Genomic DNA, 72,089 nt, shown 5'->3' with positions numbered 1-72,089 from the left:
AAATAAGGGTTATCAAAGATGACTCAAAAAGTAGTCATCACATTTCGATGATGGACGATTAAATGGGACCACAAGACCAGTAAATCGGTAAAATCTGTACACCCAGTATAAAGTTATTATTATACCACACAAATAAAAAAAATACAGTCGAATTGAGGACCTCCTCTTTTTTTAAGTCGTAAATTGATATAGTAAGTGGGTACTTCAGGTGCAAACACTCATATTTAAGTGGTTAACAACAGTGCTTCCTATAGAATTATGATTACCTTTGCCTATAGAAAAAAAAACTGTTCGTTCGACTTTACTCACTTCAGCCTATCGCAGTCCACTGCTGGACATATGCCTCCACAACTACGCGCCAAAAATGGCATGAACTCATGTGTTATGCCTATAGTCACCCGCAGACCGCAGGGCTGGCTTTGTCGCACCGAAGACGCTGCTACCCGTCTTCGGCCTGTGTATTTCAAAGCCAGTAGTTGGATGATTATCCCACCATCGGTCGGCTTTTTAAGTTCCAAGATAGTGGAACTGTGTTATTAGCTAATGGTACCCGGGTTCTAAACCCAGCTCCTACATAAAAGACGAACTTTCAGTTTCGAACGTGTCGTGTTCCTCTCATGTAAACCGTTTTTATAAAATCTTCAGAATAAAGAAACTGGGATCTAATCAATAATTGACATAACAATATTGGGCAATACACAGGAGCGTACTCTCCCTAATCTCGTAACTTCAGAACTTAGTTCATAATCAAGACGAAAGTAGTCAAAGTTTAATGAAATTCAAATTTTAACTAGTCGTTATGAAAGTTAACGAAGTTTCGTCTAATTGTGATCGCTCGTTCATTATGTTCTAGCTCGATTTCGTAAAGTTAATTAAACTTTATGTATATTTAATCGTTTACTTTCGAATCAATGAGGAAATAACGCTCGTTTTGTCTTTAAATTTATTCGAATTGTTCAAAAAAGTGTGTGCTTTAAACCACTCGACTGAAGTAAAACTTACGAAACGTAACTCTCTCTTACTATCTTCACTAACTTATATCTCCCCCTCAAATTCCGTTCGCCTCACCCGATTACACTTTTTGTAACTCTCTTATCACGCATTCACCAGCTTACCCAAGTCAAGCGTACGTAAAGAAGTTTTACTTCAATTTATACAACTAGGTCGACAAACAAGCATATGGCTCACCTGATGCTAAGCGATTACCGTAGCCTATAGACGCCTGCAATACTACAAGTATCACACAAACACAAACACGTTGCCGACCCTATCCCTAATTCCCCCCAGGTGCTCTGGTCACCTTACTCACCACAGGAACACAACACTGTTTGAATTTATCTAGCTGTGATTTGTATGGTCGATGTATTACTATAACGATAATTAAAACCTTTGACCTTTCAGTTAAGGTCAAAGTTTTTTCTCCACCTCGGCAACATTTTTTAAGATAATCTCCTTGACTGAGATCTTGAAATAAATCGCCTGATTGTACAAAATTAATAAGTAATTTATTTGAGTGAAACATTTTTTTGTAAGTAAAAATATTCATATTTAGTTATAGAGTGCCAAAATATTCACATAAAGTAATAAATAACGATCTTTACCTATAGGACTTATCCTATTTACATTACAAATTCAAAAGTTTGTAAGAAAGTATTAATTGACGGCTGGATGACAGTTTGTCAGGTCACGGAAAGATGATTGAGTCGATTACAAAACGAATCTGTGGTGGAAGATCAAGGATAGTATATAGTCTTCTACTTTCACTGCTGACATCGCTCAGGTGTAGTCAGTACGTCCACACACGGCGGGTTCGACACCCACTCGGTATGGATACTTGAATTTGTACAATAATTTCTTTTCGGTCTGGTTATCTGTCCCTGTGTGTCTTCCCGCCGTCCCTAGTTTAGCACGTAAAGCCGTCGGTCCCGGCTGTTATCATATAGACCTGATGACGACTGTTACTCATAGTAGGGAATATATCCGCCAACACAACGTGATTGGATTAGGTTCCGTTCTCCTACATGGAGAAAGAGGCCTATGCCCAGCAGTGGGATGTTACAGGCTGAATCACTCACTACTTTCGAAATTCCTATTAATTTTATAATAAATAATATAACTAAACCACTGTTACACTGCTATCATTACAGCCTTTACAGTCCACTACTGGACATAGGCCTCCACAAGTTTACGCCAAAAATAGCGTGAACTCATGTGTTTTGCCCATAGTCACCACGCTGGGCAGGCGGGTTGGTGACACTGCTATGCTGTACACAAATTGATCTAAGTGATAAACAACGGACTACTATGCAAATGATAGTGCTTATTTTGCGCCCCCACTAACAATCAATTCTAGTCCTCTGCCCAAATATTGCCTGGAAGAAATCGCTGCTTTAGCGATAAGGCCGTCTTGCAACTAATGCAAAAAAAAATTTAACTTAATTTAACTTATGTTACTTTTGTGTTGGTGTGCAAAAAGTGTAAATAAATAAATAAATAAATAGATTGTATTCGAATCCGCTACGCTATTTCCAAATTGATGAGCGTATTTATCTGTCTTTACAATTCATTATAATAGTATAAAATTAGAACCCGTGATGGCTACAAATTAAGGGATAAAAAGTAAAGCTATAAAGAGCTATTTAATATTGCTTAAAATATACCTAAATAAGAAAAAGGCCGAAACAGAAAAGTGTTTACGAAAATATGAAAAATACGATAGGTACTTTAGCAAAGAAACAATGTTATTACAACATTAAACGGCAATTGTATTCTAAAGCTCCATTAGGACAATTTACAAAATGATAATCATTAGAAAAAATCGAGACATAATACGTTAAAAATGGTCCATTAAACTCCCGGAGACCATTACTGGAAATGGGTTCTTATTTTAATGACAGAACATGCTTCGCGTTTTTACTTGAGTTTAATAAAGCTTGATGAACTATTTAGCTTAAAATATTGATATAGAAAGAGATGAAATTGAAAATACGCTTCTAGTGACTGTAGTGGATGATTAAATTGCCTATTACAGTTGATGGAACACTTTGAATGTTGTGAATTAATTTTAAATGATACTTCTAAGAGCCTTTGAATTTAGATTCTGGGCGAAGGGATGGCAAATTCTCGTGTCGCGGTGTTTGTAGTTAAACTCCTCTGAAACGGTTTGACCGATTCTCATGAAATTTTGCGTACATATTGGGTAGGTCTGAAAATCGAACAACATCTATTTTTCATCCCCCTAAATGTTAAGGGTAGTCCAACGCTAAATTTTTTTTAAGTTTTAGATAAATTATTTATTTTTTATTTTATTATGATTTGGCGTTGAAAAATACATACAACCCTAAATTTTCACCCTTCTACCACCACCCCCTATTTTCAAATAGCGTTTAGCGGCAAGACAACGTTTGCCGAGTCAGCTAGTCTTTTTATATATTTGAGATTGCTTTGGTGTAGCGATGCGTGTGTCGTGTAGGCACTCAAACATCGGCTATTGTATTTGATTTGTGCAAATATTTCTTTCCAGTTTGGGTTTCTATCCTTATGGGTGAGCCACTCCGCCTCGGAGAAAAAGTTAAACTGACAGTTGTTATCATAGACACCTGATAACGATCGCTAATCATAATAGGAAATATATCCGCCACCTCGAAGTGGTGCAGCGTGTTGTATTAAGCTCCGACCCTTCTCCAATGGGGAGATGAGGTCTATGCATAGCAATAGGATGTTACTGGCTAAATTGTTATATATTTATTAACATCCTGCTCCTGCAGCGGAGTTCCTGGGGGTAATTGCGGGTAGGATCAGCAAGGCACGTGCGATGCTTCTGGTTTTACATGTGTCTATAGGCTTCGGTTATCGCTTACCCTAGGTGAGCCATATGCTTGTCGACCTAGTTGTATAAAAAAAAATAACCAGTATTTATGACTTAGGTATATTGAATAACGAAAATAAATGATGTTTGTAGCGATACACTGTTTTCACGGCTACTTTTTTTAGACAGCTACTAAACGAACACACACAACTTGGCAAACGCCTTTGTCCATACATTTAAATTATTTTCATTTGTTGATACTATCACTTTAGAAGAATTTCGACCACTTGAACATTGTTAGGGAAGTTTTCCTTTCGAATTTCGAGAAGGTTGTAGCATCATCGACCACGGATATAAAATGAGGTAGATTGTAATAAAAGTATTCTTACTTCGGGTGTAAAAGGAAGTCGAAGAATTAGAGCATAAGGAGGAAAATTAACAAAATGTTCGTCTTTTTTCCCGTTGTATTCCGCCTGAAATGTGCCCAACTCTTACATTGTTTTATTTTAATTCGTAATAGTACTGTTTATAAATAGTCCGTCAAATCTTTATATTATTTTGTTATAATTATTTATATTGTTTTAAAAATATATTGTCTCAAAATTTTTAAGCAATTTTATACCATGAAAGAACTCGTTTATGTACAAAATGATTAAAGTGTATTTTTTTCCTACAATTGCTCAAAGAATAATGATTACGCTTCTAGACTTAAACTTCGATTTTTAGTTGAATCTTGGGTCTCCAGGATAAAAATAGATTGAAAGATTGATACCCGTTCTAAAAATAGCCTCAGTTATTTTTTTTTTTTCAAAATAGTTCGCAGTAACTTTAAGACTTACAATATATAACTTATTCTTTCATCTATCAACGTATTGAACAACGAAAGTGTTTGACATGACATTTAGAACCGAACCCAGTGACTGAAAAATTACAACCAACCTGACCTGTTTCAAAACTCATATACGAAACCACGCAGGAAAGTTTTGTAGTTTGTCCGAGAATTCAATACATTAACTTACATTACTTTATCACATATGAGGAATATCGTAACGAAATAAACCCATATATAAAGATAGTCTCCGGACTGACTAACTGGCTAAGTGACTGGCTGAATGACTGACTGACTGACTGTGTAATTTGACTGATAAACTTGAATTTTATATTTGTTGAGTTTATCTTTTTTATCACAGTTGTGATGAGACAAAATTACAAGCGAAAGCAAGTCCATAATAATATAAACAAATTGCATTCAGACTATAATATCCCACTACTAGACATATTCCTCTTTCTCCATTTAGAAGAAGGATTGGAGTAAGCTCCATTCTACCGCACTGGTCAATTTTGGGTTGGCGGATAATTTCCATACTTTGAGTAACGATCGCTATCCAGGTATTTATGATAACAATCGAAACTGACGGCTTATCGTGCTTTCCGAGGCATGGTGGGGAGACATCCAAACTTGAAAGAAATATTTATACGAATACAAATATCCACCCCAAGCGGTAATCGAACCCGCAAACCATCCGTGTTTTAGGCGACTACATGCACCACTACCAGAGCGATTGTTGTAATATAATAAATATGAAAGAAGAAAAAATCTTAGCTTTTGCAAAAATTTTATAATTATTCTGCATATATGCATTTTCGGTCAATTATTATGTAATTACTTTGTTAGTCTTTTCATTTTAATATCTTCGTGGAAACACTAACTCGGAATCTGTGCGGAGTATTTGAAACATTGAACATTTGGGCATTTGGAACACGTTCCCATAGTGGAATGCCTTTACAAAAATACATTTGAACAAAGTGATATTAGTACACACACACGCAACAACGCAATGCAGTTCCACTACCACCTTGGAACTTAAAAAGTCGACCTATGGCGGGATAACCATCCAACTTATGGCTTCGAAATAAACAGGCCAAAGACGGGCAGCGTCTTCGGTGCGACAAAGCCAGCCCTGTGGTCACCAACCCAACTGCCCAGCATAGTGACTAAGGGCAAAACACATAAGTTCACGCCATTTTTGGCATGAACTTATGGAGGCATATGTCCAGAAGTGGACTGTATTAGGCTGAAGTGATGAATATTAGTACAGGCTTACAAACGATTGACAGCCCTAAAATACCCTTGTACCTAAACTACAAATATAATTCGTATTTTTATTTATTAATTTAATACGGCTTATTAACTATGAAATGCGGAAAAGCACTCGACAGCAAGAGTTAGAGCAATGGTGATTAAAACTTTCGCGAGTTACTTGATGCTGAAAAAAAAAACTCGGAAAAAGTTATAAAAGTTTTAATAAATAATTCGAGGCAACAAATAAGGCCATATTTACTTGCAGCCTAGGGTAACCAGCGGAGTTATGTGAGATATTGAACACTAGGGTGTTGTAATATCCTTGTAACGACAGGACCCTATCTTAATTGATCGCTTTGTATTCTTGGGCGAGATTAAATTCTAACAGCTGTTTTATTGTTATTACCTCCCATATATCACACAATCATTTGCTGGGTACGTAAATAAAATGGTATACTGCTGGGCATAGGTCTCTTTCTCCGTGTCGGAAGGGTCGGAGCCTAATTCGCCATGAGTAACGATCGCTATCAGGTGTACATGATAACAACAGAAACCGACAGCCGAACTTGCTCTCCGAGGCACGGTGAGGAGTCCCACAAGAACACCGTTGACGCCGTTGTGCTCACGCTATGAAATACTACTTGATTTTAATTCATTAAGTATTCCGAGTTACATTTCTTAGGTTTAAAAATATCTATATATTAATAAATTATTAGTAAATAATCAAAATCAGATCTCGGTTAAATTTAAATGGAATCACATAACAATGACCATCATTCGATTACAAAAAAAAAAAACGAATCTGCTTTAGACCACACGACTGAAGTAAAACTTCTGCACAATAGGCCTCCATTGTCTCTTAGATGTACGAAACGTAACTGGCTATGAGAGAGAGAGAGAGATTAAAAATGTGTGTTCGCACCTCTCTCTCTTGCACTGATCACCTCGCCTTATCACACTTTTCGTAACGCTCTCGTCACGCATTCACCAGCTTACTCCCCAAGTCAAGCGTGCGTAAAGAAGTTTTACTTCAAGAAAATAACCGAAATACAGTTGAATTGATAACTTTCTGTAATTTGGAATTCAATTGAAACAGATTTAAAATTATTTAATAATCCATCAATGAAAAAGAGATACTTCAGCCATATACTCGTATATATAGCCATATATATATATTAATACTAGCTGACCCCGCAAACGTTGTTTTGCCATAACACAATTTTTCAAATATTTTTCTCAATTTGATCGCAGCACCAACTGTCTGCGATGGTAGCGCAATCTACCGGATCCAATATAAAACATTCCAAAATTAACAACTACTTATAAATGAAAAATTAGTTAAATAAACATTTTCCAGTGGACCAAAATGTGAATCTAAGCCATTCTCGAATCCTCTTGAACTCACACACAAAATTTCATCAAAATCGGTCCAGCCGTCTAAGAGGAGTTCAGTGACATACACACGCACACAAGAAATATATATATATATATATATATATATAAAGATATATTGTAATTTTTAGCATATTGTCTGTTTGTATTTTACCGAGTATCAAGCAAATACTCAATAAAGTTAAAGAAATATATGTATACACAAGCACTTTAGCTTTAAGTTCATACTACGGTTATAGAAACAAAATATTTTTTTAACCGAAAATTCAAAACAGTTGAGGAAACGTTGACGCATTTATCATTTTGAAGAGTTGTCCTCTGGATCATTTTGGGTCAAAAGTGTAACATATAACTCTTCTATTTCACCATATATATACATGGTGTACAAAATACAAGATCTGACAAACCCGTTGGTACAGTTTGTAGTGGTACTGCTATCTGCTTCAAAGGTATATAATATATATAAGGGTATATAATATAATATTATATTATATTATATGTATACTAGCTGACCCCGCAAACGTTCTTTTGCCATAACACAAAATTTCAAATATTTTTCTCAATTTGATCGCAGCACCAACTGTCGGGACAAACTGAAATTAAAATAGAATAATATTTAATATTTGATGCTGCGATGGTAGCGTAGTCTACCGGATCCAATGTAAAACATTCCAAAATTAAGAACTACTTATAAATGAAATATTTGTTAAATAAACATTTTCCAGTGGACTAAATTGTGAATCTAAACCATCCTCGAATCCACTTGAACTCACACAAAAAATTTCATCAAAATCGGTCCAGCCGTCTAGGAGGAGTTCAGTGACATACACACGCACACAAGAAATATATATATAAAGATTTATCTAAATAAATGTAACTATATCACTCGGATGTTACCTATAACACAACAAGTTGCTTATCTTAGGAAAAGATGACTGTGTGTTTATTTTAAAATAATTTATTTATTTATTTAACACTTAATTCCATATTCAAAATTACATAAGAAAAAAAAAACATTATATATAATTCAATGTTACTCTAATGTGCTTCGATTTTACGTCATTACAGAATTATCAAAAGCTTATTTCATCTTTAATGCCATTCAAGTACGTGTAACCTAAATCTAAAAACCTTTTGAATACACTGAGCTCTCCATTTAATCTCGACTCGAAACTCCGATCTTACGAAGACTTTATTTAAGCTGGGAGACGCTGTAAGCAGCTTCGAAATGAGCTAACTTTGAAGTCACGCTACATAATAAGTTATATTTCACAGAGCATGACGAAATGTTAGGTACTGAATTTAATTCACTTTATTAGTATATTTGATTAATTTAAAGATCTTTTTTTCTCAATAATACAAGTTGTATAAGAGAACATAATTCTTTGTTTAAAATTATTAACTTAATTTAGTTTTTTTTCAATGTTTTGATCATTATATTTATGACTATTATTAATATATATTTTTTAATAACGAGTATACGAGTTAAGCTGACGTTCGTTGATCACTTTGATAGACAAATGCACAATCACGGTCATCTGTTCCTAAAGTAAGCAACATAATGCTTGTTTTATAGATAACAGCCGACTGGTATAGATACATTTTTTAGATAAACATACATATAAAGAATACATAATTTTATTATATGAAGAAAATAAATATATACATTACACCCAGACTCGGGGTGGAAATCGAACCCACAACACCTGGAGCAGAAAGCAGGAGCAGGGTCACTGCAAACTGCGCCAACGGGCTAGTCAATATATACTTATATATACCTCCTCTAATTTTGAATATATATTAAGAAAATATACAATAATATATATAAGTATATAATATATGGCAATTAATAAAGGACATTTTATCAATCTTTATAAAAACAACATAATATTAATATTATGTCATTATAACATCATATGATATCAAAAATCAATAATCTTATACATATAGTTAGTCAACGAAATGTAGGTACGCGCATTTTCGTGTCAGTCAGTCACCAAGTTCGTAAATTCCTTTTTTTTGTTTTCCTTATTGTCAGAACGAGGTTAAGGGCGATAACAAGTTATCCGAGGTCACTTAGAAAATCACACAAAAGGTGACATAATACACAGAATGGTCGGATGTCACACCAACATCGCACCGTTGCCTCTTTATCAGGATATGTACTAAATATAGGAAAAAATGTTTAATATTCATGAGGCCTAAAAAGCAACCTCTAAAATCGATTGTATCACTTTTCTATATAAATGAAATACTCAGCCGTTGTGCGTGACTCGGAAAAATCGCAGGAGATTTTTAAATTAAATATTTTAATGCCGGGTTGCTATGTCCACGAAATGGTCTGCTTTGGTTACAAAATTTTGAACAAGACTCGTACTAATTTTAACGTCTAGTATGTAAAACGAAACTTTTTTTTTTGTATTTCGCTATTTGTTACTACTACTGGTCTATCTGATGTTACTGAGGTGGGGCACAGCAAGTAATTTCCTGCTCAAAATATGGAACAGCCCTCAAATAGCACTGCTTTCAAGGAGTGTTGTGGTCCTGTGTCGAATTAGGTGATAAGAGCTGCTAGGAGAATCGGTAATAGGTTCGGCAACGATTTGCGATTCTTCTGGTGTTGCAGACGTCTATAAGCTACGGTCATTGATAATCATCATAACTCGTACGCTTGTTGGCTGACCTAGTTATATATATCAAGGAAAAAAATATTTCGTAAGATTGTACTGTTAGCCTAAGAGGTCTGAATTCGTCACAAATTTTTATACCTCTTTAAATTTCATCATTTTTTTTTAATTTTATGTAATTGTAAATAAGCGGTTCATAAAGCTTTTTTTAATAAACATGCCTCTTCAATTTACGAAGCACAATTAAAACAATTGCTCTGGTGTTCGATACCCGCTCGAGGTTGGTAATTTGTATCCGTACAAATATTGGTTTCCGGTTTAGATGTCTGTCCACATGGATCACTCCACCATGCCCCGGAGAGCACGTTAAACCGTCGGTCCCGGTTGTTATTATGTACACCTGATATCGTTACATAGTACGCAACATATTCTCATACCCGCAGTGAAGCAATGTGGTAGTTTAAGCTCTAACATTTCTCCTACATGGAGCAAGATGCCTATGTTTAACAGTGGGATGTTCCAGGTTGAATCGCAATTAAAACGTTGCCCTTTCCAGAATACCAATTTTTTTTTAAATGAAATGTTTTTTTTTTTAAATAACAAAATACTATATTTACCTTTTCTATTTTTAAGACATTAACAATATATTTAAAAAGAAGGTCGCATTCATTTTCCTGTCTCTTATATTTGTTATGAAATTGTGAAAAAAATTCTACTTTTCACTGACGAATGATTAATGTGCAAAAAATCGTCGTTTGTAAACAATAATTTAGAAGAAAAAGTTTTTCCTTCGTACAATATTTACATAATGAATGGATGGAGGGACGGTCGACGTGTTTATTATTTTACGGAGATTTCAAAGATCGTAAGCAACGTCACTTTAGTATGAAACTTTTTTGGAGTTTACTCCCCTAAGAGTCGATTTCCATATAAGGCCCCCGGTATGAAAAAAATATGAGGAGTAAACTCTTCTGAACGAATTACCTCTTTACGTTCCTCGTGACGCCATCTATAGCGTAAAGTCAAAAGGTATTAGGACGTTTTTTAATAACGCCATCACTCATCACGGTCGCTTAGACCGAATATAAAATCATCATATCAAAAATTTCGATCTAGCGAGTACATCGTTCCATAGCTAAATTGGCTAGAGCACCGACACGGTCAGTCGGAGATGCAGGTTCGATCCCCGCTGGAACGGTCGATTTTTGATGATATTAAAAAAGTTTAGAATTCTCTAATGTGTGGGTAACACAAAAATAAAATCGTACAAGCGCCATCACGTTGTAACGTATCATCGATAGATGGCGTTATTTGATACGTTTATTTACCATTTGATATTATATTAATCTTTTTCTTAGACTAGTAAGCCTTTTTTGTGCCTATTTAGACAGTCGGTCTGAAGAAGTAAGCTCCGGTCTTTTGTCGGAGCTGACACGCACACACTTTTTTTAACCGACTTCCAAAAAAGGAGGAGGTTCTCAATTCGACTGTATTTTTTTTTGTTATGTAAGTTACATCAGAACTTTTGACCGGGTAGACCGATTTCGACAAATTTTGTTTTAATCGAAAGGTGGTGTCTGCCAATTGGTCCCATTTAAATTTATTTGAGATCTAACAACTACTTTTCGAGTTATATCTAATAATGCGTTTTTACTTGACGCTTTTTTCGTCGACCTACGTTGTATTATACCGCATAACTTTCTACTGGATGTACCGATTTTGATAATTCTTTTTTTGTTGGAAAGGGGATATCCCTAGTTTGGTACCGTGATAAGGAAACCAGGATCTCATGATGGGATCCCAGAGAAATCGAGGGAAGCTCTCGAAAATCCGTAATAACTTTTTACTGGGTGTACCGATTTTGATAATTTTTAATTTAATCGAAAGCTGGTGTTTATCATGTGGTCACATAGAAATTTTATCGAGATCTGATAACTACTTTTTGAGTAATCTTTGATAACGCGTAGTTACTTGACTATTTTTTCGTCGATCTACGTTGTATTACTCGCCGATGTAATTGAAGTCGGTTTTTTTTTTTCGTTTGCGGGCAAACACAATTATTTATGCAACATTATGTATTTTTTTTAAATTGTATTTTCTTCCAATAATATTCAAGAGTAGTCCATTTGATCACTAAACGGCCAGTTTTAATATTCTATTTATCTCTGAAATTGCTTACTACAGATAGAATTTTAACGTAACTGCATACAAATTGTGTCAAAAACCCATCGCTAGTACGCAAAACCAGAGATCAATAAATTATCGAAAAAGGCTGTAAGTCATCAAGTAGTTTTTTCTGTCACTAGCCTATAAAAAAACTATCAGCTTTTTTTACGATTTCTATTAGACGCTGGTTATCTGGATGAGATCGCTTTTTGTCGATAATATCGTCTGTTATACATTGTTATTTTATTTGATGTCCAAACTAAAGTATTACCTTAATACTGAGAGCGATTTCAATTAAATTTATTTATTAATTTTTTTATTAATTTTTTTTAATTTTATGGTGGAATTGTTTGTAAATGCTTTGAGATACTGTTGTTATATTTATTAGTTTATTATATTATATTACATTATTATAATGTATATATGTATTGCTTGTAAGTATTGATGTGTACATATTTGTATGTAAGTTTATTATAATATAACTGCACCACCCGATCTTCAAATAAATAATACTCAATCCTATTTCGGGTTGTCTGGAAGAAATGGCTAACTAGCCATTAGACCGCCTCTTGTACTACATATTCTTAAGTTGTCTGTATTATGATTATTTTGTATTTACATATTGTGATATACAATAAAGAGTAGTAATAGAGTAGTAGTAGAGTAAGAGTAGTATACAATAAATTAAAAAAAAATGATTGTTTTTTTTTGTACACAAAGAAGAATTAGTAAATATATATTACCTTTTTTTTAAAGCAAATCTGTTTCTCTTCTCAACGAAATTAATAACTTCGTTTTATGTAGTAATAAAAGTCGTTTTATTTGTTAATCCACTTAGAGGGATATTAAAATTTAAAAATCGTAATTGCTTCTAGCGACGTCGTCGAGGAAGCAATAATAATTTCTGTTTTAGAGACTTGATTTAACTGTTTTATTTACGAGACCTCTCTAAGTGTATATAGACAAATATAGTTCATATTTTCTTCAAATTACGTTAAGAGAAAAGAAAGTAGTTTTTCTATGTGTTTTTTTTTTATTGGAAAATAAACAGCACATAACAGTACAATTATTTTACAAAACAATAAGAATGTTTAAGCCAGCAAAGTGTCCACATATATATAAAACGTAAAATTATTTTTTAAAACATTAATGTGAATTATTACTTAAACAAAAATATTAGATACATATGAAATATATACAGTAGATTACACCACAACACAATACAATAAAATATAATTGTACATTTCAAATATATATATAATATTAACAAAAAAAAAACAGGTATATTATATTATATCATTCGAACATTACAAACTAGAAAATCACATCAGAAATAATTTTGAAAAACAAATAATACATCCAAAAATAACAATAATTTTGAACATTATCTCAAACTTCGATTAGTTTTTTTTTTCCTTTTCAATAAGTATTTTGTACTAATTGAACTCACTGCTGAACAAATCGATGTCATTATACCGGTTGTCATAGACATTACATGATCTTGTGAGAAATTAATATTTTATGTTAATACTTAAGTATCATAATACAAAATCATTATTACCATACCATACCATATTCATTGAATCGCTATGCCGATTCTTTGGGCAAAATATGCACAAGCCCTCTTGTCACCAGTGGAGGTTATAAGACGAGCAAAATTTTTTTCAATTGTTTTAGTTCTGCGATTCCAAGGTTGTGTTTAAATTGTACAAAAAAAAAACAATAATATAGTTACACAACTTGCCTAAGAAATTCTGCAGTTTATGTTTTAAGTTTTTAATCTGTACCTACGTATTAAATTCAACATTCATTTTTTTTTAATTTTATCGATTTTTCCTTTTTGCACGTCTTCGAGGAGGCTGTGATTTATTATCAGAAAATAAAAATTCGGGAAGCGGTTACTGTTAAATTTTTATATTTTATAACACTGCATTAATATGCTAAATTACACACTTTTATACAGAAAACACATCAAGCTATAGATTAAATATCTTTTGAAGTGTTTTTCGAATACTAGTATAATATAGTAAATAAATAATATATAAATAATAAATAAATATCTACATAATACACACACGGTCGTCTGTTCCTAAAGCAACTTAATGTTTGTGTTATAGTCAACAGCCGACTGGTAAAGCTACATTTTTTCCGATAGACTTACTTATAAATAATACAAATATAAAAATAATCGATTAAATAAATATTGTGTTGGACGACAACATTTTGAAAGTACGAATAATAGCAAAATAACACGAGAACCGAAGACGCAATGAAAAATTCAATTTTCAGGAAGCTATTTTTACAAATCTATCGCTGACGCAAAATAGAATATTAGGAACGATCGATGTGTCCAGAACGTTCCCGCGGAAATTAATAAATGTCTGTGTATTTACGTAAAAGTTATGAGACTTACGACCTTTTTTAAATAATCTATCTACACTGGCGTGCAAAAGTTTTGTGCCACCCTGTTTTTAACAGACTTCTTAAATTATTTTAAATGGAATTTTCCATGCATTCGTTTTTTTTTTTTCTTTTGGACTTTTGTCACGGTAACTAGTAGTTTGATTTCCTTTTAAAAGAGCATAGCTAATGACTCTATATTCCAGGGAGAGAGCTTGTAACCCAGACTCTCCAGCTTTGACCCTCCTCCTACGTGGAGAAAGAAGCCTATTCCCAGTAGTAGCATATTGTAGGCTAAATCCATCAAAAAATATCACATATAATTTTTTTTTTGTCACAATTTATTTAATACTACACATATAACTCTTGATAAAAATAGATCCCAAATTAGGGATAATCGCAAAGATCAACCCCACCTTCAAAGCTTCGATCTGGGGAAACTGCTGATCACGGTATCTCCTACGACAGGTAAGTATGATAAAAAGTGCAAAAGTCCCGGTTGTTATCATAACCAATTTTTTGCAGTGGCTCTTGTACTCTGTACATTTGATGAAAGTAGGCAAAGCAATCTAATCCACCATTGCCTAATGCTCAGAGGTATGCCTACTAAGCAATGAAAGTTAACTTAAATAAAACAGCCTTATAAAATATGTATTACCCTCAAGTACAACATTCCGTATACCAGTCTCATGCAAAGTCCCACAACTCTACTGTAGAGATCTATACATATTAATAAAATTGAAGTGTCTGTCTGTGATTTTATAATAACTGTGTTTTTCAGGTGCATAGGTATAATATTTACATGATACTAAAACTCAAACAAACAATTTTTAAATTTTTGTCTGTCTGTCTTTCTGTTTTTAAACGGTTTTATTTAGCTCACCCCGTTTGTTTTATTTTTTATTTATTATTTATTCTTGGGTCAAATTTAGTAATTCAAATTTAACCCTCTTCCTGTCAACCGATTAATCTGAAATTTTGTATACACTTTGGATTTTGGTGACAATACAATTATGTTTATTCATTATCATTATAAATTCAAGATGGCCGCCGCTACAAAATGGCGGATAATTTATGTTTTATTAATCCCATCAATATGGGTATCAAATGAAAGGGCTCAACAAGCAGAATACAATATACTATAAAAAATTGAAATCCAAGATGGCGGCCGCTACAAAATGGCGGATAACGTAGGTTTTATCAATCCCATCAATATGGGTATCAAATGAAAGGGCTCAACAAGCAGAATACAATATACTATAAAAAATTGAAATACAAGATGGCGGCCGCTACAAAATGGCGGATAACGTAGGCTTTATCGATCCCATCAATATGGGTATCAAATGAAAGTGCTCAACCAGTATAATCAATGTACTATATAAAATTAAAATCCAAGATGGCGGCCTCTACAAAATGGCGGATAACTTAGGTTTTATCAATCCCATCAACATGGGTATCAAATGAAAGGTCTCAACAAGTAGAATACAATTTACTATGCAAAATTGAAATCTAAGCTGGCCGCCGCTACCAAATGTCTGATAACAATTTTTTATCAATCCCACCAATATGGGTATCAAATAAAAGGGCTTGACAAGAAGAATACAGTGTACTATACAACCTCAATATTTAAGATGGGCCTTGCAATAATGAAGCACTAAATGAATTAAACAGAATGCGAAATAAAAACTAAAAACTAGAAAATAAAAATATTTAGGTAAAAAAACTTTTTAAGTTAAACGGTTTTATGTTAAACATACATTGCAATGTTTAAGATAAATGTACTAAAAACCAAAAAATAATAAAATAGATACAGTCGTGGGAATTATAAACATATGCATAGACTAGACTAAAATAAAACCGTGGGGCACGTCAATTGTCTACAAATTATCGACTTAATGTGCGATAGAAGAATCGTTTAATTCGTCGTTAAAATAGGCAGTTGGCCCGCAGACGGTGAGGAAATTACTTACTATTTTCTTGCTCATGGAAATTCAAATAGTTATACACTCCATGTAAATAAAAGAGATGTTTCAACTAGTTTATCGTTGGACATTCACACTGCTGGCTGGCGAGGAATCGTTTCACTGCTCGTAGTTTGTCTTTAATCGACAAAACATATGATAAAAGTACTACTCGCTCACCACTATGAAACCCTAAAACTCGCTTATAATCGAGCTTGCTAGCTTGTTTCCACATTCTAGCCCTACTTATCACACGTCCATCGTTGTCGGTTGAACAACTGCCTAATTATAGTGTAACATTACAAAACAAACATTTTAATCAACGATTGTAGACAATTGACGTGCCCCACGGTTTTATTTTAGTCTAGTCTATGCATATGTTTATAATTCCCACGACTGTATCTATTTTATTATTTTTTGGTTTTTAGTACATTTATCTTAAACATTGCAATGTATGTTTAACATAAAACCGTTTAACTTAAAAAGTTTTTTTACCTAAATATTTTTTCGAATTAATCTACGGAAAGGCTGAACCGAATTTTTATGGGGCTTTTACTGAAGGATAGAGGAAGTTTTGAAGCAACATATACGTTTCTTTTGTGCCGGAATTTCCGTGAAATTGGGATTTAACACGCCCAATTAGTTACCATTTAACAGTCTATCGTGAAGTAGCTAAACAAATTTCTATTAAATACGACAATTTTTGGGATCAAAGACCACAAAAATCTCACAATAAGATAAAGAAGGTCACGTGGCATCAAGTTGTTAAAAAATATATGCATGTCCAGATACAATCTCCCACGCGAACAAAGTCACAGGTACAGCTGGTATAAGAAGAAAAATATTAACTTCTTTTCGTATTCATTTTATATTTCGACACTAGCAATTTATACTAAACTAACTCTTAAAAGTTAACTTTACAATAGAGGCTTATAAAAGGGAAAAACGTGATACCTTTTATATTAACTAAGAAACTTATTTGAAATTTGGTATCTTTAATAGTTAATTTATTCATTGCAATTTCACAATTTTTTATTACATATAAAAACACATTTTATCAGTACAGTTATCCCTTACCACCAGGTGAGCCGTCCGCTTTTTTTTCAACCTAGTTGTATAAAAAAAAATATACATCAAATTCTAATTTCCGTTTTCGATAAAGAAAAGGCTTCATCAAGGCCTCGTTAAAGGGAGACGATTATATAATATTGGGGTTGTCTGGAAGAAATGGCTAATTAGCCATAAGTCCGCCCATTGTACTTCACTGTCTGTAACTATCTTTATGCTTTGTTTGTAATATATTTGTGGTGTACAGTAAAGTATAAAATAAATAAATAATAATATTTCCAAAGATAACAAGTTATTTACCAAATCTCAGACAAAATTAACATATCACTCAAGACGTTCAAAGTCAAGAATTTTATCCAAACAACGATAAATCTTCCACGTCGACGCAGTAAAACGCTATTCATCATTATTGAAAACTAATTTCTCGAAGGGTTGAAGGTACATCAATCACTGATAGTGCTATCAACACGACCTACTCAAACACGATATACCTTGACGAGTATTTGTAAAGGATTACGTTTAGGGGTTATGTTTTGATTATCACAAATTTACTTGACAAGCTATGAAGTTTATTTTAATAAACACAAACAATTGTAAAAAGTGTCTGTTCGATTTATCAAAAAAAAAAAAAAAAAACGTGTGGTGACGATGGACATTATATAGGAACGAAGTTCCTTATTATAAAATATGAAATTCAAATTCTATTTGAGGTATAAAGAAAAATTTTATTCGAGTATAATTTTTTCATTATGATTTTTTTATTAATAAAAAATCAAAAAAAAAAAAAAACTATTTTACAAAATTATCTTAGCACGTTTATTTTATTTACAATAATTTATAAAAATATATAATAATTATCGAATGACACAATAATAAGAGCAAACTGAATAAATACCAACAGTCATAACTAGATTATACATTAGACATTGTATAGCTATCACATACATAGACAATACTTAAAAAATCTTAGATTTTTATTTAACGTTACGGATGTTTTTTGGCGGCTACCTTTAGGAAGTGCGGAGGAACAAGGTGTTGAGTTCCTCGTCCGCCATCGCAAAGGGAGGATCCTCCGGCCAGACGGGCGTTGCGTCTGGCGGGCTACTGCGCCCCGACGGTTGTTGTCGGGATCTTGTATATATACTTAATCACTTTGAAAACTCTGATAGCGCGATGTAGCATACGTCAGTTTTTCTCTAATTACGTAGTTTGTAGTCGTTCATATTTCGCGTGATAGATGTCGCCACATCACTCCCCTCCGAGACCGGAGGTCGATAGCAGGTTAAGTCGTCCGTTCATCTTGTGATGCTTGCCGGGCCAGTGGAATGTTCCAGTGAGTCGGAACCAGATGCCGCATAGTTCACGGTGAGTCGGAACTGTCTACGGTGATGCTGCATATGCTCCAGTGAGTCGGAGTGGTGCAGTGCTGCGTAGTGGCTGCTGCTGCGTCGACCAGGAGAGAAGTGCGTCTCTGCTTGCTGACCGGCCGAAGTGCAGTGTGCTGTGCCAAAGTCGCTGAGAAGGCTGTGGGCGATGACCAGGAATGCGCGTCCGCTGCATGCTGGTGGTCAGGATACCCGTAGTAGCCGTAAATGCTGGCTGGCTGAAGTCGTAGATGCTGGATGCTACTCGCTGCTCGAAAGCTTGAGGAAGTGATGATGTCGTCACGATGACGTAACTTGCGAAGGCTGCGCTGATGTTCATGCTCGGGGTCACCAGTTTAGGAAGTGCGGAGGAACAAGGTGTTGAGTTCCTCGTCCGCCATCGCAAAGGGAGGATCCTCCGGCCAGACGGGCGTTGCGTCTGGCGGGCTACTGCGCCCCTGACGGTTGTTGTCGGGATCTTGTATATATACTTAATCACTTTGAAAACTCTGATAGCGCGATGTAGCATACGTCAGTTTTTCTCTAATTACGTAGTTTGTAGTCGTTCATATTTCGCGTGATAGATGTCGCCACATCCGTAACGCCCCAAAAAGGATCTTCGTTCCAAAATTAATTTAACTGTCATTCTTCCTATCTTAAAATTGTACAAAATAACTTATTGTAATATTTTACTAGAACCATAAAGTGCTTATTACAAATCAATTTAAATTTGCAAAATAACACTCTATAATTCATGTGTAAAACGATTGGACGAGGGTAGCTGACAGTGACTAAGGCTAAGGCGGGTCGTCTTACGTCCAGTGGTGGACAGTAAAAGGCTGCTTATGTATGTAAAACGGAATATTTGCGATGTTTTTTTTTTCGTCATTTAGAGGTCCAGATATCATAAGTCCTAGGTCATGGATGTAATTCTGTGTCTAAATTACATAAACGAACATGGTAGTTAAAATATTACGTTTTATGTATAAAACTCGCAGTTTCGCTCGCATTATTTATTTATTTATTTATTTATTTATTTATTTATTTATTTATTTATTTATTAAAAGTATCCTATGTTACTTCTAATATCTTCAAAAATATGTGTACAAAGTTTCATAATGATCGGTTAAGTAGTTTTTACGTGAATGCATAACAAATAAAATTACATCCACATTTTTATAATATTACTAGGTGACCCCGCAAACGTTGTTTTTTCATAAATTGTATTAACCTCCTCAATTCCCCCCCCCCCCCCCTCCCCATATAACTTAGGGGAATGAAAAATAGATATTGGCCGATTCTCAGACCTACCCGATATGCACACGCAATTTCATAATAATTAGTAACCCTCTTAACCCCCCCTTATAACTTAGGTGTATGAAAAATAGATGTTGTTCGATTCTCAGACCTACCCGATATGCACACAAAATTTCATGAGAATCGGTCAAGCCGTTTTGGAGGAGTTTAACTACAAACACCGCGACATGAGAATTTTATATATTAGATTAATTAATTAATAATTAATTAATTAATATTAGGGAAGTTTTAGTGACATTAAAAACTTTTCATAAGTGCGTGTAGCTTATCAATTTTCTATACAATTACATAAATTTTACATAAAATCATTTAAAAATAAAGATATCCATGCGTTGCTCAGACAGGCAAACAGTTCAAAAAGCGATTCTTATTGCTAATCCAATCTATTAGCAGGCTTCGCAGGACGCAATCTGATCGCATCGAACCTTTTGTATAAATCCGTGGAAAGAAAGTTTAACGATAAAAACGCGAGTTTCTTTATAAACTTTACCTTATCTTAAACTTAATTCTTTTTTTTAACTTGATTTTTTATTTTAAGTTTTTTCTAATATCGAAATAATAAAAAACGGGTGTGCTTTAGACCACACGAGTGAAGTAAAACTACTTGTAGTTGTCCGTACAGTAATACGAAACGTAACTCTCTCCCTTTCTATCTTCACTAACTTATATCTCCATTTCAACTTCCGTTCGCCTCACTCAATCACAATTTTCGTAACGCTCTCGTTACGCATTCACCATCTTACTCCCCAAGCATGCAAAAAGAAGTTTTAGTTCATTAAAATACAAGTAGCATAATACCTATGTATAAATCGTTTCAAATAGTTATTAGTAAATGCTAAATGAAAATAAAATGCTAATGTTAATTGTAAATTAGCCCTGAATCAATCATTAAAAGTTCTAGGCAAACGCTACTTCAGCGTAGTTTGAACTTAGCCCTTTACTCTGATTCACTGCGGGTCCACAGAGGATGCCTAAGGATAAGTGATTTATGGCTAACAATCACTGTCAGGTGTCTATAATCATAATGGATACGGCTTGGTTAGATAGAAACAAAACCAGAGTATAAAAAAGATAAACAAAAGAAAGAAAATATATGAGGTATGAAACGTGGTGAAAATATGCAAGAAGCGAAAACACAGCCTAAACTCTATGTCAGAGGTCAAGTAAACATAAAGATTTAATTTATTTTATTAATAAATATATAAATACAAACATTATATCCAGACCCAGACGGGAATCGAACCGTAACCCGTGAAATAGTAAGCAGGGTATTATATCTAATATCATAAAATTTTATCGCCGATGGGGCGGAAGGGCCGATGGGACGGAAGGGTTCTCAAGTGGCGACCGCGTACCGGGCGCCGCAGCGTTGGCAGGCCCTCCACGAAGTGGATCGACGATCTGGTCAGGGTCGCGGGAAGCTGCTGGATGCGTGCTGCGCAGAACTGATCGTCGTGGAAAGCTTTAGGGGAGGCTTATGCCCAGCAGTGGGCGTCCGTGAGCTCATGATTTATTTATTTTATTTATTTATTTATTTATTTAAATTTTAATGAAAACAAACAGTATATAATAATTTTATAAAAAAAGCACACATTTGGAAAATCACCACCAGAATAGATTCCAATGACTAATGATACACAATAAGTACGTGGCATAATAAGTAAGTGTGGTATGATGATAAAATTTTAATCTGCAGTTCTACAATAAAACGATATTAACACTGTGTCAAACATAAAAATTTAAAAACAATTTAAATAAACAAGTTTCGCAATTTCGGTCGTGTCACCATCAGATTTCCTAGAATGAGAAACTTTACAAAATTCTTAGCTACGTGACGATATAAGTTGGGAACGGCGTTGCTTATGAAACTGAAAATACGTTAATTTAAAAGTAACTTGGATCGATAAACTTGCATTATGTATATTTTAATTGCGTTTCAAAACACGAATACAATTAAAGGCTAAAACTGTATATTCTTATATCGGATCAAAACCTTCGGTAAATGGAAACTTATTATTATTAATATTTTGTCTTCTAGTTCTAAGTTCAGAATTAATCAAATTTTACAAAATAATACGCACTTATCGATTCAAAGACTTTGCTTTTTGATTTTGCGAAAATATTTTTTTTATTCTTATCGGTCTAATCATACAAATTTCATTTTAAAATTATCTATACAAATAAATACAATTGGAGTGTCTGTTTGTAACATTAAAATAACCACTTTTTACTAAATGCATATGGATACACGGTACATTTACCAAAATCACATTTTTTACAATTTTTGTCTGTCTCTCTGTCTGTTTTATTAATGTCAGGCTATCAAGCTAATCTCTGAAATGGCTGGATCGATTTTAACGGGGCTTTCACTGGCAGATAACTGACGTAGTAAGGAGTAATTTAGGCTACGTTTATTTTAGAAATTTATTTATTTTATAACTCTGCGCGTTCGCAATAACTTTTTTGTTAAATTCCACGCAGACGAAGTCGCGGGCACAGCTAGTTTTAACTAAATTAATACATTTTAGTAAAAAGAATAAAATGATAAAATAATTCATATCCTTAATAAATATTACTAAACTATAAAAAAAAATACCGATAAAGCAATGGATGCTGGATAATGGATGTTACAACCAGGGTTCGCCAAACCGATTCATAAAGGTAACCGTTTGAAACGGTTACCGTATGAATCGGTTACCGATTGAAAAGGTTACCGTTTTATTTTGGTTCCAAAACCGTAATAAAACGGTTACCGATTAAACTGTAATACCGAAATATAACGTTATGTATTTCGGTTTTAAATGATTCGGAGAAGTAACAGAGGGTGACAAAATCTGTGAGCCATCGTTTGAAATGAAGAATCTGTAATGTTCCTTTGCTTTTATTGATAATGCTTGGTTTTTCATAAGACTGGCTTCTTTAACTATGAAAGTAATTAAGTTTTTTGTTTTGAATTATTCGTTATATGCAATGTAAACATTAACGAAAAAGAGATGAAAACTTGCTCGCGCCACACCCGGGACCTGTCGTCTATCACAAATAAATAAGTTTTAAGTAAAATCACGCAACACACGGGAGCGAATGAGATAGAGATATGGTGTACGTTCGGACCGCAATCCGAGCTAGCGCAGCGCAGCTACAAGAACGGGAATTGCCCGCTTAAACTTACGACGCGAACGTTATGCCTACTACCGGTTTATTTCGATACTGTATTACCGATATGATTCGGTTACCGAATGATTCTCTTACCGTTATTTTGATTCGATAAGTACCATTTTATACAGGTAAATAACCCATACCGGAATATCCCTGGTTACAACACCATCATACATTTTCGACTTACCACACGCACACATTGATACATGCTGAGACACAACGAACATTGTATGAAATATTTATGTAATTTTATATCGTCAAACATTATCAAGTAAATACATACTTACTCGTATATATCTACTAAAAGAAAATGTTAAGGCATCAAATTCCTTATCTTTTTATGGCGCAAAGAAACTTATTCACAAATCAATCCCTTTATACTATTAGGACTATGTAACTTCAACGTCTAACCCTTATCGCAGTGATCCTCAAACTACGAACTAAGAATCACCACTGGACCCGTTAAACGAAAATTCTCTGATTATATTTTGAGTCCAAAATACTTAGTTGTTGTATTTTAAATCGAAGATATGAGAAGTGGCAAGCGAAATAAATATGAAAAGAAAAATAATAAAAGAAAGTCGCAATTAATGTAGGTCACCTTGTATGATCGGTATCGTGAACGGCGACTACACGTCAAAAAATTCACTTTGAATGATGTGTTGTTGCTATATTTCATGGGATAACAAGGGAATAACAAGGGAATAGTCAAAAGTTAAAAGTTACTTTTTCAAAAATTGACAATAGCGTTTCAGAAGTTTTGACGTGATGTAGGCCAAGACAGATATAGACATTTATATAAAATTAGATATACCCTGCGCGATGCTACGCTTTTTTTATTTTTTGGTCGTATCAACTCAGAAACCTTTTTTGGCTCATGCACAACACTGAACACTATGCTGAAGATCATGACATGATCAAATGCATAATTTACGATTCTATAAAGGACACACAGACAAACATTCAATATATATATCTATCCCCTTAAAAAAATTTTGTTCATTGACAATATTCAAAAAAGTTTGTTCAATGTATCAGTATGAACTTATTTTAATTTCATTATAAGTATGTGGTGTCTTGTTAATATATAATTTGTTACACATACATACATTACAGCCTATACAGTCCACTGCTGGACATAAGCCTCCACAAGTTCGCGCCAAAAATAACGTGAACTCATGTGTGTTGCCCATAGTCACCACGCTGGGCTGGCGGGTTGGTGACCGCAGTACTGGCTTTGTCGCACCGAAGACGCTGCTGCCAATCTTCGGCCTGTGCATTTCAAAGCCAGCAGTTGGATTACATATAATTCATTCCAAACATTTTTTTTTTTTTTACTTTCATTATAATATTTTTTCTTTTTAATCGTTATTAATATAATGGAACGGTAAAATATATAGATATCTCTTGTAGGTTATAGCTTCATGTGTTTATTGTACCTATTCCGGATCGATTTGTGAGTGTTATTGCCATAGTCGATGATATTAACTATAAGAAGCTTTCGCAGAAATACCACAATAATTATAACATACTTCTTAATACAAAAACATAAGAAAATAAAATCAAATTCACTCTCTTCACTCTCAGATTACAAAATCCCTAAGAGTTCAAAGACGTTGAAATTCTATGTTTTTACAGCGTGGTGTAATTATGGAGAATATTTGGATCTGATTTTAAACATCTTTGATATATTATACCTGTCTATATACCAATATAAGGAAAGAACACGCATAAGATCCCTTTAATTATGTTTAATATGTAAGTACCTTCATGTAATCATAGTTAATTAACTGTCAAGGTTTTTAGGGATGGCTTGTTTGAAATATTCATTAAAATTCCTTTTCAATTTAAGCAAAATCGTCCCTTTTGCTTTAGGACTATTTTAAACCATAATTTTTAATAAATTAATAAATATACTTTAATACTTTATGATTGAATAAATAAAATAAATAATCGGCAGCTTAATGTTCTCTTCGAAGTACAATGGGGAGACATACAAGAACAGACATCTAAACCGGAAAGAAATAATTGGTACGAATACAAATATCCATCCTGAGAGAGAATCGAGCCCTCAGACCGCCAATATTTAGCGCCGACATACACACAACTACACTATAGCGGTTGCTACTACTAGCAACGCTTCAGTCTGTTATATCCCACTACTGGACATAGGCCTCTTTCCCCATGTAGGAGAAGGATCAGAGCTTAATCCACCACGCTGCTCTAATGCGGGTTAGGGTATATATTCTTTACTATTATTAACGATCGCTATCAGGTGTACATGATAACAACCGGGACCGACAGCTTAACGTGCTCTCCGAGGCGCGGTGGGGAGACCCACAAGGACTGCACAAACACCCAGACCACGGCAAACACCTATATGGCCAATACAAATGTTTGTCATGTGCAGGGATCGAACCCGCAACCACCAGCGCAACAGGTACAATCCATGGCTGTGAACGCTGTACCAACGCGGCATCAACAAGCATATTCATTTACTTTTAAGCATCAATTACTTCTATACAATGCTTATTTCTAAAAATACTGTCAGATATCATCAGTCGATATTGAGGAATGCCACTTAAGAAGATTCAAGTACTTTTAAAAGTCTCTTCATGACATGAAAATTAAATAATTTTATCAATTTCGCATCTAAGCGCTTTGTCATCATTCTTTATCGTATATGTATAGATTAACCTTTGTTCCAAATAACTGGAAAATTTAAATCCAAATATATATTTATTTATCTTGATTACACAACTAAATAAAAAATGTTGCGCAAAAAGCTATACAGCCTCATCTATTCCATTTCCTGCCACGCACGAACACTATGGAACCAGCTACCACCTACGGTGTTTCTGAACCGATACGAATTAGGGACCTTCAAAAGAAGAGCATATTCCTATGTGAAAGGTCGGCAATGCGCCTGCTAATCCTCTGATGTAGTGGGTGTCTGTTGATGTTGTTTTCACTTACACCGGTGAGCCAACTGTCTGTTTGCCCCCTCTTCTATAAAAATAAAAAAAACCCATCCTCAGATCTTTAAGACGTACAAGAAACCTTGAGGTATATTAATGAAAAAAAAAAAGTTTAATGGTCATTATATTTAAAAAAATAAGCGATATGTTTAGTGGATGTAACTTCAAAAAGATTGAGAACCATTGTCATAAAGATAAAAACAAGTAACACAGCGTAGAAAGCGGTCATCATTATCTCCGAAGCGTAGTAAAAACGAGAAATACTTACTTGAAGTTGTTTTGCGAGGGTCGAGTGATATGAGGTTTACGGGAAAATCGACGAATTACTAGGGTTTGTGGCTTTACTGCGAACGTTCTACGACGTGTTCTACGGGCTCAAAATAGGGGATGGAATATTCTTTATTCGATAAATGTTTTCTTCGCATGTTATGAAAATATACTCTTTATAATTTTTAACTATTCATTTTACAAATATTTTTGTAATGAATTCAATAAGTGCATATAGCAAATGTTGATATTGTTTTCATATGTTATATATCATATGTCACATTTTTTTTTCTTAGCCACTGACTGTCGAAAAGTAGTCAAGCAAAACTTTAGTTGTTAATTATTCTCAGGTTAATTTTATCCAACAACTTATAAAAAACCAATTGACCATATGACCAATTTTAATTTGAGAAACTATTCTAGAAGTATATATATATTTAATCTATCTAATAATTTTGAATGATTCTTCTACAAATAACTTTCTTAAGTGACTTGAAAGAAAATATTCTTACCACTTTCATTCACGATTTAGAATAAAAGCGATAACTGCGTACCCCATTGGTCAGGATATGACCTATAAAACACTCTTAAAACCAAGGACCCATGGAAAGGTTTCTGTGTCCCTCGCAAAACTCGAGTGTCCTTCAATCGAGAGGTTACCTAGAGCCTCAGTCAGCGATCCTTTGTGTTGCAGTAAGCGTTAACAATTATCTGTATAGTATAAAAATATACACATATATCTCGTTTTCATAAGACATTAAGGACTGCGTTATTTTTGAAGATATTATCGTAATTAAGCAAATATAAATTTAATAGGGAGACAGTATGAACATTTTTATAATATTAGGTTGAGTAACTTAAAAAACAAGCGTACGATTTATCTGATTGTAAGCAGTTACTGTAGACCGTTGACGTCTGCAATACCAAGAGCATTGCAAGCTTATAACCGACCCTTCCATCGGTCCTAATGAAGCTCTGGCTACCTTACTCACTTCAGAAACACTACGCCACTTTTGAATAGTAATATATGGCTGTGAACTTCCATAAGGCTGAGGTAGCGGAGCCAGAAAGCTCCAAATTTTAATCAAGACAATTTCTGTTGTGCCTAGAATCTAACATCTAATTAATTGCCAAAAGAATAAATTAATAATAATAAACGCTTCACACTCAACGGCCACCAGTAGGATTTTCTCATATCAGGGGTCTGGAAACACGACACACATCTATATGGCATACAAATGTCTGTCGTGAGCGGGGATCGAACCCGCGACCGCCATCGCAACAGCCAGACCGTTGCGACAACGCATCTTCAAAGTTAAGGCCGCTAAAGTAACCAATACAAAATTAAAATAATTAATAATAGCTACTTAATTCTATCCTATCTGAGACTATCCGCGAGAGCACGAAAGTAACTGACTTAGCCCACAGAATTAGCAAGTTGAAGTGGCAGTGGGCTAGTCATCTGTGTCGCAGGACCGATGGCCGTTGGAGCAGCTGAGTCCTGGAGTGAAGACCGCGTCTTGGCAAACGCAGTGTGGGACGTCCTCCGGCCCGTTGAACCGACGATCCACGTAAGATTGCCGGTGTAGGCTGGATGAGGATTGCGGAAAACCGGGATGTCTGTCGCGAACTCGGGGAGGCCTATGTCCAGCAGTGGACTGTAATAGGCTGAACTGACTGACTTAATTCATAGTTTTAAATTTTGAAAGTGTTTTTCTTCAGATAATAATAAACCGAATAAACTGTTAACGTATTAAGATACCTTCTACGGCTACATATAAGTTTGTAGCGTCATCCACGATCTCGCTTGCTGGTTAGATATAACTTCTCTACCATGACTAGCAAACACTTTAATAGGTAAGGTAGAATACCTGCGAGAACGGACACCAAAACTTGAAATAAATATCTTATAACTAACATGAGCAATGATATGTGAATATGTATATGCCAATTTAAATATTTGCTCCTAGCGTGTATCAAACCTGCAACCGTCAGCACTAAAGCAACTTTAAGCACCAAAATGTATATAATACAACCGTGAAATCAGTTTTATATAGTTGAATTTACACAAACTCAAACTGATCTTTCAAGGAATCTTCACGCTTTGTTACTTAACTGTGTCAGATGCTTTTAAGATTTTCATTATTTTGAAGGTATTTAGTGTTATATAAATGAACAGTGTACTTTTCAAGATGTTGTCTGTGTTTCTATAGTAATGAAAACCTAAATTCTTGACTTAACCAAACCAAGATTCTTACTTACCACAGGAACACAGCATCGCTTGAAAGCAGTATTATTTAGCTGTGATTTTTTGTAAGGTCGAGATACTTCCCCAGTCGGGCTGCTCCAGATTTTGAGCAGTATTTCCTGCTGTGCCCAACCACAGTTTAAAATCTTTAAAAAATAAACGCAAATTAGAAAAAATCAAATAATTTTATTCTTTACATTACATTAAATTTGACTTGAGAGGAAAACATTTTAATTTTTACCTATAAGTATTAGAAAAATTTAGGTTCACTAAGTTTATATTTGGAGATGACCTTTGAAAATGAATCCTTTCTCCTTGAATCCTTAATCCTTACATAATAAAAACTCAAGTAAAAGGATTTTAGGCTCTTCAAAGCATAAGACACCCTGAGGTATATTAATTTTTCAAAGTGATAATGTTTGCATGATACCACCCCAACTTGCAAAAATCGTTAAAGGCATTATTCCGGAAAATTATTTTAATAAAGACAGCGAAATTACATTTCCCTGGAGTCACGCAAATTGTTAAACTATTTCAATAGATCTTTGAATGCATTACTTTAAAAGTTGTTCTGAGCGAGAGAATTCTTGTACCGCTACTTAATAACGGAACTTTGTTCAAAAGCAATTGTATTTTCCATTTGAAAAATATTTATTCCTTAAATAATAGTCGCTTATATTAAAAGTTTAACAATCGCTCTGGTGTAGTGGTGTGAGTAGTCGTCTAAAACACCGAGGGTTGCAGGTTCGATCCCCACTCAGGATTGATATACCTTTCAATAACAAAACTTTCCAGTTTGGATGTCTGTCCTTGTAGGCCTCTTCACAATGCCTCGGAGAGCACGGTAAATCGCCGGTCCCGGTTGCTATCATAAATACCTAATAGCGATCGTTACTCATAGTAGAGAACCAACCCACAGTGGAGCAGCGTGGTGGATTAAGCTCCAATCCTCCTCCTACATGAAGAAAAAGGCCTATGCCCAACTGTTGTATGTTACAAGCTGAATGTATATTAGAAGTAATTGGAGAACCGACCAATAATGATAATTTGTTTCTAAAATTCTAAAATCGTTATGAATTTGTTATGAGCCTAAAATCTCTTCAGATACTGATTGGGATTTTGTCATTAATAACTGCAAACTAGAGATATTTCAAAGCTTAAAGTTTATTCATCACATCATCATCACGTCAGCCTAATACAGTCCACTGCTGGACATAGGCCTCCACAAGTTTGCGCCAAAAATGGAGTGAACTCATGTGTTTTGCCCATAGTCACCATGCTGGGCAGGCGGTTGGTGGCCGCAGGGCTGATTTTATCGCACCGAAGACACTGCTGCCCATCTTCGACCTGTGTATTTCGAAGCCAGCAGCTAGATGGTTATCCCACCATCGGTCGGCTTTTTAAGTTCCAAGGTGGTAGTGGCACTGTGCTATCCCTTAGTCGCCTCTTACGACACCCACGGGAAGAGAGGGGGTTATATTCTTTATGCCGTAACCACACAGCAATAAAATTGATTAGACAGTAATTATTATTTGTTGTATTAGCACGTCTATTATTGTATTGTATTGTGTCTCGTGTTCTTCCAAAATAAATAATATTAATACGAAAAACTATTATTCTTTACAATTTTACTAATCGCATTGAGTCTTTAGCACCCCATTGTCAGGTATATGGTATGGCTATGGCTCTTTCTCCGTGTAGGAGAAGAAGGACAATTATACTATATTCTACGTAAATACAAAATTCTGTTTCATGGTAAAAATTGCACATTGATACAAGGAAATAATTCTTGTAATATCTGGCCTAAATTAATAATTATTTAATTTTTTAGCGTAGTACAAAATGATAAAAAATAACACTTTATAAACTCAAGCACTTCTATCAAAATGTTCTTCACCGTAACTATTTTTTTTTTTTTTTGTCAATTACAAACTCTCACTAACGCAGTGAGTACGGGTATTGGACGTCTTGTGGCGATAGTCCGATAGTAGGTATGTACGATGCTAACACTATCAAACCAGGACAAACATTCGAATGACCTAAGCAAATGTTTGTCTTTGCTCCTACACCGTATGGCCACGAACACAACCTGCTTGAGAGCAGTAATATTTAGCTGTGATCTTCTGTAAGGTCGAGGTACTTTAACAGTCAGGCTGCTTCAGATTTGGAGCTGGATATTTTCTGCTGTGCCTTATCTACCACCACCACGCTACTAAGACTAGAAAAAAAAATTACAAATATAAATATCTGCCCATTAACAATATCTGTATGCATAAGCTCACGACTGCTAAGGTTGTATTAATATTTACGCACATAACTCCACAAACTTAAAAAATTTATAGCGCCATCCAATCAAAATACTGATAATAAACTAAAAGAAATTTTATTAAAGAAACATAAAAATATACTGTCAGCATCAAAAACAACCCATAAAATAAGACATAAAATACATGAGAAATAAAAATCTCGAAGCCATCCAAGCGAGGGCGTATTTTTAAAAGTCAAGTACCAAGTAAAGGCGATTCAAGCATAAATCAGCTAAGTTAAGCGCTGAATAGGGGAAGCTAGTTAATTTCATGTGGAACTTCATCGCTTGTAGCTCGGCTTGTAGCTGTCTCGATTCTTGCAATTACGTGTGTCATTTGCGCTAGACTCGAAACTTCAGACCGTGTTGAGGGTAGTTTGACAAATATGCATTTGAAATTAACACGCGTATGTTATAGAACGTTTCTATACACAGATTAGCTTGTTTCTATGTAATATTTATATTACTTGAAAATCGTGTGACTGTGAATGATAGCTATAATCTTATATATATAAAATTCTCGTGTCACGGTGTTATTTACAATACTCCTCCGAAACGGCTGGACCGATTTCTATGAAATTTTGTGTGCATATCGGGTAGGTCTGAGAATGAGAGGGGGTAAAAAGATGGTTAATAACGTATATGACAAAACAACGTTTGCGGAGACAGACAGTTGTTTATTTAGTAACGAAAACTAGTGGTCGGCAAGTGGTCGAAATTCGACCATAATTAATTTAAATTAAAAGTTTGAACATTATTAAGGTTCTGTTGTCAAAACTATACTTCTATAATAATAAACAAAAGAGTATATATGCGTGTGTGTGATTAATACATGGTAGTGTGTGTAATGTTTTTTTTATTGATTTAATGTATTTTTATGCATAATTTAAAAAAAAAATATGAGCATTCTGCACACCTTTTATATATAAACTATAAGTGTACGAAATTTCATATACGCCTACGTTTGCGCAATTTTCCTAAAAAGGGGCGCAAAGGTTTTGCCTCTCGTAATAATATATAGAACGAATGAAATAATAGTTACATAAAAATGCAATGTTCTGTCTTCTTCTAGGTCCTATATCGTATTTTTAGTACAACATAAGAACGTTCGGCTTAAATTTAGGTCGATTCGCTCTAAGCCTACTGAAGTATAAACATGTTTTGTCATAAACTGATGATAATCAAAAGTCTGCCGCTATCAAACGTTATTGGTCTACATTTTATCGCCAGTTCCAGTGTTACCAGATATAAGAACACTTTTTTAACGTATCTGATTTTTTTTTTCTTATAATAAAATATGTTGGTTAATTTGAATATTTAAAGGGGAAGATTTACTTGTGAAAAAGGCAAAAGTGTTTTCAAAAATTTATATATATATATATATATATATACATATATATATATATATATATATATATATATATATATATATATATATATATATATATATATATATATATATATATATATATATATATTATACTTACTTAAAATACGAGACGTATATAATGTGCAACCGTTGGGTTGCGTATTATTTACCTGGACAGAAAGGTCTATTAGACTAATAGTTACATGATCAGTATTATCTCCTGGGCACGATACAAATACCAACAAGGATATACACCGGAACTAGAAAAAATATTTATGTAAATATAAACCATCTAAATGCAAGTCCGAAACATACCTAATCTTTTCAGAATTAGGTTCCCTTTATCTAAAACGGTATTATTTAAAATTATATTTCCTTAGACTCAGGGAGAAATCTAAATTGGCATCATCGGGTAAATCGTATAACGCATCATAAAAAGTAATTGCTTGAACGAAAGACGCATCAAGTGAAACGACGTTATGACGAATTCGAGACAAGATGATTGAATAACATGAGTTGAGTTTAAAGAATAAACAAAATGTGAACTGATTCATCTAACATTTTAGAAATAAGATTTATGTCAAAGATATAAAGATTTATTACAGTAGCTCTTTGTGGAATTCTATTAAATAAAATAAAAATAATGAAATAAGTCTACAAAATCAGAGTTTTTTTTTATATGAAACTTTTTCTTCTTCGTCGGGTATAATTTTCGTCACGGCGTCACGAATTTCTAAACGTCCATACCACGTTGAATACACCGGTTGTCGTCCGATCGCCGAAGTTAGCAACGTCGGGCGCGGTCAGCACTTGGATGGGTGACCGTCTGAGAATAACGCATGACGTTGGCTTTTTGTTTTTTTTTTTCAATTCGTTTTTTTTTTAACATTTTCTTTTTCACTTCTGACATGTGTACTTTGTAAGCACACAATTTTTTCAATTTGATATTCATAGCTTACATGGGGTGAAAAGAAACGCAATACATTCCTTATATTATTATATAGCAAGGAGCCAAATCTTTGACCTGGTTTATCTGACACCATGACTATTTTATATTGATGGTGTGGTAGACGAAAAAATAGTCTAGAAAGTACGCATTGCAAGAGACAGCTCAAAAAGTACTTACCATATCTCGATTGATTTTAAATAAGACCCCATGATAAGCACTAGCTATCCATGTACACACAATAAAAACTTATGAGAGTGTATTATTAATCGAATTAGAACCTTCTCCTTGTTAAAGTCAGTTAATAACAAACATGTATGCCAAAAGAAAATGAAAAAAAAAATACCCAATACTAAAATGCAAGCAAAATTGAACTCTATGACTTAAACATTGTATCGCCTTGTACCAGCAGTACTTATAGTATTGATTTTTATTTATGCTCGTTGAGCGTTGACGAAATGAGGTTGAGCTTCGTAAAGTGTAATTGCTCGCACATGACACCGAAACGAAGGATTTTCTCGAAGACCTGTACTTAGAGAGCAGGGGCGGATTCAGCGCTCAAAAAAAGTTTGTGGGCACAGTCACCCATAATCGGCGAAGTGCTTCGGAATACGAAGACGCTCATGAACAGTTATGACTTATAAACGATTTTTGAATTTGATTATTTCCTTTTCACCGCTTATCTTAGGTAAGGAAATTATGACACAACGGTGGATCCGCCCCTGTTACTGAGACTAATGATATACGAAATTGAGTAATGGAGTCTGACGTTTGAAATAAAATTAATTGCAAAGCTAAATCTAATTTAATTAATTTCAAAATCCAATATTATGTTGCGCTCATTATGATAAACCTTATATGAATTTTACAATTGTATACCGTTAGATTGTAATCATTAGATACAGTAGTAAACCATTAAGTACAGTAGAATGAGGAACTCAATATCACTTCAGCCTATCACAGTCCACTGCTGGACAAAGGCCTCCACAAGTTCACGCCAACAATGGCGTGAACTCATACCTATGTGTTGCTGGCTTTGTTGCACCGAAGACACTATTGCCCGTCTTCGGCCTGTGTATTTCAAAGCCAACAGTTAGATGGTTATCCCGCCATCAGTCGGCTTTATAAATCCCAAGGTGGTAGTGGAACTATGTTATACTTTAGTCGCCTCTTACGACATCCACGAAAGAGAGAGGGTGGCTAATCATCTTTACTGCCGTCACCACATAAATTAGTTAAATCGAATTAATTAATATTATATCAGGTCAAAAACACACAAGACAAACCTCAATGATTTTTCTCTGTGTTTTATATTGCATACGTGTAAAAAGTGCTTTTAAGACAACAATAAAAAGAAAAAAGTCAGCTTCTCAAAATGAAGCATTTATAGTGTAAAATTAAAATAGAGAATAAAAAATTCTCGACTATTATTACGCTTTCACAGTTTCTTTTGCAAGGATAAACTTCTTTTACTTTTCCCAGATTTTAATTTAATATCACATTTTGTTTTCATTTTCCTTTTATATGCAAATGTAGTTAAGGAGCGAGCTTAATTTTTACTTTTAAATTAAATTGCTTTGAAAAACATGTTGGTATAATTATAATGAAACAACTTTTTCGGATTTTATCGCGGTTTATTAAGTTTTTTTTAATGCCCGACTTTTCGGATACTTAACAGCAACCCTGGTCACGGAAGTATTGTCCTCATAATAATAATATAACTTAATAGACCGCGATAAAATTCGGAAAACTTGTTTCATTATAATGAGTAATATTCGCGTAAACATTAGAAAACAATATGTTAGTATTATATTTTGTGATTTAAAAAAAAATATGTGTATATTTTTTTTTTTTTTTTTTATATGTCACTAGGTCGGCAAACAAGCTTACGGCTCACCTGATGGTAAGCGATTACCGTAGCCTATAGACACCTGCAACACCAGAAGCATCGCAAGCGCGTTGCTGACCCAATCCCCAATCCCCCCAGGAGCTCTGGTCACCTTACTCACCAACAGGAACACAATACTGCTTGAAAACAGTATTATTTTGCTGTGATTTTCTGTAAGGTTGAGGTACTACCCCAGTCGAGTATTTATACTTTGTTATAAGATAGAATAGGTATGTTCATTTTCATGCTCGTACGTACTGTATTTCTGCAATTTTATTAACTTTTTGAAAGAAAACAATATATTTTTCCTTTTTTCCGTATCATTACTACGTATCTTATTGTATTTCTATTTTGTATTAAATAAATAGAAAAAAGCAACAATACTAATTTAGCCATTTAGTTCAGCCAAAGCTATTTAGATTTGAATTGCAAAAAAACATTTCTAGATTTCACCAAACTTACGTAGTTAGGTAGTTATTTACAGTAACAATACTCATTTAAATTATTTCAATCTTTATGATAATTCTTAACACAAATATTATTGTAAAATAAATTATCTCGAGAGTTTCATTTAATTAAAATTATATTTAGAAAAGCCTTCCCTAATTGGAATCTGTTCTTATTCGTCGGCTTTACCCTGTAATTCATACGAGATATTTTAATTTGATATAAGTACAGCCTGAAAGTAAATTGTGAAATTATTAATATATTTTCTTTCATATGTTTCTGATAAATTATATGTCACATATATATATCACATATATATACTGATAGTCTTGGCGAGGCGAGTTCCACTATAAGTTGTAAACTACAACTTTTAGATTTAAAGGTATTGATAAAAATATGTCACATGTGGAGTCTAAGTGAGGGTAGACACAGCAGGAAGTTTCCTGCTCAAATATAGAGCAACTCGACGGGGGAAGAACCTCGACATTACAGAAGATCACAGCAAAATAATACTGTTTTCAAGCAGTATTCTGTTTCTGTTGGTGAGTAAGGTGACCAGAGCTCCTGGGGGGATTGGGGATTGGGTCGGCAACGCGCTTGCGATGCTTCTGGTGTTGCAGGCGTCTATAAGCTACGGCAATCGTTTACCATCAGGTGAGCCGTTCGCTTGTTTGCCGACCTAGTGACATAAAAAAAAATTAATCGAAACAAGTGAAAATATTTATGTTGTGACACAAAACATGCCCACGCAGCGTCCAAATATTATAATATTTATTCTAATAATAAATTATAAGAAGCTTTTCCTACGCTCTGAGCCTACGTGTCTGATCTTATTTGACGTAGAGGTCACTTAGAGGTCTCAGTTTATAAAATAACTAGGAACCTCTGTCTGTCCATATTCTTTTACACGATAATTAATTACCAACATATCATATACTAAAACGTTCTCCTAAACACGATGCATATACCATAGTATAAGTATTATTCCGATCGGTTCAGTAGTTTTATTTATTTATTTTATTTTATTTATTAGGTTAGCCAACAGTTGTTTACACTGATTCACAGACATTTAACATTTAAATATAATTAATACATAGCACAAGTGCAACAACCACTTATAGGCTAACACCACATGCAAAAATCACCGTTGCACTTAGTGAAAGATAGATTATGGTTGCATTAGATAACACAATAACCCAGCGATAATCACATAATATCAGATAAAGTTTAGGAATTACATAAAAACACATCATAATGTCATCATTACTTACAATATAAAAATTTCACAATTGATAGAAAAATTGATTCATAGTACATTAGAGACACAAGTATTCACGTTTCACAATTTACAGAAGCATAATAAATAATTTAAAAGGAAGAAAAAAGAAAAAAATAAGTCACATACTAAATTCACACTTAATGAAAATAATATTAACTTGGTGGGTAGAATGTAAATAGCAGTGATCGACAGTGTATAGAATATGTTGCGGACAAAACATGCATTAAAAATGACTGGATGTGGCATGGCCACAGAAATCCAAATAATAAGACTGACTCATTATTTAGACTTCTGCGGGCATGACACTTCAGAATAGCACAGTGCTACGTAAATATAACCTATTTCCCCTGTTCTGCTTTTAGTTCTTAATATGTAATTAATTTATTTATTTACTCATCTCAAATTCATTAATATATATCAAATAACGTATAATTAAGAATGAAATCACTTTGGTTTAAAACAAATAAAATAATAAAACAAAATAAAAATAATAATTAAAAATGATATCAAATAATAAAAAAAAAAAAAAAAAATTAAATCAAATTTAAAATGCATCATTGCATGCATGTTTAATACAACTATACCTAGTAGTAAGTTAAAAAATGGAAAAAAAAAATATTAAAAATTATAAATCTATAAATTGAATCTTAAATACTGCAATACAACTCTATAGAACATTCCGTACGAGTCAAAGTTGATATCAACCATATCACTGCAAGAGTTTAAAATTTTACAAAGCCGGCACACCGGCGAATTTGAACCCAATACCGTTTTTCGCAGAGGAGGGCAGAGAGGAGTTATGGCACTGCGAGGGATCCTCGATGGAACGTAAAATCGGAAAAGACTTAGCAAACATCCACTATCTATCATTCCTCTTATTAATTTATAAAGAAAAAGCAAATCAATCAAATTCCTACGCAGTGCCAAAGAGTCAATATTAAAATATTTCAGTCGAGATTCGTATGATCGCAACTGACTGGTCTTCTGCACGGTATAAGCAAGATGCCAGAGAAAACGTTTCTGTACACGTTCAAGTTTTAAGCAGTGCGTTGCATAATGTGGTCTCCAAACCACACTGCAATATTCCAAAATACTTCTAACTAAACTATTGTAAACTAAAATTTTGGTTGAAGTATGACGGAAACCCCTTACATTTCTAATAACAAACCCCAGAGCTTTAACTGCTCTACTCACCATACCATCAATATGTGGAATGAACGTAACTTTTTTATCAAAAACAACGCCCAAGTCGCGAACTGTTTCTACCTCTTTTATCAATTCTTCGCCCATGTGATAATTTGAATTAATAGTATGTAATTTACGCGAAAACTTGACATGTATGCATTTTTTTGTATTTAAGTGCATTTCGTTACTCTTACACCACTCCATAAATCGTTCCAAATCAGATTGAAGTAATTTAGCGTCATGTTCACACTTGATGACCCGTGCAAATTTTAAGTCATCGGCATACATAAAAACACGCGAATACAAAAAGCTACTAACTACGTCATTTATAAACAAATTGAATAAAACGGGACCTAAGTGCGAGCCCTGAGGAACTCCGGAGGAAATTGAACATTCTTTAGATTGGGATCCATTTATAACGACAGAAAAAGAGCGGCCAGATAAATAAGAAGTGAACCAAGAGAGTAATGTGCCTTCGATACCGTAAACCGACATTTTATATATCAATAATGAGTGTGGAACCCTATCAAAGGCTTTAGTGAAATCAGTATATATGACGTCATACTGTTCACCGGAGTCAATTGATTGCACCAATAATTCGGTAAAGCCTAATAGGTTGGTCGCAGTCGATCGCAGTCGTACAAACCCGTGTTGATCCTCGCTAAGATATAGTTTAAGATGGTGTTGGATAAAAGGACATATCAATGACTCAAAGATCTTCGCGAAAGTAGAAAGTATAGAGATAGGACGGTAATTGGAAATTAGATCATTACTACCTGTTTTGTGTATTGGGACCACTCTAGCGGTTTTCCAAGCAGTAGGAAATATACCCGACGAAAGAGACCTATTAAATATTAACGTCAAAGGAAATGCAAGAGATGATGCACATGAATTAATAAAAATTGGTGGAATTCCATCAGGGCCCGCACCCTTCCTGGAGTCAATGCCCTCCAGTCTCTTAAGCACGGTTTCCTGATCTATGTTCGGAATATCTAAAAATTGACTATTGTTGCGAAGTGAGTTCAGGAAAGCATTAGAGCAAGTGAGGTCCTTTTCCAATTTAGGGGAATACATAGAAGAGAAGTAGTCAGCGAATAAGTTGGATATTTCAACGCTATCTGATAATACCGTTAACCCGTCAGTCATATATTTAGGGTAAGCACTAGTACCACCACGTTTGTTCTTTATATGCGTCCATAACAATTTTGGATTTTCTTTGATTTTTGCTTCTATACTTTCTAAATATGTATTATACAAAGAGTTGGCAAGTTTTTGACAACGTTTACTGATTAATTTTAACTGAAGGTGATCCATAGCATTATTATATTTCTTGTAACGACATCTTAATGTATTCTTTTCTTTCAAACATCTTATTATTTCTTTATTAAACCACTTAGGATACCTTTTAGACCTTGATTTATGTAATGGGATGCATTCCCGAATAATTGCACGCAAAACATCGTAAAATACGTCAACCATTTTGTTAACGTCAAGATCCACAAAAAGAGACTCCCAGTTCTGCTCCTCCAAGCGTTTAACTATATTATTGTAGTCTGCTTTGTAAAAATTTGGTCTTACATTTGAGGTATCATATGGAAGTTTGAACTCTTTCTTAAAAGACAGATCTATATCTAGGGGTGGATGTAACCTGTCGACCGCGCTTAAAGAACTACCTGCCTCGCATATATGACCCAACAAAGACTCCGAAATTAGTTTTGCAGTATAACCGAATAAAAAAAACAGATCTCCATTTATTAGTATAAGAAGATATACAGATAACAAAACTTAGTAAATAAGGTTTAACCAGTCGTTACGTCATTGTGTAAGAACTTAATACAAAGTATTTGAATAGGAAAAAAGGTCAGAACATGTTTTGAATCGATAGTTATTCAACTTTTGATCTTCTTTTCTCTTCTTCTTATTTCTTCACGGACATTGTGGGAGTCATTATAAAACTCATCCAGTTACGTGGTAAGAATAAATACATACTGTATTTTAATTTATTATTAAAAAAAATAAAATAAAAACGAAACAACCATATCGCGATTATGACCTTCTTAAGCGCTCAAATACCAATTATCCATTCAAGCTTTTTTTCTTTTTTCTTTATTTGACGAAATATTAATCAAAAGTTAGCCAACAATCAAATACAGATTAAACGAAATTCTAAGTTAAGAGGACACGGAAAAAACGTTATGAGGTTTTTTCTTTGTGACATTAATTTAGAAAATGTAAACGACTCTTCAACAATTACCATTTAATAACGTAGGAAATGAGTATTATACATAATAAATATGTCGACGCGACACTTTCCCATGTCAAAAAACATATTAACCTTGGAATTTGTGATGAAGAGTACAAATACATCATTCCTATAGAATCTCTTTAGTTAAATTATGCCACGCCTGGCTGGTAGTTATTAAAGTTTGAATTAGGAGAGATAAAACGACGTCAGAAGGGATGTTAGTTTTAGTGTACAAAAAAAAAAACATTTGGACACTTGATGCTGGTTCAGAATACATTTCATTGTTTCTACTAGTTTAAGATTCGTTTTAATACAATCTACATTCTAATAGGCAGATTAAAGTAACCTTAAAGCGTATTAAAATAAAGTCTTGATTTCATTGCGTTTAGTTCATCGTTGTCGTTCTTCGTTGCCGTTAGTGAAGGTAGTTTTATCTAAATAGGCTAAGTGTAATTCTTGCGACTTTATACAGGTCACGACCTGTATAAAAGTGTTGTTTGAATTTTATATCAACAATTTGTGTCTGCTAGAGTTCATTCTATTATTATTTTAATTGTTTAAAATAAATTTGTTTTTAATGAGTTTTATTATTTGTGATTTTGCACTGCATTTAAGTTACATTTTTGTTTACTAGTCACGTATGTTATATTCAAATATAGTAGATTAAACCAGACATACATACTTTTAAATTTTTTATAATTTACATGTTCGTATTAATCGATTGTACATGGCATACTTTCACCGTGGAAGGGAAAATACCCCAAGGAAAAGGATCAAACCTTAATCCACCACGCTGCTCTAAAGCGAGTTGCTGGATTATTCCCTACTATGAGTAACGATCGCTATCCGGTGTACATGATAACAACCGGGACTAACGGCTTAACGTACTCTCCGAGGCACGGTGGGGAGAGCCGATAGAACTGCACAAGCACCCAGACCACGGCAAATATCTGCATGGCCAATACAAATGTTTGTCATGTGCAGAAATCAAACCCACAACCGCCAGCGCAACAGCCACAAACCAGTGCTGTGACCGTTGCGCCAACGCGGTGTCGGTAAAATTTCTAAGTAAAAACTAAATGAATAAGCAACTTACACTCAATACTTCTTATATGTATAAAGTAGGTCATGTGTCGGGTATCACGCAACAATCACAGGCTACAATAATACACGACTATAATTAATCAAAAAAATTCTCATTGCATAATTGTAACTCTTAGTTCCGAACTGCGCAATGTAATCGTCTCCTCTCTGGGTTATGGTAATCGCATGTATAATAAACACAAGCGATTCTACAAATATCTCATTAATTAATTAATTTAGAGTTTGTACTAAAAATAAATTAATAGCTAACTTTATTATATGGTGCACGATTACGTAGACGATAAAGATGTATGGATTTAGTCACGCTGTATTTCATACAAGATATTATTAATATTATATTAATACAGTTTATTTTTAAAAAGAGTAACATTGGAGTCTTGCCAGTTCATTCCAGCAGAATCTACATTTCGGTGACTATGGGCAAAACACATGAGTTGATGTGGAGGCTTATGTCCAGAGTTGGACTGTATAGGCTGTAATGATGATGATGATGATGACTACATTTCGAATCGATGCTAGTTTCTTTGAACGATAATTAAAATAAAAAATTGTAAGATGACGATATGAAAGTGCTTTTGAAGCCTGTTTGAATAAAGTCATTTTGATTTTGATTTTCATCAAACCTGCAATCAGTAACGTATCATCCTATTGCTATAACCATATATTCAAACTTATATAAATAATATTTTATATGAAATGAAACTTCGAGATGCAATAAGATGGCGAATAAGTATTAAAACCATTAATTAGTACTAACATATTTTTGAAGCATAAATTTAGTTAATAGTGATACATAATAACATTGTTACATAACCTACATGACATGAAAGGTCAACACAAATGTTAGTAAGGATTTCTCCAACTTATCAAATAAAATCCTTATTAATGCAATTTGAGGTACGAATCCGAGACAAAGAACAAAATTAGACAGTAGACAGAAGAAAGCGATAATCTTGTTTGTCGCTTCGCCTATTTGACAAACATTTTGATGAAAAGGCTTTTCCACGCCCTCATTAACGGCTTTATTGCCGCTAGTAGTAGATTTCTGTTCGGATAAGACTTTTACGGTTACATAAATGTTTGTTTTTAGGCTTTGTAAACTGTTTTATTTGGTAGAGACAACTAAATACTGATAGAACTGGTTTAGAGAGTAGAGTCGACTAGTTGCCTTAACATTGCCGGATGTAGGCTAATTTTCGCTTTGGCGGATATTTATGTTTGACTCTGGTCTAGGTTTTTTTTTGAATCTCCGCATTGTGACTCAAGGTGCATGTAAAGGGTAAGCATATATAAGTTACACACACACACACACACACACACACACACACACACACACACACACACACACACACACACACACAGAGAGAGAGAGAGAGAGAGAGAGAGAGACGCAAGCTAGTCATTGTATTTACATTTTCACATTTACGGAGCAACCAAATCAATCCTTCATTGACAAAAAATAAAACATATTTTTAATTAAACTGCAAATAAATTACAAAGATTAATAAACACGAAAAATAATACTCAAAATAAATTGTAAGTACATTTATTGTTATGGCCGCAATAAAAGAGCATTTATATCGCTTGGTCACGCCATATTGACTTAAAACACAGATTACTTAACACTTACTATTTTGTTCACAACAATTGTGTTTTATTGCGAACGAAACAAAAACCGACTTTAATTACACGGACTAGTAATACAACGTATGTAGACAAAAAAAAATCAAACAAAATAATAATAATTATTATTCCAACTATTAAGTGAAATAAAAAATCATGTGTCTTTATTTATTTTTATCAACAGTATAAAATTACATAAATAATTAAAAAAAAAGTTTACTAGTAATATTTTAGTTTTACAAACGTCATATTATACAGTCGTGTGACTGATATTAGGTCACTTTCGTTATATATTTTTCTTACGGTTTTAGTATTACATTTTTTTCAGTTCAGTTGCCCAGCCAAATGTCAAGCCTGCCGTAAGGAACTTCGTTTCAATAATCAAGTAAACGCCCATTATTAGACATAATTTAATAATAATTAAAAAAAAAAAAAAAAACAAAAAACCCGCCTGCGTGAAGAACAACTAATAGAAAATCAACTGAAAAAGCTGGAACAAGATAAAAATTCAACATGCACACAAAGTCAGCGAAATAAATAGAAACAATATCAAACATTTTGTGCTGTACATTTAAAATATATTAATACGGTAGTCCTTCGAACTTTATGCAACGTCGTACATAACATGCAAACAAAGTAGATTTTTAGTAATTTTTTTATACATAATCATATCAAAAATTATTCTTATAACGTTACGTTTGCGGGTACTTTAAACGCCAGTCTTGAATTTTTAATTATCTTCAGGTTTCCTCTGCTTTGCTAATTAAGCGTCGTCTTTGACTAATTGAGTGGATGTAAAACCGTGAAATAATTTTTCTTGTAAAGTTTGTAAAGTTAAGATTTTTATTTAAATATTAAATATTTGTTAAATATAATATATAATGTATTCGATTTTTTTTTTTATATTTTTTTCGAATGTCATTACGTAGATACAATTAAATAAATAAAAATAAAGATGTGTGGACTTAGTGAGGCTGCATTTTATGCAACATGTTACTAATTTTGTACTAAAACACAGTTTATATATTATTTTTCAAAAGAGTAACTGCGGAGTTTCTTGCCGATTCTTCTCTGCAATCATTCCGAATTGGTGGTAGCTTTACTTTTACAAAAATAATAATTTATTTTTAAAGTTTTAGTTTGTAAAATGACGATTCGAAAGTGCTCTTGGAGCCTTATTTGAATAAAGCTGTTTTTGATTTTGATTTTGAATAAATGGACGTAAATCGCCTCGAATCCAGTTATCTCGAGATTGATGAAAATCTGGTAGTTTTTTTAAAGAAATTCTATAAATCATTTTTTAAAAAATTCCAATCTTTTTTATTTATAAGACTCTAATAACTTAATAAAACCTATTTAATGTAAATTTTTGAAATTGTAGCGTAAAGTAGAGTAAATTATTAACAGTATTTTCTCCTTGATAATCTAAAGATAAAAAATAAATATAAAATTGTATACATATATGTATTTATGTGTATGTATGCATGTACGTGGGTATATATGTATGTATGTATGTATTTATGTATCTATTATAGTATGTAGTATGTATGTATGTATTTATGTATCTATTTATGTATGTCTGTATGTATGTATGTATATGTTTAATTATTTGAATATTTATAATAAATTTTTTGTAACTTGTACACCTATCCTGACGCTAGACCATTTCCTTTGCCCTAAGGTTGCCTGGAAGAGATCGCTTTTTAGCGATAAGGCCGCCCTTTGTATCTAATGAATATATTGTCAATATTTTCTTTCTTTCTTTGATATGTATTATTTCTGTTTTTGGTGTACAATAAAGTGTATTATTATTATTATTATTAATAATAATGAAAAATTGTAGCACTCGTTGGAAGATACCGATTGGTGTCTCCCACTTTCTCTGTTAGTGTATGTGTGCGCATAAGAGACGTGGTTTAAAATAGAATAATGTATCAAAAATGTTATCTATGGGATACCATTTTAACTAAGGTAGAGCACAGCAGAAAATTTCCTGCTCAAAATATGGAGCAGCCCGACTGGGGAAGTACCTCGTCCTTACAGAAGACCACAGCTAAATAATACTGTTATCAAGCAGTTTTGTTTTCCTATTGGTGAGTAAAGTGACCAGAGCTCCTGGGGGGGCTCCTGTCTATAAGCTACGATAGTCGCTTACCATCAGGTGAGCCGTACGCTTGTTTGCCGACCTCCTTATATATATATTTAAAAAAAGTTGCCGTTTTATCCGTCAAAATTTTACCCTCATTCGCCTGAAGAATTTTCACTTCAAAAACCGTCATCCGTCAAATTGCGTTATCCGCAACCAATGAGATAATTAAATCAATTAAACTATAACGAACTCGTGCCATTATTAGTGTTTATGAGCGAATACAGCTCCAATACCTTAGAATATTCCAGGCAACCGAAGCGGGTAATTTACTTATTCATACTTGATTCACATTTGCTACACGGCGTCTGTCCTTTTAGGATACTTCGATGAATTCAACATGAGCTAAGATGATCAGTGGCCCGAAAACAAGTTCACATATCGTTTTTAATACAGAGATTAAGTATTTAGTCAATGTTCGGAAACAAAAATCTCTTCATTGGGCGTACCGATTTTGATGATTCTTGTTTTAATCGAAAGCATTGTACTTGTCATGTTTTGATTAATATTTTATAACTCATATTTATTTGAAAAATAAATATAACAAAATACCGGTATACCGCTGGATCGTCGATATAAGTAATATTGCCGGTGTAGGCTGGATGAGGATTGCGGAAAACCGGGACGTCTGGCACGACCTTGTTGAGGCCTATGTCCAGCAGTGGACTGCAATAGGCTAAACTGACTGAGTAACTGATTTATTTGACTATATTCTCGTCTACCTACGTTGTATTACTTTTCGATTTAACAGAAGTCGTTTTTTTTTTCGTTTGCCAGCAAATTATTGTATACGTATAAAGTAAAAGAGACCCAAAGTCACTCTGAATTCTATTCGCCGATGACGTGACCCGTGCGGAGTAATTCACGTAAATAACGTTCGCGTCAAAAGTAATTCGATATGGAGTTGGCCCAAGTTCAATGGGTGGAGGCCTTGACCTCGGATGGATCGAAAACCGATAAGGGATGTACAAACGAGTCTGTACGTTGATGTATAGGGTACCGTAAAGTACTATAAAATTATTTAAATTACGATGATCGACGTTTCTTATATTCTTCAGCTTATCTCAGTCCATTGCTTGGTATAGGCCTCCCTAAGTTTTATATTTCTATTACTAATATTATAAAGTCATTTGGCACACTACACACACATTTTTTCGTAGAAGTAAGTTCGGCTGATCCGTCACGCTCTTAGGCATAAAGCTTGATCGGGTGAACTCGGGACCGCCGAGTGTACCCGAGCGAGAAAGATACGGACAGTTTTCGCTGCTGTTTCGCTGTGTTTAGTATATTCACAACGAAGTTTTCACTTCTACCGTGCTACCTTAAGCACATACTCTTTTTTTGTAACCGATAAACTTAGAATATAATCGATTGATTAAATTTTTTTTACCAGAAGAATGCTTTTTTATATTATCATAATTGTTAATTTTTGCACATCCTGTAAATAAAAATTATAAATTATTATCAACCCATATAAATATATCCCAAGCTCTACGTGTAATAAATGATATTGAAACTAAAATACATATTTAAGCTTTACCGTCTTAGTACGAAACTGAATACGAAACAGGTGTAACAGTGATTTAGGTGAACAATATATCAAATTATTACATTATAAGTAGACCAAACATCTTTAGTGCCGTGCTTAAGTAAAAGGCAGTGAAGTACAAATATCAAAATCCGAGAAAAGTGAGTTAAAATTAAGTTTTAAGATATGTTTGAACTAAATATGTGGTTAATTGTTATCATAAGATTTTTTTTTTTTTCTAAACTAGGGTAATGTAAATTTTTAGAACCAATTGTTGTGGACTAACGCAACACCACGGGCGCGGTGCACGGCGAGGGACGGAGGGACAGCCCCACCATTGGATCGGAGCGAAGACAGCGGCAGCTCGACCTACGACACGTCAGCGACCCTTTGATTCTACGCCTAAGACTGTCTATTTAATATTTGCTGTATTCACATTTTTGTTCCCGGAACGGCTAATAAACCAGAGATATATATACAGTCCACTTAGTATTAATTTAACGTTCGCCAGAACACTAACACCAATAAAGATTACTGATACCGAAAGTCATCCTATTTTTAAAAATGGCAACACCACATTTATAAATATATAAATATAAATTAGTACTAACGAAAGCTTAGCTTTAATTTAACTTAGCAACTCTGCCAGGGTCACTAAGGTGGCACTGCCGGTTCCCAAGCCCTGGTAAAAAAGGAGGGTTCTTCGTAGTGCTAACCACTTTACGAGGTTAAAAACAATTTCGTTCCGAAATCTACACGAAGAATAAATCCGGACTGTCTCAAAACCAACAACCTCGGCGAGGACTATAGGAAAAAAGTTTATGCTTATGAGTTGGAACATGGAACAGATGGGCGAGTTTACGAACTAGAAGAGGGTCGTCAGAGATCGTGACAAGTGAAAAAAAAATCGTGGAAGAGGCCAAGACCCACAAAGGTTTGTAGCGCCACTGGAAGAAAGAGCTTCCTCTTTCTTCCAGTAATGTAACTTAATCATAATGTAACTTAGCAATAAACGTGTACGATTCAGAAATATATTGACAAAATAATATAAAACCATTTATAAATTCGTCAGAAAGATAAAAGTTACGATAAAATAAATGTATATTTATTTCGATAACTTAATACTTTTTCGAAGAACTATTTCCTATCAGCTCTGATCAGCTTCATACAGGATTAACCTCGATATTCTATTTATATTTCTCCCGGAGATGAAGGTAAGAGGAAATTCCATTAAAGTTAATTTTATTACTTTTCAAAATATCGTAAGAACAGAACAATAAAAATATGAATTTTTATTTTTATAATAGACGATTTGCGTGATTTTGTATCGTATTTTTGTCACTGTTCCAGGTACCCTTCAATACTGAGGTAGGGCACAGGAGGAAATTTCCTGCTCAATATATGGAGCAACTTGACCGGGGTAGCACCTCGACCATACAGTAGATCCCAGCTAAATTGTTTTCAAGCAGTATTGTGTTCCTGTTGACCAGAGCTCCCGAGGAGAAATTTAAATAAAAAAAACCTCTTAAACATTTTTAGTAGCTAAATATTATTTAACGAAAAATGTCAATTTAAATCAAAGGAAAATAATTAATTCTGCCAGTTTCTTATAATTAGTTAGGTCTGAAAAGACATTGTGTGGGATGTCAATTAAGAGTTTTCCATTTCATAAACATTGTTATTTTTATTTGAACATTCTTAAAATAGACTAAATAGCTTAATTTTTTTTCTATTAAATATATTGGACAAAAAATGAATTTTAGTTAAATTTTTAGTGAATTTTGAAAAAGATTTCGCCTAATTTTTATTAAAGAATAATTAAATTAAAAACCACGTTCACCTAGCAAAATATACAAACGAATACAATTTAAAAATAATTTATAATATTATAATGTACAAATACAAATTCTGTACATTTACTTAACATTTTTTTATTTAAAAAAAAAAAAAAAAAAAAAAAAAAAAAACATAAAATGAGGTTTGAGTGTGGATACGAAACAAATTATTAAAATTACTATAAATTAATTTGAATTACCACTTTCTTACAATCAAATAATTAAAAGAGGGCTGGTGTTTTTTTCTCAGAGAAACAGTATGTATAGCGATTCAACGAAAAAATGTCGTCTGCGTTCTTAGGACCATTCTACGCGGATAAGATTTGTACTTTAATCTATACGTACAAACAAAATTGAAGTGTCTGTCTGTGATATCAAAACAACTGTGTTTTTTCAAGTGCGTTTAGTTAGTATACACGATACTAATATGCTAACCAACACTTTTAAAAGAATTTTCTTTGTCCGGGCTAATTTTCAGAACGGCTGAACCGATTTATATAAAACTTTCACTGGAAGTTAGAAGAGGTTATGGAGCAACATATATGGTACGTTTTATCCTGGAACCCCCTCGAAGTCGGAATTTACACGAAAACACTGCGTTTACCCAGATACCGCCCAGATAGATACGAAATAACCAAACGTTTTACTATCAAATACGATAATTATTGCGTGCAAAATACGACGACAACTAACATTCCAAAAGGTACACATTCAAAAAATTTTAGAATTCCAAAAGGTTTTAATTATAAAAAAAAAATATCGATATATTTAATTGTTAGGCCTTTCACTCATCTCGAAATCTTAAAAACCGCTAGACGTATAAAGATGATATTTTGGCTGGAAGGTACATTGTATGTACTTGGTAGACGTCCGTTAAAACGAATTATTCGATTAGGCTGGGTTAAAGGAGTCAAAGGGCTCTTACAAGTTTGTATGAAAATCCTTTATTTCGAACGTTACAAAGTTGAAACTTAGCAGGGACATAGTTAATAGTTAGTAAATATCGACTAACAACTAATTTTTCGACAGGGTCGCATTAAGGATGTCTAAGGCTCTCTAAATATTTCATAAAAATCTTATTTTTTTTTTTGTTCTATGGAACTTGAAATTAGACTCGGAAATAGTTTATAGTTAGTAAACACACACAAACAACTGATTTTTCGATAGGGTCGCATTAAGAATTCAAGGTTTAATGACCTTCGAAAGATTTTATAAGGTTCTTAATTTTTTGTTCTACAAACTTGAAATTTGGCAAGGAGGTAGTTAACAGTTACTAGACGTCTACTAAAAATCGATATAGTAACAGAGTCCAAGGGCTCTTAAGTCTAAGGGCTCTCAAGTTTTTACGAAAATCATTTTATTTTTTCACAAGAGGTTTTATGATCCGCTCCTCTGCTTCAGAAGGCACTTCGTCTTTTTCTGGTGGCACAAAATCACTACTAAGAATTTACAATGGAACAAGCAGTAATTAGGATCATACTATTATATTCAATGCAACATTTTAACTTAACTGATTAGAAAGAACCAAACGACAGCGCGATTTAGAAGACACGTACCGCCATCTATTAGTGACCAATTATAATTAACATATACAGAGCTTGAAACTTTGTGTGGTAAATCGTTCATTTTCGAAGTAAGAAAAATTAAAATTTATCGATGGTCTACTGGGTTTAAAAAAAAGTAAACGTGTTTCAGCATTTGAGAAAATTCTACCCTGACAGGAGTAAAAGAGGGGATGAAAATACGTAGGGAAGATTTTTTCTTTAAGACTATTAACCAAAAATGAATAAATGACATAATTTAACGTTTGCGAGAATCCTACTCATAAAGGGGACGAAATTCGTCATTTCTGGAGTTAAAAGCTTGAAACTGAATTTTTAGGCTTTTGATGACAAATACGTAAACATATATTTCAGTATTTTTTATTTAGTTTCTAAATGGGGTGAAACAAGGCTCAACATTTTGTATGAAAAATGTTTTTTTTTAAGGTAGAGGAGGTAAGAGTACAAGAGGTTTTTGAACTGCTTTTGAAGTATTAAATACCCACCTTTATTTTTCGGCCCGATTAGGAACTGATTAAGAATAAATAAGTAAATTAGTCGTTCAGCACTTCTCGAATTTTCACGCGTCAAAGCTTAAAAGTGTCTCATATCTAACATATCGGAAATTAGAAGAAGAAATTTTATATTTAGGTTTTTGATTTTTTTTTTATGTCACTAGGTCGGCAAACAAGCGTACGGCTCACCTGATGGTAAGCGATTACCGTAGCTTTTAGACGCCTGCAACACCAGAAGCATCGCAAGCGCGTTACCGACCTAATCCCCAATCCCCCCAGGAGCTCTGATCACCTCACTCACCAACATGAACACAATACTGCTTGAAAACAGTATTATTTTGCTGTGATCTTCTGTAAGGTCGAGCTACTACCCCAGTCGGGCAGGAAATTCCTGCTGTGCCCTACCTCAGTCCAGATTACATATTGTATCAAATAATATTCAAGCGTTAACGTCAGTCATGGGATACTCACCCCAACTTACCTGTCCGGTAGTTGTGGTATGGTATACGGGTATGCGACCCCGGCTTCCCTAGCTATTACTGCCCTATCCCTTGCACTCCTGGGTGGTAATATCCTACATTTCCTATTTTCCCACTCTAACTTACCAATCTTCCTTGTTCACACCACCTATCCTTTCCCTTTCCCTATTCCTACCCTCCCCGCCAATCCAACGTCTGCCGCGCGGATGGATGTATGGCTAGGGGCAAGCCTAGTCGTAAGCGTGCCATATTGCCCTGGGACCGGGCGACCCAGAATAAGGCCAGCCTTACCCTGGCATGCGGGGCTCTGCCAGGGTGGACAAACTTTTCCCTAGCTACTCGTGGGAACGCAATGGATAACCGAAAAAATTTTATTCACAAAAATGGCGGCGGTGTGGTTCGCCACCCATCACGTCTCGTTTCTCGCGGGGGCGAAAAGCGGCCCATGGAGAGCCGCTTTGCTACGTTGAATGTAAGAGGAGGAATGGATGGTAAGGTAGATGAAGTATGTCAGATGATGGATGAAAGATTCATAGATATTTTGTGCGTGAATGAAACCAAGAGGAAAGGGTGTGACACCACGGTACATGGACCCTACACGGCATACTGGTCGGGAGTCCCCCAAACCAGCCGAGCCTGTCAGGGAGTTGGGGTGATCCTTTCCTCTCGAATGGTTGAATGTGTGATGGAGCATGAATGTGTAAGCCCAAGACTCCTCTGGATCAGGTTGAAAGTCGGACTCACTCGCTTGTTTATCCTTGGGGTCTATGCACCGACGGATCTGCGCGGAGGTGGGTCATTAAAAGACCAACAAGAGAGAGAGGAATTTTTGGGATAGCATGAGAGAGGTCTTGAATAAATGCGGAGAAAATGAACGGATCGTAATGTTAGGGGACCTTAATGGGTGGGTTGGAGTAAAGCGTGATGGGTATGAAAGAGTTCTGGGTACGTTTGGGGACGAAAGAGTGAATGACAATGGGAGAAGTCTGCTTGAAGTATGCTTGGAATGGAATCTTTGCGTGGTCAACACAATGTTTGAACACAAAAAGATCCATTTGTATACAAGAGATGAGGGTGAGTCTAGAAGTATGATTGATTTTGTAATTGTGGATGAAAGACTGAGAAAGAAAGTGCTTGACACTCGGGCATACCGCGGTGTTGGTCTCGACACAGACCACTTCCTGGTCATAGCCCGAATACGTGGCCTCTTTAAACGATGGCGCCACCGAGGGGTCGAGCCTACGAGTGTTTTAGCCAGAATAAAAGTGGAAAATCTACAAGGAAAAGAAAAGAAAGATGAGTATGTAGAGAAACTGAAAGAAAGTTTTAAAGGCATAGAAGAGATAGGTGTGATTGAGAATTTGTGGGAGACTTTTAAGAAAGGGGTCGTGAATAGTGCTATTGAGGTGTGCGGGGTAGCTAAAAGAAGGAAAGGAAGAAAGAACTATAATGTTTGGATGGATAAAGATGTACAAAAGGCTGTGCAAGAAAAGAAGAAAGCGTGGTTGGATTGGTTAGCAACAAAAGCTAACCAAAAGGTTCAAAAGGCAACGGATGACGAGGTAAAGGAAGCAAGAACGAAGTATAAAAGATTGAAATCAGTAGCGAAAGAAGTTGTGTCTAGAAAGAAAGAAGAACGAAAGGATGATTTTGATAGGAGGCTCACTGAAGATTTCCAGTCAAACATTAAGTTTTTCTGGAAATCCATCAAAACAGCCAGAGGAAAAATTTCTCCCTCGGAGCTGAGCACAATCAGGAGTCAAGATGGGAGCGTTATAAATGGAGAAGAATGTGTGTTAAAGAGATGGAAAGAGTATTTTGAAAGTGTGTTTGAAAGAGAGGAAGTGCAGGTACAACATCCGGCACCTTCCATTGAGAGTAGTATAAATGTCGATGAAAGTGAGATAAGCATGGATGAAATAGTGAAAGCGCTGAAAAGTATGAGATTAGGTAAGGCTGCAGGGTATGACAGGATCACCGTCGAGATGCTGAGGGCTGGACAGGGTATAGTGGCTAGCCAGCTGTACTGCCTTTTCAATTTGTGCTGGCGAAATGGGCAAGTACCGGAAGACTGGTGCAAAGCCGTAATCGTGCCGTTGTATAAGGGAAAAGGGTCACGGCAGGACTGCATAAATTACCGCGGTATAAGCCTTCTCAGCGTCGTCGGTAAATTGTATGCGAAAGTGTTGATTGAAAGGGTTGTGAATGAAACAGATGAAAAAGTATGGGATGCACAAGCGGGATTTAGAAAGGGGATGGGATGTACGGATCAGGTCTTTTCCTTGCGGTGCATAGCCGAAAAGTTTTTAGCAAAAAACAAAAAGGTCTATTGCGCGTTCGTGGATCTGGAAAAGGCCTATGATAGAGTGGTGAGGAATGAATTGTGGTCAGCATTGTCCGTGTACGGTGTGAGCGGCGCACTCATGCGAGCACTACAATCTCTTTATAGGGATTCTAGTGCTTGTGTGAGGATAAACGGGGCATACACTGAATGGTTTAATATCGAAAAAGGTGTTAGACAGGGATGTGTAGCGTCACCGTGGCTGTTTAACTTGTTCATGGACAATTGCTTGACAGAGTTAAAAGAGAATGAAAGTGGGTTGAGAATGGGTGAGTTACTCGTCAAATGTCTTCTCTATGCTGATGACCAAGTACTACTTGCGTCCTCGGCCGAGGAGTTGCAGGAGATGGTAACTGCTATGAGTGGAGCTTTTGTTAGAAAGGGAATGAAGATGAATGTAAAGAAGACGAAAGTGATGGTGTTTGAAAGAGATGAGGTAGTGACAGACTGTAATATCGTGATTGGAGATGAACAAATTGAACAGGTGAATGAGTTTGTGTATTTGGGTTCGAAGTTTACAAGAGATGGAAAGTGTGAGAGTGATATTGAAAGAAGAGTGAATGCAGGAAACGTGGTGAACGGAGCTTTGAACTCCTTTATGAGCAGTCGGAAGGTGTCTAAAAAGGCTCGTTTGGCTGTGCATGAGGGGGTGTTGCTTCCGACACTCATGTACGGAAGTGAAAGTTGGGTATGGCAGAAGAGACATGAAAGCAGAATAAATGCAGTTGAGATGAGAGCGTTAAGAAGTATGATAGGAGTTAAACTGAGTGACAGGATGAGAAATAGTGAGATAAAGAAACGGTGTGGTCTGAAAGAAGATATAGTGACAAAAATTGAGAAAGGTATGCTGAGATGGTTTGGTCATGTCGAGAGAATGAATGAAGAACGACTGACGAAAAAAGTGTATAAGGCGAGTGTGAGTGGAAGTGTTGGAAGGGGTAGACCTAGGCGGACATTTCAAGACCAAATCGGGGACGTCTTGAAAAAAGGCCAGGTCAAGAGTACCCTAAACCGACGAGCATGTATGAAGGGAATAATGAAAGTGGATGAAGCGAAACAAGTATGTAAGGATCGTAGCAAGTGGAAAGAAGTGGTCTCTGCCTACCCCTACGGGAAAGAGGCGTGATTATATGTATGTATGTATGTATGTTAACGTGAATTCGGGTAATATGAGTGCTAAAATAGGGGATTACTTCGTATTACAGAAATTACCTAAAAATTGCTGACCTAGACCTGTCTTTATTTTTATTTCAGACTTTATTTTGCACAACCGTTCGTCTATGTTCGCACGACAAATTTGCGTTGCGAGCATTCTGGTAATTCTAGCATACAATAGTGCATAGTCGTGGTATACAAAGAGGTCATAAATTTTGTATTATAATATTTAGGGACTACTTTATCGTCTCTTCGCGGCTCACGCAGCTTCGCTGACGTAAAAATATCTTAATTTTTTTTTCAAATCTTAACAATTATCAAGTTGTGAACGGTAAGCACCGGTGTGTAACATGAAAATATATTTAACCCAGTGTCAACAACTCTAAGACGTTTCAATTACACTATTATTTTAAGCTAGGTAATTCTTGATTCTTAGTACCGAGAGAATTCTCACTCTTGATGTCAATTACAGCTTAATAGCTTTTCGATTCCGAGTTGCGGATTCCATTTGCATCCTGAGCTAAGCTGCATTATTTACATCGATATAAAAAGTGACTTCAAGCGCTAGATTCACACCTCCATTTAAATAAACACATACTTAAACCCTTAACCACAAAAACATATGCATACAACTTTGTGGAACAGATTTTACTGTCACGCTTGTTCTAGAGCCTTTAAAACTAAATGCGGCTTAGCGAGTCATATTAGGGACCATCAAATAAATGTCATACCTCCCCAAGTCACTGTCAAAATCGATGGGAACAGTATATACGTAGGTAGATTAATATAGAACCGGATCGACTTAATAAATTATTTCTATACATGAAAAGGTTACCTAACGCAAAAGTAGGATAAGCCTCCCCGGCTGTCAGAGTCAACTTATCGACTTTGGCTCTGTTCGATTTTTATATAAATTATTCTCGGAGTGTCTCGTCTTTAAGTTTCTCACTAAGACTCAAGTATCTCTTCGGGATGCTTCCATTATTATAGTTATACGTACACATTTATTATTATTTTATTATTTTTTATGTACAATAATATAGTAATAATGACTACTTGAATTTCTACTTAATTATTCTTATTTAAGTAAGATAGCCTTAAAACATAAGTTATTTACAAAATATAAAATGTCTGCCAAAACTAAGTTGACTGTAACACTGTCCACATTAAAATTAAATTAAGAAGTTACGATTCGAAATACAAAATGAAAATTTAATTGAATTGAATTTAATTTCAATCCAGTTTCATTCATTTTGTCAAATCGAAACGACAACGTAATTACTCAGAATAAGATTTACACTTGCCTTGTTTTATTATTTCCGACTTCCGAGGGAAGATTCCCCTCACGATTCAATTTCAATAATGCACCCATCTCTTCACATGATTGTCTGAGAGCTATTCCGAGTCTGAGGGTGTATTGTGCTTTGAAGGACAGTGAACCTCTGATACTTCTGAATATTTTATATTATTTCTCATATAAAGTATTCATCGCCAAAATCAAAAATTTTAAGTAGTTACTTTACCATGATTATATAACTCTTTTTATTTTTATACAACTAGGTCGACAAATAAGCGTACACTTCACCTGCTGGTAGGCGAATAGCGTAGCTTATAGACACTTGCAACACTAGTAGCATCGCAAGCGTGTTGCCAACCCTACGTCCAATTGCCCCCAGAAGCTCTGGTCACTTTACTCACCACAGGAACACAACACCCCAGTCGGGCTGTTCCAGTTTTTGAGAAGGATATTTGCTGCTATGGCTTACCCCAGTTGCACCAGTCATTATTTTATCTATAAATCTATACACATAAATAAAATTGGAGTATCTGTTTGTGATATTAAAAGAACTGCTTTTTACTAAATGCATATGGATGTATAAATACATGGTACATATTACCAAAATAAAATTTTTTATAATTTTTGCCTGTTTGTTCCGGCTAATTTCTGAAACAACTGGACCGATTTTGACTGGACTTTTACTGGCAGATAGCTTTTGTAATAAGATGTAACTTAGGCTGCTTTTATTGTAGAAATTGTAATGTATACACGGTACGTATACCAAAATTACATTTTTTACAATTATTGTCTGTCTGTCTCTTTTATTCCGGCTAATCTCTGAAACGGCCGGTTCAATTTTGACGGGGCTTTCACTGGCAGATAGCTGACGTAGTAAGGAATCATTTACGTTTATTTTAGAAATTTATTTATTTTATAACTCTGCAAACTGAACAATAACTTTTTTGTCAAATTCCACGCAGACGAAGTCGCGGGAACTGCTAGTTATGTAATATGAGGCTACCACCGATTCGAAATGTAGATTCTGCTGACAAAAAAAGAAACGGTAACTCTTAATAATCACTAAATTAAATCAGCCAATCCAATGGAAGAGGCAGAAATATAATAGACACAAAAATATTTGTAGCAATTCGTAATACAAATCTTCAAAATAAAATAAAAGACATCATCATATTTCACGATCAGAAGTATGTCACCGATGCCATTTAGTTCGTTACATTCTCCCTCCTTGTTACATTTTGTATCGGATAATCATTTTCACGGTGACACGAGATTGAATTACAATGTGATGAAAAATAATTTAACAAGAGTTTTTTTAAGGTAAAAGTTTACACAAGTAACGTTATATTTATTACAATTATACATACCTTAAATTAAAGGTTTTTTGGCTTGCGGAGTCTTATTAGATTGGCATAGGATCTCACACACACACACATCAGCCTATCGTAGTCTACTGCTGGACATAGGCCTCCACAAGTCTGCGCCAAAAATGGCGTGAACTTATATGTGTTGCCCATAGTCACCACGCTGGGCAGGCAGGTTGGTGACCACAGGTCTGGCTTTGTCGCACCGAAAACGCTGTTGCTTGTCTTCGGTCTGTGTATTTCAAAGCCAGCAGTTGGATGGTTATCCCGCCACCGGTCGGCTTTTTAAGTTCCAAGGTGGTAGCGGAACTGTGTTATCCCTTAGTCGCCTGTTACGACACCCACGGGAAGAGATGGAGTGGCTACTTTCTTTGCTGTCGTAACTACACAGCCGTCGTAAACATTTAAAACAGTTCATCTGATTACAGAAGATCACAACTAAATAACTACAAAATACTGCTTTTGAGTAGTATTGTGTTCCTGTGGTGAATAAGGTTAAACTCCGCGGTAGAGGTTAGAGACGGTAAAGCGCTTGCAATTCCTCTGGTTGCATCAATAGTCTATGGTATCCAATTTCCGTCCAGTTGGCCGTACGCTTTTTACCACCTAAAAATATTTAAAAAGTTTAACTCCTGTTTTAAGACCGACGTTGTGATGTTTAATAGCCTTTATGTGCGAGTTTGTTCAACGATATTTTTTATAAAAATTTATATTTTAAATTTTTAAATCACGTGACAATTTAATTAAGTTCCAGTCATTGACATTTATGTATTTCATCCCAGCCTCTGTATATCACAGCCTGATACTTTATAGGCTCCAACGTTTCTCGACAAATACATTTTCACTACAGTTGCGTTGGTTGCGGGTTCGATCCCCGCACATGACAAACATTTGTATTAGCCATACAGATATTCGCCGTGGTCTGGGTGTTTGTGCAGTCCTTGTGGTTCTCCCCACCGTACCTTGGAGAGCACGTTAAGCCCCGGTTGTTATCATGTACACCTAATAGCGATCGTTGCTTATAGTAGGGAATATGTCCGCCAACCTGCTTTGGAGCAACGTTGTGGATTAATTACACTTATCCTTCTCCTACCTGAGGAAAGAGGCCTCTGCCCAGCAATGGGATATTATAGACTGAAGCGACATCTGAAAAGAGACCATACCTATCATCTTCTAGCTTCTGAACTGACAAAGTAACTAATAATATAACATACCTCATACAGCACGACTTAGTAAACTAGTAAGACTTTCATTGAAGCAATTTCTTAAATTGGCACAGTTTGGTTACAGCTGATTTCTATTTTTAGTCGTTATCTGACTAGTATGATAAGCAATACTACGCATGACTTAGTTTTTAGTTAAATTTTTGTGATTCTGTTTTCTTTGATTTTCTTAGAGTTTTTAGTCAATTTATCTAACAATAAAAAAAAACATTATAGAACATACTTATTATTATATTATTATTATTATTATTTATTATTATATTATATTATAAAAATAAATTCTGCCTAAGCACGTCTCATGAATAATGGAATCCCACCAAAAACATTTTCATGTAAAATGTTGCCAAGACGAGATCATATGGCTCGCACTGTCAAAAAGTTATTAGATCTCATGTAGAGCCAAGCTTCTAACTCTACACGCCCTAACTCTACAAGCCCTAACTTCACAAACTCTACACCTTAGTCAAAATATGGCTTGGCCGTTTCGCTACCGTCACGTGGGCGTAAGGTGAAATTTTTTTTCACTGTTTTTTACTTTTCTGTCATACAATAGTTCTATTAAAGAAAAAATAAAAAGAAGAAGAAGAATTGATATACATATAATACAAATAAAAATAAAAAGAGAAAATATATTTATATAAATGAGACAGGAAAGTCGTCATCTACAACATCGGCAGCCGGTAGTAACGAAACGGCCAAGCCACATATTTTGACTAAGGTGTAGAGTTTGTGAAGTTAGGGCTTGTAGAGTTAGGGCGTGTAGAGTTAGAAGCTTGGCTCTACATGAGATCTAATAACTTTTTGACAGTGCGAGCCATATGATCTCGTCTTGGCAACATTTTACATGAAAATGTTTTTGGTGGGATTTCACTTCTTTTTGTAAGTTGCTTATGACAATATTAGAGTTGCATTTTACCTCCGACACATTTTATACCATAAATATCATCCAATCTTCAACACATTCGGTTTAAGCATGCTGTTTTTGATTTTATGTTGAACTGATATGCAAACGGTGATCTCCGCCAAAACTTAAATACCAAAATTACAAAATGTAAATTTTCGACATAAACTAATAACCGATTTTTATTTTTTTATGTATTTTATTATTATTTTTAATAACAAGGAGTCCCTATATCAATTTTCAGACCTCTAGCATCAAAATTTGCGGAAGTCTCATACAAACTTCCATCCCCTAGTTTAAGGGGTTGGGGGGTAAAAGTTCCAAGTTTTAGAATTTTTTTGTTGTTTGTATACTAATACTAGCTTACATACCAAATTTCAGCTTTCTGGGACTTCAGGAAGTACTCTAAGAATTTTGATGATCATCAGTGAGTGACGAAATCGGGGTTTTTTAGATATCAATAAAATCTAAAGTATAAGAGCTATGCAATTGAAACTTTATATGTTTAATAAATTCACTATTGACATCATATCCCCAGAATTTTGTTTATCTAGTATAATACAAACCCAAGTTATGAGGGTTCAAAAAAACGACGAAGCCTTCGAGAAAAGATAGGTAGTGCTTTTCGTTTTTTTTTTTTTTTTTTTTTTTTTTTTTTCGTCTTGGCGGGGGCACTACCGTGCCCCCAGATATTTTATCAAGTTACAGCAAGGGGTAATAAGAGTTACAGACAAGATATCATGTAAGCAGCATCTATCCTCATCAGTCGGACAACTTGTCTAATTACTTATTAGGGTGTTAACTCACAATAGAAAACGACTTTGAATATTCTTATTTTGTTTACAATTAATTTAAAAGAATAAATAAATAAATATCTACAAATTACACACACGGTCGTTTGTTCCTAAAGTAAGCAACTTAATGCTTGTGTTATAAGTAACAGCCGACTGGTATAGCTTCATATTTTCTTTTCAATAAACATACTTATAAATAATACATATATAAATATATAAATAAATATTTACATTACACCCAGACTCAGGGTGGGAATCGAACCCACAACCCTTGGAGCAGAAAGCAGGTTCACTACAAACTGCGCCAACGGGCTAGTCAGTTAGTTAATTTTAAAAAAAAATTCGCTTCCGCCTGTACTATCCCACTGCTGGGCATAGGCCTTTTTCCCCATGTACGAGATAGATCAGAGCTTAATCAATGACGCTGCTCCAATCCGGTTTTGAGGATATATTCCATACTATGAGTAACGATCGCTATCAAGTATACATGATGACACAAGAAATTTAACAATATAAAATTAATTTAACATCTGTAGGACCAATACAAATGTTTGCCAGTGCTATAGCCAGTGCAACGACAGCTGCGCCAACGCGTTGTCAGTCATTGGCAAAAATTGACATTGACAACTTCAGCCATCGTCAGTCCACAACCGGACGTTTACAAAATATTACCAAACATAACAGACACAATCATAGTTACTAGATCTAATGAACGATCACTAAATTCTCAGCTAATGTATGTATACTATCTATGTGCTTTGTCTTAATTACTACTATAAACTAAATATTATGTCATTTTGAAATGTCAACCATTACGTTGTAGTAAATGACCTAGATACATGTATTTCCCTAAGATAGGGCAAATAGTTAACCGTATTTGATACATTCACTAGCTTTTCCTCGCGATTTCACCCACCTGATTCCCGATCCCGTAATGTTGGAATAAAAAGTAGTGATAAGTTCAGAAATGTTTGCCTGAAAAAGTAACCAACGTCCATAAATCCTCACAAACTGTTGCGATTATAATATTATTTGGATCATCATCACTTATCACTTCAACCTAGCTATCACAGTCCACTGCTAGACATAGGCTTCCCTAAGTTTGCGCTATTTTTGGCCATTCATGTGTTTTGCCCATATTCACCACGCTGGGCAGGCGAGTTGGTGACCGCAAGGCTGGCTTTGTCGCACCGAAGACGCTGCGGCCGGTCTTCGGCCTGTGTATTTGAAATATTGTTTATATTTGTTATACATTGTTATTAGTTGAATAGGATTAGATTAAAATACTCAAAAACTAATTTATACAAGTAAATTTCATAAATTAATTTTTGCATGCATTATAATTATACATAAATGTTTTAATAAAAAAAATATATTCATAGTAAAGCTACCACCGATTGGCATTGTAGATTCTAAAGAGAAAATCCGGCAAGAAACTCAGGATTTACTCTTTAAAAAACTCGTTTTATTATAAATTTAAAAGAGTGCGCGAGTTTGTTGGTGTTCTTTTTTTAACTGACTTCAAATAAGGAAGTTCTCGGGGGCATCTAAGGGATTCGACTGTATTTTTTAAGCATGTTACCTCACAACTTTATACTGGATGAACCAATTTCGATGATTCTTTTTTTAATAAAAAGGTGGCGTAGGTTTTGATGTCTCATTTAAATTTGATTGAAGTTTGATGAGTTTCTTGAGATATCTCTAATAATATATATTTACTGAACTAATTTTTCGTCTACCTTCGTTGTATTACGGGTCGATGTAAACGAAGTCAGTTTTTTCGTCTGTAAGCTTTCTTAAAAGCTTCTCTTCTCTTTGCTTTATTAAATTTATAAAAAGTTTAGGTTTATACTGCTTTCGTATACAATAAACCACCGCTGCAATTATTATGACTAGCCCGTTGGCGCAGTTTGTAGTGACCCTGCTTTCCTATTGCAGTCCACTGCTGGACATAGGCCTCCCCAAGTTCGCGCCAGACATCCCAATTTTCCTCAATCCTCATCTTACGAAGCTCGTCAGACATCTATCGTCTCCTAATACTCTCTCTGACTACAAATTAATAATTTGATATATGTTAGGAGATATCAGTGAATCAAACATTAAAAAAAAAATTATAAAAAAACAACCCATTAAAAAAAACTTTATTTATTCGTCTTTTTAACAAAAAAAAAGTGCATTACATTGTTAATATACAATTTGATTACTCATAAAACATTAAAATAAATTACATATAAATTATGTGTAATTATACATTCGTTTATATATTTAATTTAATATAAATGCTTTAAAATATATTTAATCTACGTTTTTATATTATACGTGGACATCGACATGGTATACAAATACGGGGCTCATTCTGACTCACAACAAAACACACTGAGGGCCTATTTCACCAGCTCATTTAAAATTGTCTCTTTTTCATATAATAATTGTCTCCCACATAACTTACTGATTAGTTTTATCAGCAAAGGGTAAAACATCTATTTTTGTATTTACATGTTGTGAATAAACATATCTGTCAGGTAAATGGCGTTTCATATAAGTAAAGAAAAATATAATATAAGGTGAAACAGGCCGTAAATATACATATATGGAAATATATCGTTAATCAGTTGTACGTAACTGGTAGTAGCCGATAGTCACTGGTAGTCACTGGTAGTCCTTGGTACCTGGTAGTTACTGGTATGTCGCTGACGAGAAACATTTATCAAGACTGATAATTTTCTACAAGTAGACTGACTGATAAGTTAAACTAACGACTGAAGATGACTCGATTATAACTTAACTTTTGATGAAGTAAAATTCTTAATTAATGTATTTTAATTATATTAAAACAAACTTTATTTAATTGAGTTGATGTAGTTAACTTTACTGTTTATCAAATATTTATTTAAAATTTAATTTTCTAGTGATTTTAGACACTTTTTTTATTATTTCTATTAAATTTATATTCTAAAGATATGCATATTACTGGATATATATAATTAGGTGACATTAATTTAATATCATATGTATGAACAACATAATACACGATACGATTTAGAATGAAGAGTCAAGATATATTAATCAGAGCTATATTTATATTAAAAACAATTTTTAGGCCAAGAAATTGTTAGGAGCTGTCTGCTAAAATTATTTTTAAACCATTTTTACTAGTAATGAGTTTAGTGTTACAAATATGTTGCAAGCTACCCCAAGTTACCCCGACGCGTATTTGTGCGTGTCAATAGGTATCATTAAATATATATTTATACATAAAAGATTAATACTGCTTTTTTATTGTATATTGGCTACACTATAAATAAATATGTGTGTCAATAGCACACAGATAAAAACCGCGTATTCAAACATACACACATAGCCAAATAAATATCAATAAAGCTTAAAATAGACATAGCTACCAATCGATATAGTCCGATGGTTTAATAACTAGCGAATGTTCGTCTAAGCGGATCAAAACGGGACTTAAGCAATTTAGGTCACAAGAGAATTGCAATATTAAGGCCTCAATAAAGCCTTTCTTAAATTAAATTTGAAATATAACGAACAGACTACCTAAGTCACCAAGGAATGTTATAGGCTATAAAATGTCACGTTACAACGCATGATTGAAGTGTAGCAGTAACCATACATTCGAGTAAAACAGTGCAGGGCATAATATTTTAATAAATTATCATCGTAAGTTTTATAATTTTGTTTAAGTATGAAGGTTTTAATTGAAGTAAAAGTCTAAAATAAGTCCTTATAAAAACGCTTATACATATCGCGTTAAGGGAATTCTTTTCATTTCTGAAAAAAAAAACTTTTTCAAGGACTCGAATACGGATTCGGATTAATTAAGAAATGCCCGAAATTCACGTAGGTAAAGTTTCCGGTAAAATGTTTTTATTCAATAGTCCTTTTCTTTGTGCCCCACCACTCTGTAAATAAAATATGTGTTAGTATTAAATTTCTTTCGATGGGCTTAAAATAAAACTTACATTTGATGTATATTCTGAAATTCGAATTTTCGCTGCCTTTAATTTCGGATTTAGAGCTTAATTCTTTCTGATTTCTATTATGGGTAGGTGTGGCAATTTCCTACCAAGAGTAACGATCACTGCCAAGAGTTTATTATAACAACAATGGCCGCTTCACTTTCTATCACAAATCTGCTATTAAAATATACTAAAAATGCCCACCAGAAACAAATACAAATATTCGCTCCTAGCATTAATCTAACCCGCAACTGCTGAAGTTGCAACATGTTAGACCACTAGATGAAAATTATAAAATAAATAAATAAATGTTATGATAAGGTTATATCTATTTCTAAAGGCTTTCATTGTATATTATCCTTTATTTAAAATCCATTATGTTATATATATTGAAAAGGTCTGCTTGGAATTAAAAAAATGACGTCCAACGAACCATGTTAGCTCTGAAACGATCACTTCGTAGTCATTAAACTTACTATTACACGCTTTACTATTACGAAAAATATTTAATCAGTTAATATCCCCTCTATCGAGGTAGATTTTAGGCTATATATCGTTACGCTACGGCCAATAAAGACGTAGCATCGATGTTGCAAAAGGGACCAGTGCATTACGACAACATTACAGACACACAAAATGTTTCTATTATTTTTGTGTAAGCGAAGCCGTGGGAAAATCTAGAGAGCGTTTACTCTGAAACCATTAAACGTCAAAACATTACATTATTTATAGGCTTAAATGATATAAAGATGATATAAGATTTATTTCAAGGTGCAACCGGGTATTTATGGCAGCTACATGGAACGGTACGGGTTAATTTAATGGATTTACCGTGACGTTCTTGTTTTATGGGTACAATGTTGTTATGTTTCAAACATGGCGTACTACCTTATATATTACTTTTAATAGCTGTACGCCGCGGTTTTACACGTGTTTATTTAAGGTAAAATATTGCCTATAGATTTGCGAACCAGTAGTTCTTGTGATTGAAGCGCTTAAATAAACAAATAAACAAACTTTTCAGCTTTATAATATTAGTATAGATTAAACTGTTATCACTTTAATAGCTTAAATATTTAGAAGTTAATAAGGAGACGAAAAGTTGATCGAAAAGATGAAGAAACACTAAAGTAACAAATTTAATTTATCGAAAGTCGCGTAGCTAATATTTAATGGGCTTTTTAGGGTTTTCAAATCAGAAAGTACCAATAGCAAATTATTACCAAAATGCCATTTGTCCGTAAGAATGTCTTTCAAAAAACTTAATATATAACTCCTTTGAAATATGTGGGTAGAAATTTAAAATATGTATTGGCGGTATGTGTTAAAAATACCACCATGATAATAAAAATAAACCGAAGTTCCGAATTTAAATAAGTCTCCAAAATGCACATCTTGTAGTGATATAACTGTTCAGTACGAAAATAATTTATGTATTTACTAATTGCTCACGTGTTAAATGAATACGGTTGCTTGGTTACCTTCGTCCCGAGCTCCGATCAGCTTTTTGATGTATTGTAAACAAACATGAGACGCTTAATATAATTTATGACAATGTCAGTGAATTAATTATGTTGATGCTTGTTGATTTTTCCTACGAAACCGCCCACGTTCCACTCTACTTGTAACTTGTTAAAAAGGTTCGAGTTTTTACGAACTTCACCATTTTATTTATTTTGTATTTAATTTCGAAGTATATTTCTACTTGTAAGTAGATGCTCGTTCATTTTTATTAAGGCTTTTCTGTTGATATGTTCTCAAGTGTTATAGCATAATATTTACAGCCTAAAACTTTCTTTAATAAGCGACAAATGGTTTACCTAATGTATAGCAAAAAAGCCTACGGTACATTGAAAAAAATATTGGCAGATTTTGACTACTTTTTATTCTACGTTCATTTAAATTTTAGCATATAAAGGAGTTTTGTTTGGATTTAACCGAAGTATCCTCTAAATATCTCACTATTGGCAAAAATTTAAACTCTCAAATAAGGAAGAATCGAAGCTTTGACGGCACTTAACTATAAGCTTATAGATAAAGTGACCTAACAAGTTAGGTCAGTCACAAGTTTGTTGTAACAAACAGGCTGAGGGCTTACGTGACTAATGCTTAGGTTACGACTTTCTAATACTTAGATACCCTCACGATGACTAACCCAGACTGAGACCCAATACGTTTTAAATGTACTCTCCAATTAGGGCTTTAAAAAGAACTGTTAGTTCCATTCGCATACCACTATGATAGAATCACATCACGACATATAATAAAAATGTAACTGGTCGATGTCTATACATTCAATATCACCCAAAACAATGATTTTCAGAATTTTTGTCTGTTTGTCTGTGAGTTTGTGTTGTTTCTGTTGTGGTGAGTACTGTGTGGCTACGGTATTAAAGAATATAGCCACCCCCTCTCTTCCCGTGGGTGTCGTAAGAGGCGACTAAGGGGTAACACAGTTCCGCTACCACCTTGGAACTTAAAAAGCCGACCGGTGGCGGGATAACCATCCAACTGCTGGCTTTGAAATACACAGACCGAAAACGGGAAGCAGCGTCTTCGGTGCAACAAAGCCAGCCCTGCGGTCACCAACCCGCCTGCCCAGCGTGGTGACTATGGGCAAAACACATGAGTTCATGTTATTTTTGGCGTAAATTTATGGAGGCCTATGTCCAGCAGTGGACTGTATAGGCTGTAATGATGTCTGTGAGTTTGTGCACGCTAATCTCAGGAAGGGCTTATACTATTTAGATGTGGTTTTCGTATGTTGCTGTAAGTTTAGCTTAACATTAAGTGTTTGTTTCATGTCAAGCGGTTTATAAATAAAAAAGTTATGCCAATTTAAAGAATCACTTTGAACACGTAAAGTCACTATTCCACGCGGACGAAGTCACGGCCACAGCTAGTCAATCATATAATTAGAGATTCCAGTTTTCAGTTGACGGAACGGTACATTAACATATCGCAGTGTGTACACAAGTAAATAATATAATTAAAAACAAACAAACGTGTAACAAGCGGAAATGTTGTTGCTACAAAATATTTATTCGATAAATGACATTAATTTATTTTTAATAAACATACGATTATTCAAACATTGTTAAATAATATAACTACTAGCTGTAAGTGCGACTTCGTCCGCGTGGAATTTAACAAAAAAGTTATAAAGTAAATAAAGTCCTAAAAAAGTCCAAAGTAGCCTAAGTTACTCCTTACTGCATCAGATATCTAGAGATTAGCCGGAACGAACTGATAGACAGAGAGACACATGTGTACCGTGTATACATCCAGATGCATTTAGTAAAAAGTGGTTATTTTAATATTACAACAGACACTCCAATTTTATTTATTTCTATAGATATACATAAACGCCTTATTAAGGTATTTAGTGTCAAATAAAATATAAAATTATTTCAGAACCAAAAAATCTATCTTTTTTATTTAAAATCATAATAAAAGTACACTTCTAATGATCATTGCATCGACTGTCATTAGTACACTTATTTTTATTAAAAAATTTAATCTTTCAATGGTTTAATAACGGTAACGATAACGATTTATCGTTTTATGGGTTCGCCGATATCGGGACACTAAAATTTTGTGCAATTACATATAAATTATTTTTTTACAGAACGTCATACGTCATTAATTACTAATGACATTTTAGTAACCAGAATGACTATGGAACAAGAATGATATACATTGATATAGATCGGTAGCAGCGACAATCGTGATCAGCATGGCCTACTTATATCAAAATTATTAAACTATTATATATTTGGCGGTTTTTTTACTCGTTTTTATTATGTAAGTAGCATATTATTGACCAACACTGTTAAAAACAATTGGAACAATATATAGACTTAAGATCAAAAAAAGGCTTACGACAAAGCGATAAAAAATTAGTTCCATATTAATATATCTTGACTATGTACAGTAAAAGAGGTTTTATATTTTAATTATAATATATTAATAAGCGATATGATATCATGATATAATACAGAAGCGATTTTATCGTTGACTGTACCGACATCATAAGAATTTGCAAAACTTATTTTTCTACATTTAATACCAATATCTACTTATATATAGAATTTCAAATAAATACAAAGGTAAAAGGGGCCTTGAAAATTTTAATCATTATACATTTATACATTTGGATAGATCTTTCATAGATAATAAAATAATAAATTGACAATATTAGAAGAATTTTGATGAATGAAGGCCCCTTTTCAATACTAATACTGATCGTGCATCTACAATTCGCTTTGCGACTTTAGACGGGTACTTACAAGAGGTCAAGATTTTAGTTAATCAAACATTAGAGGGATATTCGAACGAACGAACGAATCAACTCGTACGAATAGTTTTAAATGGTTCGTGTTAGATCGGACTGCTTCGAATGAAATCGGGATGATTCGTGCGACTTGACGCTATTTTATACGAGCCGACCCGATCTCGTATGACAGAGCAAGTTCGACTGTCTTTTTGTTCCCATGATCGACTTATATAGTTCTAATGTTCAAGGCTATGTCTGTTTCAGTATGACCTTAACCAGCCATAGTTAAAATCTACATTATCAATACAATATTTATATATAAAAATACTACGTAAAACTATGTTCCCAAATCCAGAATTAGTTTTTTCAATTCACTAATTTTAGATCCTAAATTTTAAAATTCATAAAAAATCAAAATATAAAGACATATATAAAATCATATTAATATTACAATTTTGCTCCTAATCACTACTAAAGTCTACAGTTAGGACTATGTCATGTTACATACAATATATATTTTTTCTACATCCTAAATTAAGCATTACACAGATAAAATGTATTAGTCAAAAATACTAACCAGTATTATAATCTCAAAAATCTGTCAAAAATGTCACAACTGAATTTCACATTATTATTAATACACAAATATCCTATGAATAAGAAATCAATACACAATTTATCATTATTGCATAGGACGTCGTCGAATCCATATTTTTTTAATCAGTAAAGCAGTCCTTTACACTCAAAAGCCTATATCATCAAATGTACAGAAGCACGCACATTACACATACAAACGCCGAGTACACAACAATTCTTTATGGCCTACGCAACCATTAGTCGTGTACGTGTCGTTAATGTATGATTTGGGGAGTAAGCTAGCGAATGCGTAATGAGAGCGTTACGAAAAGTGTGATCAGGTGAGGCGAACGGAGCAAAAGAGAGAGGTGCGAGCGCATATTTTCTCTGTCATAACCAGTTAGGTTTCATATGCCTAAGACACAGTCCTATTGTGCAAAAGTTTTACTTCAGTCGTTTGGTCTAAAGCATACTCGTTTTTTTTTTATACATCAGTAGTATAAAACTTTTTTTTTTCAATAAAATACCCCTCAAACAAATCTCTTTGTCGCAGCATTGTACACAAAAAGTTTTATCCAACTCTCTGTATAATATTACTGAATTCGAAAAAATTGGAAACCCAAGTCCACTAAAATGATTTATTAAAAAACTAGACAGTGAATACTAGCTCTACACTCGCTCGAAATGACGTAGGTGTACAAATCTTCTAAATAAATAATTCCGGTAAATGCTTCATTACTAAAGCGATTTAAAAAAATTAAAGATAGCTTCATAGTAGTATTAAAAACATGATGACGTATTTTTTTAAACACAAAATGTGTAAAACTTCCTTCGCGCAGAACTCCTTGGCTCTTTAAGGTTTTTTTTTTTTTCGAATACTTTAGAAATAAATTCCATTTCAACTGTGACATTTTTGAAATAACCTTTTAATACGATTTCTTAGTCAAATAATGTATCTAAATACTCATTCATCCATACACAATTATTTCTAATATATAGTTTAAATCTACTAAAATCTATACATTTTTTTAATATTATATCTTAATATAAGTATCTTCAAAGTTACTTGTATAGAGAATTCAATTCTAAAGCATTGCTTTGCTATATAATACGTTCATCTTATATTTAAAATAACTAAGCACCTATAAATAATAAATTCCATTAAATTGGTACGAATATTGTATAGAGACGAATCGATAAAAGATAGAGAAATATAATAGCTTATTCATTCGTAAATTGGTCTGTTCTGGGACGATTTTTTATTCAGAAATAGTATTGGAACGTTTGAATGTTATGTATTAAAAAATAAATATATATTTTTAGTGAAAGACAAATCCAATATATACAAAAGCGGTTTATTTATATTCTAATGACATGATTATATAATCGTCGAATGCAGAGAAATATGTACTCAACTCTTTCGCGTCTGTTTTGTTTGTTTGCGTGCGTTTTGTATCTCTTTTCAAATACTCATCTATATAAGATTTTGGGTTTTTGAGTTAACTTATATAATGTATTGTTCGGAAGCTGATAGTTATTTTGTTTGTTCTTAATGCGCCTCTGACCATGGCGTTTGTAGTAGTATCGAAATGTAGAGAACTTAAACTGACTACCAAAAACTTTATTATACAACTAGCGACCGTCCCCGGCTTTGCACGGTTGCAAAAACTATCAGTGTTCCTCTACTATATTATGCATATATTATACATACAATTCATGAAGTCACAGGGCCTGGCAACCTGGGCATGGCATTGAAAAGAAAAACTTTCTCGACTTCTTTTTATACTATGTAATGATTACAAAATTGGAACTTGATATGACTTAGATAAAGCATTTAGATTTAAAAAGTAGTATACAATTTATTACGCTTCAGCCTATAATATCCCACTACTGGCATAGGCCTCTTTCCCCATGTAGGAGAAGGATCAGAGCTTAATCCACCACGCTGCTCCAATGCGGGTTAGCGGATACACAATATATTCCTACACGGATAAAGAGGCCTATACTCAGCTGTGGAATGTTACAAGCTGAATAAATCAATACAATATACATTTTTAAGTTGATTGCTATGTAATCTTTTCACAAAATAATTTATTAAGGTCACCAATAGTGACCATTTCTTTCACTATAAGCGGAACACTTAAGACCTTTTATTCAAACTTGTCGAGTTATCAGTAAAATCATTTGTCGTATATAAAAATGCCATTAGAAATATTAAAATAAATTCAAATTCCACTGAACTGTCAACGCGGTAAATATTTTATCTATGTAGTTCGCATGGAGGTTGTATACCTACTGACTTTTGTTTAGTGTCATTGAACTCTTCATTTTGACATTCAACATTATCTTTGACATTTGGAAATAGTAGTTGATTAGGTTTCAAATTAATGCTTGTTTATTAAAAAATGTAATTTCTATGTATTTAATTATATATGTATATATCATATAGATATGTCTTTTTTGTACATATATTTTTTAAATATCTGTAGCATATGTTTAATAAAAAATATCTGGACGTTAGGATACTGTAGCAAATTAGTTATGCAATCAATTTTGATACTTGAAATATATAATTTATTTGATAGTTCTACCCTCGGATTGTATCGATTTATAGAAAACAATATCTAATATGTTATAATAGTTTTGCTCAACTCTGCTCGTTTTTATATTAAATGAAAGGAACATTTTTCATTCGAGATTGTTGTATCAAAATTTTTATTAGGTCATAACGTTAAATCCTTATCTCTTTTATTCAATGGATGTCATTTGGTTTATCGTAGTATATGAAAATACAAACTTAGTTATTGTTTGTGAGTTAAGTTTTGAGTTTTTTATGGAATAAATATAATATAATTATCTTTTGAAATATGATTTATAACAAATCAATCGTAGCCAACTCAAAATATACACTATGC

Source organism: Melitaea cinxia, chromosome 12, assembly GCF_905220565.1.
Source record: "Melitaea cinxia chromosome 12, ilMelCinx1.1, whole genome shotgun sequence".
In the NCBI taxonomy this organism is placed as follows: domain Eukaryota; kingdom Metazoa; phylum Arthropoda; class Insecta; order Lepidoptera; family Nymphalidae; genus Melitaea; species Melitaea cinxia.
Note: the sequence above shows the minus strand (reverse complement) of the source record.